Here is a 66,873-nt window from a genome sequence, read left to right on the forward strand (position 1 = left end):
GCTCAGAGTTTGCTTATACCAAGAGGGTAAGTGTCGGTGCGTGTAAGTGTGTGTATGTGTGAGTGTGTGTGTGACAGAGAGAGCCCACAAAATGCACAGTCGCTTTACAGCGTATCCTGTGAAGCACTTTGAGACGTGATAAGGCGCTGTATCAAATGCGAGGATTATTACTGTTGTTATATTGTGTGGATTCCCTTCCAACGTTTAAAGTTGTCTCCCGACTCCTTACGCCGGTAAAGCAGCGCTTAGCTCTTCCAGCGAGTGCCCGACTTTGCGGAGTGACGACATGTGGTGTTGTGGCCTCTCCTTTACCGACTGCTGTCATCTTCTTTACCAACGTGGCCGCCCGTCAGGCCGGGCAGTGTCTCGAAGTGCTTAAGAGTGGTGGAGCCTAGCGCCGGACCGGGGGGGGGGAGATGAGGCTGTGGATTATGGCTGAGATAGATCAATGTTTGTTAGGTCAGGGTTTTAAGGGATACGGGGCAAAGGCGGGTAACTGGCCTTGAGGTACGGATCAGCCATGATCTTATAGAATGGCGGAACAGGCTCGAGGGGCTGAATGGCCTCCTTCTGACTCTACGTATGTTACGTTTCTGTGATGCCGTACCTTATCGTTGTGGGTTCTGAGGCTCAGTGCCTTGTGCTCTGTGCGTTTGCAGCTGGGCGCCATGAACGGAGCCGGCCACACGGAGCCGGAGGAGGACATGTTTGACCCGGGCTACGAGCCTGACTGGGCAGTTATCAGCACTGTGAGACCTCGGGCTCGTGAGGAGGTACACGGTGAGTCACAGCGCTGTTTCTAAAGATGCTCATCCATACTCCCTATCGCGTCCTGTAGCTCAGTGGTTAGAGCCCTCGCCTCGCGTGTATGTGTTGGTGTGTGTTTTGGGGCCTAAACCCCCGCCCCACCTGTCTCTCTCTCTCTCTCACTGTCCCCCAGCTGTAGCGCCGAGCCCCGGGGCACACAGTAAGTGGGCGTTTTCTCTCAGCCTGACGGACCTCAAGTCTATCCGGAAGAACAAGCCTGGGCTGGGCTGGTCTTACCTGATCTTCATCACCCGTGACGGCATCTCCTTCCCCGCTCTGCACTTCCACGCCGGAGGCTCCTGGGCTCTGCTCAAGTGTCTGAATAAATACGTCATGCTGGCCACGTGAGTGACACGCACACGCCACACACACGCGTGCACACCCGGACCGCACGGACACGTACACCAGCAAATACCGCGCACAGACGCGTGCGCACATATCCAGGAACAAATACCGTACACACAACACACACATGCGCACGCGCGCACATGTGTGCACGCGCACACAGTGCTGGGGCATAGGAATACAAGGACAAGAGGAGGCCATTCAGCCCCTTGAGCCTGTTCTGCCATTCTGTCAGACCAAGGCTGATCTGTGCCTCAAGTTGGAGCTGGGAAGCTTAACAGTTCGTACAGTGGCAGCAGCCATGTTACATTAGCTACAGCAACCTCCCTCTGATTCTATCTCCCCCTCTCTCTCCCTCTCTTTCTCCCGCTCTCTCCGTCTCTCTCCCCCTCTCTCCACCCCCAGGTCCCGGAAGGACCCACGGCTATTCCTGGTGTGCACCCATGACTCTTACGCGCTCTCCCAGTCCTTCGACGAGCTGCAGATGTTTGATGAGAACTCCTCACACACACACAGACAGAGACACACAGACATAAACACACATAGACACACACACAACAAGAACAATAGAAAAACAAAAAAAAAAAAAAAAACACACACAGACATCAACACACATAGACACACACAGACAGAGACACACAGACATAGACACACACACAGACATAGACACACACAGACATCAACACACATAGACACACACACACAGACAGAGACACACAGATAGACACACACACAGACACAGAGACACACAGACAGACATAAACACACATAGACACACACACACAGACATAGATACAGACATAGACACACAGACATAGATACAGACATAGACACACACAGACACACACACCTACACACACAGACAGACACACACATAGACATAGGCACACACAGACACACACACAGACATACACACACCTACAGACATAGACACACACACCTACACACACACAGACATAGACACACACAGACACACACACACACACCTATACACACACACAGATATAGACACAGACACACACCTACACACAGACATAGACACACAGAGACACACACACCTACACAGACATAGAGACACAGACAGACACACACACAGTGAGAGAGACACACACACACACAGTGGCTGTCTAACAGTCACGTGTTTGGCTCGGACACTCACTCACTCACTCGCAGGATACGGGCAGGTCATGTGTTGCCTTGAGCCACGACTGACCCATCAATGAGTAACGCCTCAAGCAACAACTGACAAACAGGTCCGAGAGAAAGCCGGCTGACCTGTCCTGTCCTGAGGCCCCACCCCTCACCCCCATCCCCCACCCCCCATCCCCACCCGTCACCCCCCAGCCTCGCCTGCTCCAAGGGTCTGCTCTTAACATCAACATCGCAGCCCGTTTCTGCTCTGTTCCCCGCCTGCACTCGCTCGCTCTTAAACGCTGGGAGCCGTCTGTCCTCCTTTGTATTAACCGTCATGATTGCAAATGATTTTGTCACTAAGAATAATAATAATAATCATAATCATCCTCGCGTTCGACCCAGAGCGGCTTATCAGGTCCTCGCGACGTCTCAAAGCGCCTCACGGTTCACACTGTGAAGCGCAGTGGCTGTGTGTTGTGCGGGCGAAACGCGGCAGCCAACTGGGCCCAGCGACGTCCCCACAAACAGCCGTGTGTTGAGTGATCAAGTTATATATATATATATATATGTGGAGTCCTGTAGCTCAGTGGTTGAGCACTCGCTTTGCAAGTGAGAGACCTGAGTTCAATTCCAGGCAGAGGGCGAAACCTTGGGCAAGTTTCCTTACTCCACACAGAGCCTAATAATAATCCCTCCAAAACCAAAAACAATAATAAATTGGTCATTTTCAATCTACGACTGTTTGTGGGACATTGCTGTGCGCAATTGGTTGCCGCGTTCGCCCACAAATATACAGTCAATTCACTTTACAGTGTGTTCTGTGAAGCGCTTTGGGACGTCCTCCCGACGTGAAAAGCGCTATATCAAATGCAAGGATTATTATTATTATTATTATTATTAGTTGTCGAAAGGGGTTATTACCACCGGAAAGTGATCTGCCAATCGACTTAACAGCCGGGTTCCTACTCGCTGCTGGTAAACAGTGGTGTGTGTGTGTCTGTGTGTGTGTCGCACTGACCTGGGAATCGAGCCCCGGGTCCTCTCGCTTGCGAGGCGAGGGCTCTAACCACTGAGCTACAGGGACTCCACGTAGATGTTGAGCAGCACTGATCTCTCTCTCTCTCTCTCTCTCTCTCTACACTTCCTCCTCCTCTTCCTCCTCCTCTCGTACAGGTCGCTGCAGCTCCGAGGAATGGCGATGGACATGGTTGACAACCACAGGGAGAGCTGGGACTCTCTGGTGTGCGCCGCCGAGAAGTACCGGAAGCAGACGGGCAACGACGTGGTTTTGGTGAGCGCCTACCGGCCCAGGCTCCAGTCCAACTTCGCCTACGCCGTGAACGGCACCGGGGCCCTCGCTGACGCTACCAAGAGGCACCTTGACGACATCGCGGTGTTCCACAAGACCTCGAGCTACAGCAACAACTCGGTGCCCGCGGGAGCCGGTGGAGGCGGAGACAAAGGCACGGACCAGGCCTTGGAACTGCCCGACGACTCCTTCTCCAAGAGCTACCCTTCCATCTACGGCAACGGCAGCTTCCCGTCCGCAGACCGGCAGCTGGTGGAGCCCGGACCGGGCACCGGGGGCGAACCCGGAGTGGAGCTGCTGCGGGATAGCCAGGGGGAGGAGGAGGAGGAGGAAGTGCGGGCGGAGGGAGAGGCGGATAGGTGTAACCTAAACGATTCTTCAGGTAAACCGGGCAGTGAGGGAGGGAGGGAAGGAGTCGGGGAGGCAATTGAATTGCCCCAGGGGGAGAGGGAGGGTGGGGAGGTGACCGTAAGCACGATCAAAAAGGAAGCTCTTTAGGTGGGATTTGAGAGTGGGGAGGGAAGGGGGTGGGGGGGGGGGGGCCGAGGCGGAGAGATTGGGGGAGAGAGTAAGAAGAGTTTCGGGGCGTAACGTAGTGACCGAAAGCACAGCCCGCCATGGCGGAGGGGATGGGGGAACGGAACAGGAGACCAGAGCCGGACGAGGGGAGGTAGTGGAGTTGTTGGGTGGGGGTGGGGGGGGTGAGCGGGCAGGTCGGAGAGGTAGGGAGGTGCCAGGGGCACAAAGTCATTCGAAAACCCGCGAGAGGATCTCGAAATCGATCCATTGGGGAATTGGGAGCCAGTGGCGCGTGGCGCGGGCTGGTGTGATGGGCGAGAGCAACTGTCGAGGGACAGACTGGCTTGAACTTAGGGTCATCGAGTCCCAGAATAGTCTTCACGCCATGAATATCTTTGTCAGCTTGGTTCAACTCTCTCTCTCCATCTCTCTCTCTCTGGGTCAGGCTGTGGGTTCAAGCCCCACATTAGGTCTTAACTGAGCTCAGTCGAGAATAACGTTCCAACGCCCTTTGTTTTTTTTGGGGGTTGTGCCACTGCATTGTCAGAATTCCTCCCCCAAAAAAATATACGTATTGGGTCACTCAATCCACGACCGGTTAGCGAGGACGTCGCTGGGCGCAATTGGCTGCCACGCTCCGCCCACAAAATACACAGTCACTGCTCTTTACAGCGTAACCCGTAGACGTCTCGAGGGCGTGACAAGGCGCCGGGTCACACGCCAGGACTATTGTTATTGGAGAAAAAAAACGCAGGAACTCTCTCCCTCTCTCTCCCAGTGTCTCAGCCGAGATGAATCGTGCGGGACTTTGCTGGGGGCAAAGGGGCTGTTGCGTTCGCGTCCTGGGACGCGCGGGGGACGCTGTGTAAAATGCAAGCCGTTTGTTGCGCCGGAAAGTGCGGTCGCAAGCCTGGAACGCGGTTCCCTTTGAGGGTAGCGCTCGAGGACTGAGGTGTCGCAGGCGCCGTACTGAAGCCCAGGCTTCTCCCTTCTCTTCCTCTTCAGTCATGTTTGTGATGGACGAGGAGTCGACCAGCCAGGACTGCGAGCCCTTCTTCGAGTCGGACCTGGATGGAGAGAGCACAGACGGTGAGTCCCACCTTGTGGAAGTCGTGGGAGTCCCTGGAGCTCGAGGGGTTAGACCCCTTTGCCTCGCGAGCGAGAGGTTTGATTCCCAGGGCGGGAGGCGAAACGTTGGGCAAGTGTCCTTACTGCCTCCCCCCCACCCCCATACACACACACACACACACACACACGCCTCTGTTTACCCACCAGGACTGACCAACACGCCCCTGGGGAAGGGTGGCAGCAATGTGGGGCCAAGTCCCTGCCCGTCTCTTTGCAGTTAATTGAGGTTGAGCTACAGATCGGACTTGATCTTCTAGAATGCCGGAACAGGCTACGAGGGGCTGAATGGCCTCCTCCTGTTCCCTGTGTTGCTAACGTTTGCCGCTCGGCGCTCTCTCCGCAGATGGCAGCCTGAGCGAGGACCTTCCTGTTCGAGGTCAAATCTTCGCTCAGGTCAGATACCACCAGTACGCCAAGTCCCTGCCCGTCTCCGTGCCCATCTGGGGCTTCAAGGATCTCAAGTCAAAGAAGCTTGGCGACGGCGACAACGAGGAGAGGGTAGGTACTCGGGTGAGGTGGGTGGGGTGGGGGGGAGAGAGGTGGAGGGAACTCGAAACGGAGGGGAAATGGAGGGAGAGGGTGCATCTCACATCTCACCAGCCCTCGCCAGGCTCCACTGGCTGCCCATCACCAAACACGTCGACTTCAAGTTCCTCCCCACTCCCTGACACCTCCCTCCCCACTCCCCCCCAATCCACCACCCGGTCAGCGCCTCCCCTCGACTGGCACCCACCAGCCTCCTGCGCTCGTCCCTCGGCATTCCCCCCCCACCCCCATCGAAGGTCGCGCTTTCAGCTACTACGCCCCGAAACTCTGTCCACAGTCTCCCCCAATCCCTCCGCCTTTCCCCCGCCCCGCCCCCCCCTCCCTCTCTCCCCTTTTTTCAAGTCCCGCCTGAAAACCTTCCTCTTGGACCGTGCTCACGGACACCACCACTCGGGGTCAGGCTCCCCGGGACGCTACCCCACGTGAAGGGCGCAAGTTGTCGTCGTCGTCACTGGGGGGGGAAGAGGGGACACTTGACAATCAGGGATTTTGAACCAAGAGGGTTGAGGGGAGGGGGGGTGGGAATTGGAAGGGGGAATACAACCCAATGAAGAAGCAGAGCTCGCCCCCCCCCCCCCCCAACGTTAACCCTTTGCTCTCTGGCTGCAGTTGCCGTCCCCGGACCTGGACAAGATCGCGGCCAGCATGAGGGCACTCGCCATGAGCGTGACCGACGGGACCGAGATGTTTGGTGATCTGCCCCGACCCCGGCTCAACACCGGAGACTTCCAGAAGCCCTATCGGAAATACTAACCACTGTGTCCCCCATTCTCCCCCCCCCCCCCCCCCCCCCGGACCACTTGGCCCGTCTTTGCCCCAAACCCCCCCCCCCCCCCAAAAAAAAAAAAACTCACACTACACGAGCCCAGCGCAGGGGTGCAGCCCCACCCTTCCGCCCCCCCACCCCCCCGCTCCGTGCCCCCCCCCCTCCCCGCACACATTGCTTTCGGGCTCTGCAATGACCCATCGCAATAGACTCTGACTGCAGTGTCCAGTCGCATTAGGAGATGGAAAGTCTCTTTTACTGCCACAAGCTGTGAACCCATCCGACCCCCCCCCCCACCCCAAGAGCCCTCGCCCCAACCTCCCCTCCCCCCAGAGCCCTCGCCCCAAACCCCAGCCCTCGCCCCACTGCCCCCCCAGAACCCGTTCCAACACTCGTTCCCACTCGTACTCTGGTAGTGAGGTCTCTTGACTCAGACCAGTGTGTTCAAGAGGCCGATTGGAGTGAGTGAGGAGAGGGTGGGGGGCAGGGGGGTGGGGGGGGAGGTTTGAGGGGAGGCGGTGAGGGGGAATGATCGGCGGTGAGGGGGTCTGTTTGGCCTCAAACCATGTTTCCCCCTCTCCTCTTCCCCCTCCCCTTGCTTCCACTGTCTCTCTGCCTCCCCTCTCGTCCCCTCCCTTCTCTTCCCCCCCCCCACCCCCCCCGCGCCCCTCTTCCCAGTGGAATTTTTCATTGCTCCAAATTATTCCCAGTGGAAGTGACCAGTTCCTACTGATCCCGGATCTCTCCACCTCTCAGCTCCTCGCCTGTTTTTAGGACTGAATCATTTCCCCCAGGAATGACAGCGTAATTTGGGGGGGGGGGAGAGAGGGGAGAAACCCCAAACTCAATGCCTCTCCTCACTAAAGTGGTTTTAAAACCTTGCCCATATCTCTCTCGATCCTCGACCTGGATCGGTCAACTTAAGACTGACTAACCCGCGGAATTCTTTGCGAGGGAGGGGTGGGTGGGTGGGTGGGGTTCAGAAAAGGCTCGAAACCCTGGCTCGCGTTTGCGAGGCTGGTTCTTAAAGGAACTGCGGGGAAAATTGGCCCCCGGACGAAGATGGAAAGTGAGCGCCCTGAAATTCTGTCCTGTCCGAAAAAAAAATTTTGAGACAATCTTAAGGGATTTCGAGCTTCTGAGAGCCGAGATGTGAGGATGAATTGGTCTGTGTTGGGGTAGAGACTTGGGGGACAACTCTTTCTCTCTCTCTCTCTCTCTCTCCATCCTCTCTCTCTCTCTCCGTCTCTCCTTTGCTGATTAAAATGGTCGTCCTCCCGCGAGCAGGCGCTGGCGCAGAGAGTGCATTGGCTCCCTGCGTTGATAGCCCGCGGCTGCCGATACCCTGAGCTCAGCTCTCCTCGGCTTTGCAGTTGGCAAAGACACTAATCATTGGCTCCGTTTCACTGCCGTTTCCGCAGCAGTGAGACCAGGGTCGGTTTCGGTCAGTCCAGGGTTCACTTTCTGTCTCTCTCTTTCTCTCGATCTATCTCTGTTCTCCCCAAGGCTCTCGCTCTCTCCCCAATCCTCTCTCTCTCTCTCTCTCTCTCTCTCCTTCCCCAACTCTCTCCCTCTCTCTCTGTCCTCCACAATGCTCTCTCTCTCTCTCTCTCTCCCCCTCTCTCACTCAATCTGGTCACTAAAGTCACAATCCAGACCCCAACAGTGAAAACGCTACAGAAAATATGTGAACTCTTCCCTCCAAGAAGGCAACGAGATCACGAGGGGGGGCTTTGGGGGCGAGTATTTGCACGACTGCCTCACTCCCCCCCTACCCCCACTTCCCCCCTCCTCCCCCATACCCCCATTTCCCCCCCTCCCCCATACCCCCACCCTCCGCACCGCTGCTGCTGGGCGTTCTGAAGTCACTTTTTTTGGAATGTAACCCTCCCCTCTGGGGAGAAACGTGAAGGAAATTGTGAGAAACTGATGAGACAATGACTGATCTTTTCTAAAATAAAATCCAATGATTATTACTCCCGTGTGTGCGTCTCTCTCTCTCACTCTCTCTTTACTGTATGACAAGTAATAAATTGGTCACTCCAATCCACCGTTAATAATAATAATAATAATCCTTGCATTTGATATAGCGCTTTTCACGTCGGGAGGACGTCCCAAAGCGCTTCACAGAATAGACTGTAAAGTGAATTGACTGTATATTTGTGGGCGAACGCGGCAGCCAATTGTGCACAGCAATGTCCCACAAACAGTCGTAGATTGAAAATGACCAATTTATTATTGTTTTTTGTTTTGGAGGGATTATTATTAGGCGTGTGGAGTAAGGAAACTTGCCCAAGGTTTCGCCCTGCCTGGAATTGAACTCAGGTCTCTCTAACCGTTGGGCGCAATTGGCTGCCTGCCGCGTTTTGCCCACAAAACACAGTCACTCCACTTTGCGGTGCGACCCGTGAAGCACTTTGAGACGTCCCGAAGACGTGATAAAGCGCTGTTTTTCGAATGCGAGGATTATTGTTGGCATTAAGTGACCAGAGTCAGATCGAGGAGGGCTTTGGGGGCAGTGTATCCACAACACAGTGCTGTCAGCACTAAATCATAATGTTCGGAGCCCACGTCAGGGCAGTGTTAAACCTCTCCGGGACAACTATTTTGTAGGGAACTTGGTCTCCAGTTCACAGAAAAATCCTGTGACTCTTATTTGAAGCAAGTCTGCTTGGGCACAGCAACACCACCATAATAATCCTGGCATTTATTTAGCGCTGTACGTAGTTGGGTTTATAGTATAAGAATCATTTGTATTGATCACGTAGTGAATAAATGAATTACGTAGAATGATTTAAAGGAATAAAAACTGTCATGTGGCGCACCACACACACACACACACATGGATACAAAATTAGTAATTAATAACTAAGGAAAAGGATGCCGGGGCAAAAGCGCAGGGTTTTAGAACCGACAATTAGAGAAAGAAGTAATAATAATCCGCGCATTTGATATAGTGCTTTTCACGTCTTCTCGACGTCCCAAAGCGCTTCACAGAATAGACTGTAAAGTGAATTGACTGTGTATTCGTGGGCGAACGCGGCAGCCAATTGCGCACAGCAATGTCCCACAAACAGCCGTGGATTGAAAATGACCAATGTATTATTGTTTTGTTTTGTGGAGGGATTATTATTAGGCGTGTGGAGTAAGGAAACTTGCCCAAGGTTTCGCCCTCTCTCCTACTTACTAAAACACACACCCAACGTACTTGCGAAACACTTAAGAGGTTATTTAGGCACATTTCATACATCACACAATCTTTTTTTTATATATATGTTTAGAATTTTAGTGCTGAGCGCATCTTGTTAAGATAGTGCTTTAGTTGTCATTTAAGCCCAATGAGTAACAATAATGGGTTGGGTGTCATCTGATGCTTATGCTTTTGTGGCTTTACAATGGCTAATAAAACATTTTAATGATATCCTGTGGTGTAGTTTCCGCCAAAAGCGTGAACCCAATTTCACAGCAACTCATCACTCTGTCAAGACGTCTAAAAGCGCTCAGCGGGTCAGGCAGCATCTACGGAGAGAGGAAAGGGTCCACGAATGTTTCGGGTCCACGACCCTTTGTCGCTATATCGAGCTGCAATGATTATTTTCGTTGCGTGGTCTTAATTCTCCAACCGCACCCTCTCTCTCTCTCCCTCTCTCTCCCTCTCTCGCACGACACTACAACTTGCATTTAGATAGCGTCGTTCACACCGGAACGTGTGTGTGTGTGTGTGTGTCTCGGAGCGCAGACGCACACTCCTCTCCGGATACGTCAGCAGAGCACTGACCGGAGGTCGGAAGGGAATGTGCTTTAATTTGGGATTTCTGCTCGAAAAGGCAATGAGTGTTTTTGCGTCAACAATCTGCACATCGACACTGGAAGTGCAATACTTATACATCACCTACAGGAGGCGACGTCGCCTCTCAAATAGATTTTCTTTTGCCGAGTCGGGCGTCTGACACACAGGGAGACCCGTCACCGTGACCGGCCGGGGGTCTGACCGACACGGAAACCTGTCCCGTGACCAGCCGGGCGTCTGTCACACAGGGAGACCCGTCACCGTGATCGGCCGGGCGTCTGTCACACAGGGAGACCCGACACCGTGACCGGCCGGGTGTCTGTCACACAGGGAGACCCGACACCGTGACCGAGTCGGGCGTCTGTCACACAGGGAGACCCGTCCCCGTGACCTGCCGGGGGTCTGACACACAGGGAGACCCGTCCCCGTGACCGGCCGGGTGTCTGTCACACAGGGAGACCTGTCCCATGACCGGCCGGGGGTCTGTCACACAGGGAGACCCGTCACCGTGACCGGCCGGGGGTCTGTCACACAGGGAGACCCGTCACCGTGACCGGCCGGGGGTCTGTCACACAGGGAGACCCGTCCCCGTGACCAGTCGGGCGTCTGTCACACAGGGAGACCCGTCACCGTGACCAGCCGGTCGTCTGTTATACAGGGAGACCCGTCACCGTGACCGGTCGGGCGTCTGTCACACAGGGAGACCCGTCACCGTGACCGGCCGGGGGTCTGTCACACAGGGAGACCCGTCCCGTGACCGGCCGGGCGTCTGTCACACAGGGAGACCCGTCACTGTTGCTTAAGAGTCTCCAAACCCAACTGAGAATTCCCCACATCCCCCCACACCTGGAAAGCCCAGACAGAGATGGTTGGGATGGAAAGCGCTCTCTCTCCCTGGAGGGACGCCCCCCCCCCGTTTACCTAATTCCGAGAGTATTAGGCGCAGGTTGGCGAGAGCCAAGGCTTGGGGGGGGTGGGGGGGGGGATCCCAGAGTGTGCGTTGGGGGGTAACTGGCGTCTAACCAGCTACACCCACACATAGCTCGGCCATTGAGAGCGAGCGCTGTCTGGCCAAGCTTTCCCGCTGCGTGTCCAGCTCGGACCCCCCTCCCCGTTAGTCAGTTAGTGGAGTCCTGTAGCTCAGTGGTTAGAGCATTCGCTTTGCAAGTGAGAGACCTGAGTTCAATCCCCGGCAGAGGGCGAAACCTTGGGCAAGTTTCCTTACTCCACACAGAGCCTAATAATAATCCCTTAAAACCAAAAACAATAATAAATTGGTCATTTTCAACCCACGACTGTTTGTGGGACATTGCTGTGCGCAATTGGCTGCCGCGTTCGCCCACAAATATAGTCAATTCACTTTACAGTGTGTTCTGTGAAGCACTTTGGGACGTCCTCCCGACGTGAAAAGCGCTATATCAAATGCAAGGATTATTATTATTATTATTATTATTATTAGGGCTTTGGCTGTGGGGTTAACAGGAGCTGAGGGGGAGGATTCCTGCCGATGGGCCGGGCCGGGCTGTGCTGCCATCAGCAGTGAGCGCCCTGGGACACTGCGGACTGGCCGGGGCTCAGGAAAACAGGACTGGAGACCGTCACTCTTTCGCGTCAGAGAGTTGCGTTGAAAGAGTGACAGCAACACACGAGCACAGGAACAATCCCAAACCGGGGACTTTCCCTCGAAAGAACCAGCCCTCGCGGACGGACTCACCCCGTACTCTGAGCCGTTCCATTCTCTCCCAGTGCGTTGGACCCGTGGCCTGGAGAAAATCGGAGCAGCAACAACAACAACAACTTGCATTTACACAGCGCCCTTCACGTGGGGTAGCGTCCCCTGTCGCTTGACGGTGGCGGGGAGGAGAGGGAGGGAGGGAGGGAGGGGTGGGGGGAGAGGGAATGGGGAGGTAACCGTACGCCCGATCAAAAAAAAAAGGACTTAAAAGACCAATAAAATACTGTACAATAAAATCCGTTTTACCTGTGTAAGTTGACGAACGTTTCTGCGTCTAGTTTTCTAACCGCCTTTCCCGTCGGGGTCGCACCCAAACCCTCCACACGCGAGATGGAAGCATAGGAAATACGCTTTTTTGTTTTATTTATTCTGAATTTACACCGAAATCCTGCAATAAACTTACGCCGTTACGATCGGCTTTCAGCACAGGGTGAACTGAACCATACGCCGGCTGCTTTGGGTCCCATCGACTGCATTTGCGGAGTGATCGGTATTATAGTTCAGCCACAGGATACCCAGTCACTACACTCGACGGGGCAGTCGCAATTCTTCGGCGACCCGAGTCCGTCTGGGTTTCGCCCGCGCGGCTTTCCCTTGTGGGCCCGGTTTGAAGCGTTTGAAAGGCGTTTCGTTGGCAATCTGCGCTCGAATAGCTGTGTCTCTCGCTGCGCCTTTAAATGATCTGTTAATAGATGGTTCCACTTCTGTGACCGACTCCAAACCGATGGATTCAAATCAGCCCCAATTCCCGCACTACACCGAATCCTGCGCTGATGGATTTCTCCTCGGTCAAAAGCCATTCCACCCCTTATTCTGCGGGGTAACACGGGACTGGTTGCGGGACGCTGCTTGGCGCAATTGGCTGCCGCCTTTCGCGCTCAAAATACGCAGTCACTTCACTTTATTACATCGATGTGAAGCACTTTGAGACGTCTCGAAGACGTAGTAAGGTGCTATATCAAATGAAAGTATTATTATTATTATTATTAAAGGGAGGACGGATGGTGATGGATGGTCAGGGATTTGGACATGAGCTGGGGGTTGGGATCATGAGGGGTGGAGGGTGGGGGGTGTAGGAGGGTGACAGAAGCCGTGGTTGACGAGAAGGATGTTGAGATGGGCCTTGAAGGAGAGGGAGGGAGCAAAGTGAAAGGAATGTGGGATGGAGTTCCAAAGGGTGGGGGGGGGGGGGGGGCAGAGAGGCTAAAGGCTCGATCGCTGATGGTGGGGTGGGCTGGGCGGGCGGGCGCGTGGGGCGCGGTGGGACTTGGAGCAGGTCGGAGCCCGTTGAGCGGAGGGAGCGGTCAGGTTGATATGGGGTCAGCAGGACACATGGGTAGGGAGGGGTGCGAGGCGGTGGAGGGATTTGAAGGGCGAGGAGCCACATCAGTGGCGATAGCGACAATTTGCACTTAGCTTGACATGGCGGAGTACGATGCTGACCGCGGTGGGAGTGGGGGGGAGAAGGGGGGAGAAGGGTAGGTGACCCTAGGCCCGATCGAAGAAGAGGAAGAGGTCTTCTGGCGCGACCTGAAGATGGAGGGGAAGGAAGGAAGGTACAGTCGGTTAAACAGACGCGCATCAAATCACGGCGCACTGGGGATTTGCGGGAATGATTGGAAATTGGAGGCTCGAGAACCAGCCCCGAATAATTAACGGACGGCACGAGCTGACGGGCTGGCGGTCACACTGAGGGTTAGTGAACTGGTCTCTGGCTGCTTCATCCGCTAACAGCGGACACGTTCTCGTAGATCAGGTCACCTTGGTTCTCGTAGATGTGATCGGTCACCGGCTTTGAGCTCACTGTGTCCAGCATGCACTGGTGCAGGAAGATGTACTGAGACTGCGAGAGAGCACAGAGCCACAATATAATAATAATAATAATAATAATAATCCTTGCATTTGATATAGCGCTTTTCACGTCGGGAGGACGTCCCAAAGCGCTTAAATAATGCAATACAATGTGGAGTCCCTGGGGTTAGAGCCCTCGCCTCGCAAGCGAGAGGACCCGGGTTCGATCCCCAGGTAGGACGAAACGTTGGGCAAGTTTCCTTAACCACCCCCCACCCCACCCCACGCACACACACACACACGCGCGCCTCTTTTTACCCAGCAATAAGTAGGAACTCGGTTATTAGTCGATTGGTGGATCGCTTTTACGGGGATAATAATCCCTTCAGAACAAATCAGAATAAGAATAATTCGGTCACTCAATCCACGACTGTTTGTGGGGACGCTGCTGCGCGCCATCGGCTGCCGCATTTCCCCCACAACCCATCAGTTGAGTCTCCAAACCCAACTGAGAATTCCCCATTTGTAATAATAATAATCCTTGCGTTTAGATACGGCGCCTCATCTTCGAGACGTCTCAAAGCACTTCACAGGATACACTGTAAAGTGTAGTGACTGTGTATTTTGTGGGCGAAACGCGGCAGCCAAATGCGCACGGCGACGTCCCCACAAACAGCCGCGGATTGAGCAACCAAACTGCTATCATTATTTTTTGTTGTTGAAGGGACAGATAAGGGATCAAACTTCCTCGACACTGTCCTGCCCAGAGCTCCTCAGGTCCAGAGATCAGAGTTGCGGCTGTTATCGCTAACTCACGTGTTTAGCGAGCGAGGCCGGGCGGCAATAAACCCGGGACTGATACGTCTGATTGAGGAAGGAGTTTGACAGGAGGAAAGGTCAGCGTTTGGGATCGAGAGAGAGGGGTCGTCGTTATGAAGCTGTGAGGTGGGGGGGGAGGAAGACTGAAGGGAAGGGGGGGGATTGAGGGAGAGAGTGTCCAGAGTTTTTGGGGTGTAGCGGCTGAAGGCACATCCTGCGATGGTGGGGCGGAGAGAGGGGCAAGGGGCGAACTGAACGGGTGGTGGAATGGGGGGGGTGGGGGGGCGGAGGGTAAGCTAATCGGAGAGGTAGCGAGGTGCCAGGGCATGGAGGGATTTGAGAACGAGCGAGGCTGGCGAGGGAGGGAATAGGGTGAGGTTGGTGGCAGGGAGGGAGGGAGGGAGGAAGGGAGAGAGGTTGAAGCTCAGTCGGAGGTAATAAGGGCGGGTGAGCTCACCTCCGTCTGCACCATGAACGGGCGCCTCTTCCGCATCTCGTGGACGATCCCGTAGACGTCGACGACCTGCTCACACTGGATCTGCTGCAGCAGGTAGTCCAGGGCGATCAATGTGCCAGTCCTGCCCACCCCCGCACTGCAAACACACACACACAAACACACTCACGTGAGTCACTGCCATTAAATCACCCCCCACCTGGTCACCCACCCTCAAGAACCCGCCTCTTCGGCCGCGCCTTCGTTCGCCCTTATTCCAGTTCACTCGTTTCGCCAACAAAATGCACAGTCACTCCACTTTACAGTCTATCCTGTGAAGCGCTTTGAGGCAAACGGGGAGAGAGAGGGCATTTGATACAGTGCCTTACCAATCAAATGCCATCTCTCACTCTGCGTGCCCACTCCCTCCCAGCTGTGCCCTCTCTCTGCCAGGCTATGCCCTTTCTCTCTCTCTCTCTCTCTCTCTCTCTCTCTCAGACTGTGCCCTCTCACTCCCAAGCTGTGCCCACTCACCTGCAGTGTACGATGGTGCTGCCTTTCCTCTTCCTCTCGTTCAGGTAACTGCGGAGCAGGTTTTGGAAGCGAATGAGCACATCAGTGGTGTCGGGAACGCCGTGATCCGGCCAAGCCGTGAAGTGGAAATGTCGGACTGTGCGGCTTTCCTCCTCATCAGTCTTGGCAGAGAGGAGAGAATGTCACACAGCGGGCACACAGGGGCATACGCAGTAACACACAGAGACACACACACAGGGGCACAAAGCGACACACAGGGGCACACACAGTGACACACAGGGGCACACACAGAGGTACACATTAACACTCTGCATCCCTGCCTCACCCCACCCCACCCCGCCCTGGCACTGACCTTCCTAACACTGAAGTCACGCAGCGTCCACTCGGGCAGGATGGTCTCGGACGTGACAGACACAGTGATGTCCCAGTAAGTGCAGGGAGTGTAGTCCAGGGGCCAGTAATGCTCACACTTCACCTGTAATTTACACACATTTACGTTAACATTTACACACAGGGGCACACGCAGAGCATACAGGGGTCACAGCAACACACAGGGGCACATGCAAACACACACACAGAGTGTTTTGCCTGCCTTATGGGATGACACACAGCAACTCCATACTGGAGTCCTGTAGTGTTAGTAGTCAGCACTTGAGCCTTGCAAAGGAGAGGACCCGGGTTCGATTCCCGGCTGAAGAGGAGGGTCTTGAAGGAGGAAAGGGAGGAGAGGGGGAGTGAGGCGGAGGGACTGCGAGATGGAGTTCCAGAGGGTGGGGGGCACACTGGCCGATAGGGCCGACCGCCGATGGTGGGGCGAGCGAGGCGGGAGATGTGAAACAGGCCGGAGCCCGCTGAGCGGAGGGAGCGAGCAGGATGGTAGGGGGTTAGGAGGTGGCGGAGGTCCAGGGGAGCGAGCCCACGGAGGGCTCTGAAGGTGAGGACTAGGATCTTGAAATGTATTCTCTGTGAGACGGGAAGCCAGTGGAGTCGGGCGAGGATGGGGGTGATGGGGTCATGGAGAGGGGTGCGGGAGAGGACGTGGCTGAGGCCAACAAGCAGGAAGTTTGCGTAGTCGAGCCAGGATGTGATGAATGTGTGGATGAGGGTCTCGGGGGTCTGCGGTGAGAGACAGCCCACCCTATGTCTCCAGGCCGGAGTCACTCACTCTCTTGCTCTCTCTCACTCACTCGCTCGCCCACTCACCCGGTTTAGCTCCGTACAGTTTGTAACCATGACAATAGCCTCGGAATTTTGCTCCCAAACCATTCGCCAGAAATCCGCGATGGTGCCCGGGAGTGGGCCCTGAGTGGCGATAAACTCCTTTTCGGATTTATACCCCTGTGGGAAAAAAGGCGGGATTCATAAACCACAAACCCCTGGAAACACTGGGGGAGTGGGAGGGTCTTGGCTGGGCATCGCTGTGTGTCTGGGCATCGCTGTGTGTCTGGGCATCGCTGTGTGTCTGGGCATCGCTGTGTGTCTGGGCTGGGCATCGCTGTGTGTCTGGGCTGGGCATCGCTGTGTGTCTGGGCTGGGCATCGCTGTGTGTCTGGGCTGGGAATCGCTGTGTGTCTGGGCATCGCTGTGTGTCTGGGCATCGCTGTGTGTCTGGGCATCGCTGTGTGTCTGGCCAGCGCTGTGTGTCTGGCCAGCGCTGTGTGTCTGGCCAGCGCTGTGTGTCTGGCCAGCGCTGTGTGACTGGGCATTGCTGTGTGTCTGGGCATTGCTGTGTGTCTGGGCAGCGTTGTGTGTCTGGGCAGCGTTGTGTGTCTGGGCATTGCTGTGTGTCTGGGCATTGCTGTGTGTCTGGGCATTGTTGTGTGTCTGGGCAGCGGTGTGTGTCTGAGCTGTGCAGCGGTGTGTGTCTGAGCTGTGCAGCTCTGTGTGTCTGAGCTGTGCAGCTCTGTGTGTCTGGGCTGGGCGTCGCTGTGTGTGTCTGGGCTGGGCGTCGCTGTGTGTCTGGGCGTCGCTGTGTGTCTGGGCTGGGCGTCGCTGTGTGTCTGGGCTGGGCGTCGCTGTGTGTCTGGGCTGGGCGTCGCTGTGTGTCTGGGCTGGGCGTCGCTGTGTGCCTGGGCGTCGCTGTGTGTCTGGGCGTCGCTGTGTGTCTGGGCATCGCTGTGTGTCTGGGCATCGCTGTGTGTCTGGGCATCGCTGTGTGTCTGGGCTGGGCATCACTGTGTGTCTGGGCATCGCTGTAGTGTCTCGGCTGGGCATCGCTGTGTGTCTGGGCATCGCTGTGTGTCTGGGCATCGCTGTGTGTCTGGGCATCGCTGTGTGTCTGGGCATCGCTGTGTGTCTGGGCATCGCTGTGTGTCTGGGCATCGCTGTGTGTCTGGGCATCGCTGTGTGTCTGGGCATCGCTGTGTGTCTGGGCATCGCTGTGTGTCTGGGCATCGCTGTGTGTCTGGGCATCGCTGTGTGTCTGGGCATCGCTGTGTGTCTGGGCATCGCTGTGTGTCTGGGCAGCGCTGTGTGTCTGAGCTGTGCAGCGCTGTGTGTCTGAGCTGTGCAGCGGTGTGTGTCTGAGCTGTGCAGCGGTGTGTGTCTGGGCTGGGCATCGCTGTGTGTCTGGGCATCGCTGTAGTGTCTCGGCTGGGCATCGCTGTGTGTCTGGGCATCGCTGTGTGTCTGGGCATCGCTGTGTGTCTGGGCATCGCTGTGTGTCTGGGCATCACTGTGTGTCTGGGCATCGCTGTGTGTCTGGGCATCGCTGTGTGTCTGGGCTGGGCACTCACCGGCATGTAGCTGGCGTTGATGTAGTTGGAGTTGACAGTGTTCGGCAGCAGAGAAAGGCTCACGAGAGAAGAGTCGTCTAGAGAATCAAAATGTCTGTGTCAGAGTCGGACCAGAGACTGCAGAGACCAGACACGCACATAGACATGTACACAGACCACACACACACGTACGTACACAGCCCACAGACACACACGTACGTACACAGACCACACACACACAGACACATGTACACAGACCACACACACACGTACACAGGCCAGACACGGACACAGACACACACATAGACCATACACAAGTACACAAATCACACACACACATGCACATGGACCACAGACACACACAAGCACACAGACCACAGACAGACACACACACATGCACACAGACCACAGAGACACACACACACACATAGACCACAGACACACACACATGCACACAGACCACAGACACACACAAGTACACAGACCACAGACAGACAGACACACATACAAGTATACAGACACACACACCCACACTCAATCACTTACACTCACAAACGAACACACACACCCTCCAGAGATCCCACCCACACACAACGCACACACAACGAGAGACCAGACACATAGCCATCAGTGTAACACACACACACGTACAGGGCAGGACGTTGGTGTAACGATTCTTCTCCTTGTTCTCCGCCAGTAAAGCCTCCTCCTTCGACTGGCTTGTGCCGACTGTGCTTAACGTCTGCCGGGTGTCAAAACCGAGAGATGGTGAGAGTCTGATCTAAACTCCATCCTCCGCCATGTCTAACCCCACTACAGCCCGCACAGCACGCCCCAGTCGGGTACAACACAGGTTAGAGACCCAGTGAATCTCTACGCCCAACAACAACAACTTGTACTTATGTAGCGCCCTCCACATAGGGTAGTGTCTCAGAGCGCTTAACAGTGGCAGAGGGAGGGAGGGAAGGAATTTGAACACACGAGTGGGGAGGATCGCGAAGTCAATCCGTTCGGTGATGGGGGGCCAGTGGTGCCTGGTGTGCGTTGGGAGGGGAGGTGGGGGGGGGTGGGGGAGAGATGGTGGGAGAGAGACAGAGAATGACTTTCAGTGCCTACCTGATATTCCTCGGCAAAGCCAAAGTCTGAGTCGGCGTGATTCTTTCGAAAATAATCTTCATATCCCTCCACAGGATGTGGCTTGGAGGTGGGCACCCTGTAAAGGGAACCGTTTTAATTATAATTATAAATTTGACATATTTCTGACCCACACGCCTTATCACACGCCTTCGAGACGTCTCAAAGCGCTTCACAGGATAAACTGTGTTTCGTGGGCGAAACGCGGCAGCCAATTGCGCACAGCAGCGTCCCCACAAACAGCCGTGGGTTTGAGCGACCAAATTATTATTGTTTTCTTTTAAAAGGGTTATCATCCCCGGAAGAGAGGTCCACCGATCGACTAACATCTGGGTTTCTATTTACCTCTGGGTGAACAGAGGCCTGATTAAGGAGTGAGGAAACTGCCCGAAGGTTTCGCCCGGCCCGTGAATCAAACCCGGGTCCTCTCGCTTGCGAGGCGAGCGGAAGCTTTGTGCAGTATTTACAATGATGGATGGGAGGCATCTTTGCTGGTTAGAATGATAAGGAGCCTTATCAGTCCGGGGTTCAATACCCATGCGAGTTAGCTGATAGCAGGGTGGGTGGCAGAGGAGAGAGGCAATCGACCTCAATTCCATTGAGTTAGGGAGAAGGCGGGGAAAATATCAGTCGGGGCTCCTGTTCCTGACCGTGTCTGGGTTGGGGTCAGATCAGGGCGCAACCACAGTGAAATACTCTGCAACACTAAACTGCCTGAACTAAGGACCTGGGTTCAATTCCCGGGCAGGGCCAAACTTTAGGCAAGTTTCCTTACTCCACACACCTCTGTTTACCCCGCAGTAAGTAGGAACCTGGTCGTTGGACAATTGGTGGATCGCTTTCTGGGGGCCAATAATCGCTTCAATCGATCGATCAATCCACAACTGTTTGTGGAACACTGCTGCGCTCAATTGGCTGTCCACAAAATATAGTCAATTCACTTTACAGTAAATTCTTTGAGATGTCTCAACGATGTGATGAGGTGCTATATCAAATGCAAGGATTATTATTTTAGTATTATTATTATTAGGTGTTTGGCTCCCATAAGTTTGTGTTTAAAGCTTGTAGATCGAACAAGAGGAGAGAAGGGAAAGCTTACACACTGTCCAGAGTCTTCATGTTTGAGAATTCTGGTCGTACATGTTTCCTGGAACACAAAGATCAGCGATTATTGATCTAACTACTCGCTCCCAGACAGATTTAGCACTCCCAGATCAGGGTAAAGCTCCCTCTACACTGTGCGTCCACACTCCCAGGTCAGGGTTAGAGACACAGTAACGCTCCCTCTACACTGTGCGTCCACACTCCCAGGTCAGGGTTAGAGACACAGTAAAGCTCCCTCTACACTGTGCGTCCACACTCCCAGGTCAGGGTTAGAGACACAGTAACGCTCCCTCTAGTGTGCGTCCACACTCCCAGGTCAGGGTTAGAGACACAGTAACGCTCCCTCTAGTGTGCGTCCACACTCCCAGGTCAGGGTTAGAGACACAGCAAAGCTCCCTCTACACTGTCCCGACCAGATGTAGAACCAATCCTGGCATGTGTGCTACTTACCGCCTGTACCGGTTGGTGAGGAAGAACAGCAATAACACAATCAGGACAAGGCCAAGTAAGGAGCCAACGACAGCTCCGGCGATGATGGCTGCAGAGAAATGACAGTATGATTGATCTCTGGCTCCCTGCTCCTTCTCTCCCTCTGGTACCCCCTCCCTTCAAGGCCTGTCTCAAGACCCTCCCTCTTTTACCGAGCCTTCGGTCACCCCCTGCCCTCCACCCTTCCTGATCCCGAACCCCAGCTTGGAGCCTTGCGAGTGCTGAAGGGGAACACACCCACACAAACAAACACACACACACACACACAAAAACACACAGACACCCAGAGCTCGGGCACACGGCTAGACTCACGTGCAGGATCCGTGGTACATTCCTCGGTGGCCTTTTGGCTGCGGATCTTGTCCAGCTGGGTGTAGACAGTCACGGTGTAAGTCCTCCCCGGGTAAAGATCCTTGAATTCTCCCGTCAGAGAGTTGGTGTAATTGTCGTTCACCGGGGGTTTTGCGTTCAGAGACACGTTAAATCCCGTGTAACGTCCTCTCGGCCTCAGCCAGCGCACGGTAAGGGTGTAACCGGAACGCCGGTAGCAAGTGATACCAGGGGTGTGCTCAGGATCTGTGAAGCGTCAAGAAATAAAATGATAATAAATCGGTCGCTCAACCCATGACTTTAAGCGCTCTAAGGCGCTACTCTTCGTGGAGGGCGCTGTATAAGTTGTTGTTGTTGGCTGTTTGTGGGGACGCTGCTGGGCGCAGACGGCTGCCGTGTTTCGCCCACAAAATACACAGTCACTACACTTTACAGTGTAACCTGTGAAGAGCTTTGGGACGTCTCGAAGGTATGATAAGGCGCTGTAACGAATGCAAGGATTATTATTATTATTATTAAAGGATTAAAGTTTTAACCTGTCACCAGCATCGTTTGTGACACTGATGTTGTCTGGACACCTATTCTTTTTTTTCTCTCCTGTCAGAGAATATAATATTAACAATATTTTTTTAAATAATCAATAATAATCATTATTAATACCAACAATCATCCATACTATTACTAAATAATACTGATTAATATAGATTAATACTAATTAATACGAATTAATATGAACGAATACTAATTAATAACACTAATTCATACTAATACTATTAATAATAATAAAAATAATAATCCTCGCATTTGATACAGCCCCTTATCACGGGGTTCAAAGCGCCTCACGGGATACACCGTAACGTGTAGTGACTGCGTGTTTCTTGGGCCAAACGCGGCAGCCAATTGCGCCCGGCACAGTGTCCCGCAAACTAGTGGAGGGGATTTAAGAGGTCACTTACTTGTCGTGTTCGATTCAGAAAGTGGTTCGCTGATTGTGTTCTCTGGTGTGACTGAGTACACGCTGACGTTGTATCGCAAACCCGGCTGCAGCCCTTGCAGGTCTAACTGCTCAGCACCTTGGGGAGTACTGTCGTTCCAAGTTCCATTCTCACTTGTGACAACGACGCTATAAGTGTAGGATTCCTTTCTGCTATCTTCTGATGGCGTCCACATCACAGTCAACGACGTTGTTGTTCTGATCAACACAGATATACTGGTGACGGGTGAAGGATCTGTGGGAGCAGAGTTACAGTGCGTATTTGTGGGCGAAACGCGGCAGACAGTTGCGCACAGCAGCGTCCCAAACAAACAGTCGTGGATTGAAGTGACTAATTAATTCTTTAAATTAATTATTACCCCCGGAAAAGCGATCCGCCAATCAACTAACTACCAGGTTCCAACTTACTGCTGGTAAACATAGGCGTGCGTGTGTGTTTGGGGGAGGGGGAGGGTGGGGGAGTAAGGAAACTTGCCCAACATGTCGCCCCACCCGGAAATCGAAACCGTGTCCTCTCGCTTGCGAGGCGAGGGCTCTAACCCCTGAGCTACAGGGACTCCATTATACTTACTGGTTGTAGCTGATATTGCTACTGATTCACTGAATGTGGTCTCTGGTGTAACTGACTGCACGCTGATATTGTACTGCAATCCAGGCTCCAGCCCGGGCACAGTACATTCCTGAGTTTTTGGATCGTCACAGATTAGGTCCACACGACCTGTGACAGCGATGTTGTAAGTGTAATTATCCTTTCTGCCATCCTCAGGTGCATTCCACGTCACAGTCAGCGACTCTGTTGTTCTGTCCCTTATGGATATGCCGGTGACTTGAGAAGGATCTGTGGAACAGTTACAATAACAGTAATAATAATAAAAATTCTCGCAAAAGAATAAATAAATAAAAATAAAAAAATAAAAAGCCTTCTCACGTCTTCGAGAAGTCTCAAAGCACAGTTGACTCCTGGGCCCCAGCCCGGAGCTGAAACACGCACAGCGAGTCTCGTGCTCTGTGGAGTCTACCGCACACGGGCCCTTTGAGAGTTGACGAGGTCACTTACTAGTTGTGGCTGATATTTGATGTACTTCACTGAATGTGTTCTCTGGTGTAATTGACTTCACGCTGACATTGTACTGCAATCCAGGCTCCAGCCCGGGCACAGTACATTCCTGAGCTTTTGGATTGTCACAGATGAGGTCCACACGACCTGTGACACTGACGTTGTAAGTGTATTCATCCTTTCTGACATCCTCAAGTGCCTTCCACGTCACAGTCAGCGACTCTGTTGTTCTGTTCTCTACAGTTACGTTCGTGACCTGAGAAGGATCTGCGGAACAGTTACAACAAGAATAATATTAATAGTAATAATAATCCTCGCATTTGATACAGCGCCTTATCACGTCTTCGAGACGTCTCAAAGCGATTCACTTTGTGCTGTAAAGTCAATTGACTGTATATTTTGTGGGCCAAACGCAGCAGCCAATTGCGCACAACAGTCGTGGATTGAGTGACCAAATTATTATTACTTTGAAGGGATTATTACCCCCGGAAAGCGATCCGCTAATCGACTAACAACCGGGCTCCTACTGACTGCTGGTAAACAGAGGCGTGTGTGTTTGCGTGTGCGCGTGTGTGGAATAAGGAAACTCGCCTGAGGTTTCGCCCTGACCTGCCTGGGAATCGAACCCGGGTCCTCTCGCTTGCGAGGCGAGGGCTCTAACCCCTGAGTTACAGGGACTCCATTATACTTACTGGTTGTAGCTGATATTGCTACTGATTCACTGACTGTGTTCTCTGGTGTAACGGACTGCACGCTGACATTGTACTGCAATCCAGGCTCCAGCCCGGGCACAGTACATTTCTGAGCTTTTGGATTGTCACAGATTAGGTCCACACGACCTGTGACACGAACGTTGTAAGTGTAATTATCCTTTCTGCCATCCTCAGGTGTATTCCACGTCACAGTCAGCGACTCTGTTGTTCTCTCCTCTACAGTTACGTTCGTGACCTGAGAAGGATCTGTGGAACAGTTACAACAAGAATAATATTAATAGTAATAATAATCCTCGCATTTGATGCAGCGCCTTATCACGTCTTCGAGACGTCTCAAAGCGATTCACTTTGTGCTGTAAAGTCAATTGACTGTATATTTTGTGGGCCAAACGCAGCAGCCAATTGCGCACAACAGTCGTGGATTGAGTGACTAAATTATTATTACTTTGAAGAGATTATTACCCCCGGAAGGCGATCCGCCGATCGACTAACAACCGGGTTCCTACTGACTGCTGGTTAACAGAGGCGTGTGTGTTTGCGTGTGCGCGTGTGTGGAATAAGGAAACTCGCCTGAGGTTTTGCCCTGACCTGCCTGGGAATCGAACCCGGGTCCTCTCACTTGCGAGGCCAGGGCTCTAACCCCTGAGTTACAGGGACTCCATTATACTTACTGGTTGTAGCTGATATTGCTACTGATTCATTGACTGTGTTCTCTGGTGTAATTGACTGCACTTTGACATTGTACTGCAATCCAGGCTCCAGCCCGGGCACAGTACATTCCTGAGCTTTTGGATTGTCACAGATTAGGTCCACACGACCTGTGACACTAACGTTGTAAGTGTATTCATCCTTTCTGACATCCTCAAGTGCCTTCCACGTCACAGTCAGCGACTCTGTTGTTCTGTTCTCTACAGTTACATTCGTGACCTGAGAAGGATCTGTGGAACAGTTACAACAAGAATAATATTAATAGTAATAATAATCCTCGCATTTGATACAGCGCCTTATCACGTCTTCGAGACGTCTCAAAGCAATTCACTTTGTGCTGTAAAGTCAATTGACTGTATATTTTGTCTGCGAAACGCAGCAACCAATTGCGCACAGCAGTCGTGGATTGAGTGACCAAATTATTTTTTTTTTGAAGGGATTATTACCCTCAGAAAGCGATCCGCCAATCGGCTAACAACCGGGTTCCTACTGACTGCTGGTAATAATAATATAATAATAATAATCCTTGCATTTGATATAGCGCTTTTCACATCGGGAGGACGTCCCAAAGCGCTTCACAGAACACACTGTAAAGTGAATTGACTGTATATTTGTAAACAGATGTGTGTGTGTGTGTGGGGGGGGGCCATAAGGAAACTCGCTCAAGGTTTCACTTGGACCCGCTCGGGAATCGAACCCGGGTTCTCTCCCTTGTGATGTGAGCGCTCTATCTAACCCCTGAGCTACAGTAGGTGACGAGGTCACTTACTGGTTGTGGCTTATATTCAACGTGATTCACTGGTTGTGTTCTCCGGTGTCGCTGTGCGAGTGCGAGGGGAGATGGGAGGGAGGGAAGCTGAGGATGACAGACCAAGCCCTGAGCGTAGAGAACGAGTCCAGGAAAGAGGGGGAGGGGTGGGGGGGGGAAGAAACTGGAAGAGATCGGTAGCTGAGGACCACATCTCCCGCTGTTTCAGAAGATTTCCTGTGTATTTAGTGCGAGAGCAAACACTCACTTGTGGTTCCTTTAGATGTGGCGTTCTCCGAGCAGTTCGGCGCCAAGACTGTGATTGTGACATCGTATTGTTGCCCAGGATCGAGGTTAGAAACCGTCACTTTATTGGTTTGATCAGTTATATTTTCTCCTTGATCAGCTACAATCCAACGAATTGAAACAAACGGTGTGGTCGGGTTTGTCCAGGTGATTTTCAGTTGCGTTGTGCTTCCAGGCTCCACTTTGATATCCGTCACACCTGAATTGGGCAAAAGGGGAAAAAATGATGAGACACCTCCCTCCCACAAGCCTCAGAAACTGGTTACCGTGTTTCCTTCCTCCGCTCCCACCCCCACCTCACTGCCCCCCTGCCCAGCCAGTGACTCCCCACCTCACCCTTCTTTCACCCACTTCCCCACCCCCTAACACTCGGGAACTCTATCCCGCAATCCCTCCGCCTCGCCCCTTCTCTCTTGCCTCCTTCAAGTCCCGTTTAAAGACCTTGTTCTTCGACCACGGCTTCGGCCACCCTCTCACCTTCCGCATCTGGCCCACGGGGGGGGGAATAGTGTGCGGCCAAAATGATGCTCCCCAACACCCCCACCTCCCCTCCTATTCTAGACCGTACTGTACCCCTAAATGGAACTGAGAGACTTACCAGAACAATTATTGACATTCTCCTGCGAAATGAGGAAGGAAAATAAATTACTGAGGAGACAAATAGCTCACCCCCACCTCCGCCCTTTGACACGTCTCAACGATGTGATAAGGCACTATAACAAATGCAAGGATTATTATTATTATACTCAGGGGTGGAGGAGAGCTTTGGTGGGGAGAGGGAGTGGGGGGGGGAGGTGGGAGAGTTGGGTGGGGGGAGAACATGCTTCCGCTTGTGGGGCTGATAACTCATGACTCACTCAGTAATAAAGGTAGACTTTGGAATGAAAGATGAATAAGGTTAACTGTCAGTTTCTGATTGATAGGGATTGGGAAAGTAAACCCAGACATTCTCAGATACATTGAGGGACAGGAATCAGAGGATGTGATAACAGTTTCAATACCAGGAAGTCATTTAGTGAGAGGGGGAATTAACAGCTAGAATAGTTTCTGGGAACAGTTTGAGGCCAAGTCACTGGACTCATTTAAGAAACCAGATGATAAGAATAATAATCCTTGCATTTGATATAGTATCTTATCACGTCTTTGAGACGTCTCAAAGCGCTTCACAGGATACACTGTAAAGTGAATTGACTGTATATTTTGCGGGCGAAACGCGGCAGCCAATTGCGCACAGCGGCGTCCCCACAAACAGTGGTGAATTGAAGTTACCAATTTAGTCTTCTGAAGGGGTTATTACCCCCGGAAAAGACATCCGACAATCGACTAACCACTGGGTTCCTCCTTACTGCTGGTAAACAGAGACGCGTGTGTATGTGTGTGTGTGTGTGAGCGTGTGGAGTAAGGAAACTTGTCCAACATTTCGCCCTGACCCTGGAATCAAACCCAGCTCCTCTCGCTTGCGAGGGCTCTAACCACTGAGCTTCTGGGCTCCACACATCTGATACACACCACAGTCCAGGGGGGGCGGGGAGGTGCACACACACACACACACACACACGTAATCTGAAGGAAAGGCTGACAAGACACATAGGGCCACAAAACTGTTTCTCTTCAGACATCAGTCACTTCCCTCTGTCTAATTTCTGAATGATTGAGTTAACAGGTGGGAACCACCACATCCTCTTTCAGTGAGTGCTGCAGTCTATGTCATGACTACACACACACATATACACACACACACACACATACACACACACATATACACATACACATATATACACACACAGAGCTGCCTGCAGTCACCTGAGAGATTAAATCACCAGCTCACAACCCCACCCTTCCAAGTCCTGCCAAAAATTACCCCCCCTAATGAAAGTTCTTTTCTTCTTCTCTTTTTTTCTTCCACCGTGACTGTTTGAGGGACACCGCTGTGTGGAATTGGCTGCCATAGCACCTTCAGAAACACTCTCTGCTCCTCTGTACCCAATGTTCTGAAACACACACGCACACATACACACACACACACAAACACATGTACTCACTGAAACACACACAGTAACAGGAGGAGGTCATTCAGCCCCTCAAGCCTGTTCCACCATTCTATAAGACCACGGCTAATCTGTACCTCAAGCCCAATTGCCTGGCCTTGCCCCATATCCCTTGATCCCCTGACCCAACAAACATCGAGCTACAAAATGTACTCACTGAAACACACACACCCACAGTCCTTATTCAAACATTGGTTTACTCTCGCTCTTACACTTGGTCCATTCTCACTCGTAACTTTACGTCCCGTTTGATTTAACACGTTCAAAACCCTCCCGTGGAGAAGAGTTTGGTTTGTGGGTAGGTAGTAAAATAAAAAGAAAAAAAATAATTTGAGGGTCACCGGACAGGCAGCGAACTGATCCACGCAATGAGGAAAATCCCTTCTTACCTGGGCGGAGGCCTGGAAAATGACCAGGAGCTGGAGAAGCCCCAATCTCAGATCCATCTCAGGCACGACACTCGCACACCAAGACCTCTCGGCTAAGACGCTCGCCTAACCCAAGCTTTCATCTCCGATCTGTCCGTGAGAAATTCCTTCCCTCTTTCGTTGAGGTGCTGCCGAGAGGAAGAGAAACTGCTGTACGTTACGGGCAGCTGGGAGTGGACTTTACTCTGTGCACATGAACCCAAAACCTACAGAAGAGTAAAACTAACATGATCGCGGATGCACACACAATGCCGCGACCCCAGCAACACGAAAGACAGATCGGAAACGCTGAGGCTGAATAACCATCAATGGGAAACTTTGAGCTGTCTTTCCATTAAAATACTACTACTAATAAATTGGTCACTCTAATCCGCGGCTGTTTGTGGGAGGCTGCCACATTGGCTGCCGCGTTTCACTCACGCAAAGTGCACAGTCAATTCACTTTACAGCCTATCCTGTGAAGCGCTTTGAGAAGTCTCGAAGACGTGATAAGGCGTTGTATCAAATGCGAGTATTATTGTTATTATTATTATTATTAATAGTAGTCCTCGCGGAAATCTGGAACTTTCTCCCCCAAAAGGGCTGTGGGTTATGAGTGGATCCATTCACATTTCCAAGATGTTTGTTAGGTCCGGGTATTAAGGGATATGGGACAAGGGCAAGTAATGGACTTGAGGTACAGATCAGCCCATGAATGGCAGAACCGGCTCGAGGGGCTATATATCCCATTGCTCTTTCTATGAATTGACTGTTTATTTTGTTGGCGGACACAATTTGGGGATGAACTCGTTTTATTTTGGCCGCAGCGCTGATGAGGTTAGGACCTCATTTAAGAGATTTCCCAAGTTCTGCACCGATTGAAAGTGTCCTGTAGCTCAGTGGTTAGAGCCCTCGCCTCGCGAGCGAGAGGACCTGGGGTCTATTCCCGGGTAGGACGAAACGTGGGCAAGTTTCCTTACTCTACACTTCTCTGTTTACTTAGCAGTTGTAAGTAAGGAACCTGATTGCTGGTCGATTGTCAGATCGCTTTTCCGGGGGTAATAATCCCTTCAAAAAACAACAATAGTCACTCAATCCGCGACTGTTTGTGGGGACGCTGCTGTGCGCAATCGGCTGCCGCGTTTCACCCACAAAATGCACAGTCACTACACTTTACAGTGTATCCTGTGAAGCGCTTTGAGACGCCTCGAAGACGTGATGAGGCGCTGTATCAAATGCCAGGATTATTACTCATCACCAGGACAGACATGACATGACTCTAATGGTAAACACAGGGCTACAGAGTGACGGAGATTAACCCTTTCACCTTACCTCATTGCAGTGACAAGCACAGGCCAAGTAGCAACAGGTTTAAAAGCCTTTCACCTACATTGTGTAAGCCACAGGCACCATCTAATCTTTACACCTGTCTCATCCTGGTTACAGGTGTGTACAACTCCCCTTGCAAAAGGGACTACTATTTGTAGACAATTTTCTAGCGAGGCGGTGACTCCCTACTCACTCAGTCCTGACATCAGGTCCTGACCTTGCGGTGTCTCTTACAGGACGTCGCTACGAGCTGTCCCACCCCTAAATCGCAAGCTCAGTTACAGCACAAGGCAGAGCAAAGCTCCCTCCATCTCACCGTCACTCGCAGGACAGACAACGTAAGACCCTGCGTACAGTCAGCCCGACCAACTATTGCGGCTTAAACTCACCTGGAAGGTGGTGTAACCTCAGTGCAGGTGAGCTTCTTCCTGTGGCAGATTCCCCTGTCACTCTCCTGTCAGGGTGACGGCAGCAGGAAAAACAGGACCTCCCCTTCAATCTAGTTCCAAATGAACACAGAGTTAGAGGCAATAAAGCAATACATCGTAGAGTTACCAGGGTTACGTCTCTCTGTAATTGTTCCGACCCAACGCCCCACACACACGCACACACCCCTCACCTTCCCTCCTACTTTCTCCTTCTCAGCCCGCCTTGTTCCTCGGGGGGAGAACGTCGACTCAAAACGGCACCAACCCTCACAGGCGCAGAGTTCGTTGGCGCAATTAACTCTCGTCGAATTTAATCCCCGCAGATCGGTCGGCCCATCCCTACACCTGTGCCGGCGCTCTGAAAAAAACTACTGGGATTACTTCTCTCCCCGCCCTTTTGTGTTCAGGTTTGAATATCACGCGCTGGGTACAATTACAGCACTGTGCTTGATCCCTGCGGTTGATCCAGCGCCTTATCACCTCTTCACGAGCGTCACGGGATTACGCTCCTAATGCCAGCAGCGTGTTTCGTGGGCGAAACGCGGCAGCCAATCGTGCACAGCAGCGTCCCCACAGCCGTGGATTGAGGGACCGCATTTTTTTTGCCCAATCGAAGGGATTATTACCCCCGGAAAGCGATGCGCCAATTGACTAACAACCGGGTTCCTATGTGCTGCTGGGGGAGCGTCCTGGATCGCTTGTCGGTAGCGGAGTCTGACTCCGAGCCGAGAGGGGGGGTGGGGGGGGGGAGAGGAAGGTGACCGTAATCACGAGCAAAAAAGATCTTTAGGTGGGACTTTAGTGACTGAAGGCACGGCCACCGATGGCGGAGTGGAGGGGTTGAGGGCCAAACAGGAGGCCACAGTTACACACGCTTATAAAAGAACCAACTCGAGAGAATTTCGCACAGAGCATCTCACAATAAATTAAGTCACCCCCACCCGCGCCCGTACCCAGGATCAACCGGGAAAGCTTACGAAGGGTTGAGAGAAATCCGAGGGAATCACGAAAGGTTATTGAAGTCTATTTCTCTGCATTACGTTGATTTTAAATTGCAGAAGAGGCTCAATGAGTTGCCGGAGCGTGTGTTCGTTCCTCTTCGAAGGTGCCACCCGGTATCGCAGGTGGTTTCGTTCGGCGGGAATGTGTTTTGACACAAAGATCGAAAGGGAACGGCTTTTAAGGAATGAAACGCCAGCGAAGGGTCGGTAAACACCCCAGAAATTACTGTATCCTCCTCCCCCTCGGTCCAATCATCCTCCTTTTTTTTCCACACCCTCACAACAAAGGCTTTCTATTCATCCCTTTACTTCCGTGCTAAAAAAAGGAAGTCCCTGTAGCTCGGTGGTTAGAGCGGTCGCCTTGCGAGCGAGAGGACATGGGTTTGATTCCCGGAGGGGGGTGGGGGGGGTCAGGGCGAAACCTTAGGCAAGTTTCTTTACTCCCCCCACGGTCACGTCTCTGTTTACCCAGCAGTAAGCAGGAACCCAGTTGCTCTTCGATTGGCGTATCGCTTTCCGGGGTAATAATCCCTCAATAAAAAAAAAATCAGGTCGCTCAATCCACGACTGTTTGTGGGGATGTTTGTGGGCGCAATCGGCTGCCGCGTTTCGCCCACAAAACGTACAGTCAAATCACTTTACAGTATGTTCTGGGAAGTGCTTTGAGACGTCTCGACGACGTGATAAGGCTCCGTATCAACTGCAACGATTATTATAACAACTAACCCACCAATTGCTTTGGAATGAACGAACCAAGCACCAGATCAGGGACTAGATTGGAGACTGAGCTGCTGGTGGAACTCTGGCAGGTTTTATTATTAATAATAATCCTTGCATTTTGACCCAGTGCCTTCTCACGTCTTCGAGATGTCTCAAAGTGCTTCACAGGACATGCTGTAAAGTGTAGCGACTGTGTATTTTGTGGGCGAAACGCGGCAGCCAATTGCGCACAGCGACGTCCCCACAAACTGTCGTGGGTTGAGCGGCCAAATTATTATTACCGTCATCATCATCATCAGAAATAAGACAGGAGTCTGGGAGAGTGAGTGCTTTGCCATGAAGCTATTTATTGACGGAGAATCCAGGCACAGAGGGCTTCCCACAACGTCCCAGAGGGTTCTGCGGCTCTGCCCTGTGGAAAAGGCGCTAGGTGAGTGCAAGCTGTTGTTCGGCTCCGACAACTACTTGCTTTTACGCAGCGCTCTTCACGCGGGGCGCCTGACAGTGGCGGAGTCTCACCCCGAGCTGCGGGGAGAGCTCGGTGGCGGGGAGTGCCAGGAAGAATCTCCGGCAAGTCGGGCGTTCATGACCTAGAGACCAGCGTGTGCTGGTCAAAGAGGTATTCGGCCACGCCCAAGCTCTGCCCAGCGCCCAGCGATGCCAGGCTGCTGCTGTAGTCTCCCAGCATCTGCACCGTCTGCACACAGTGGCTCAGGAACCGCGAGGCCAGGAAGTCACACAGCTGCAAACAACAAGGTGGGAAGTTCTGTAAACGCTTCAGGAATTACTGTATCCGGTCTCCTGCTCAGCACAATCATCCGACACAGGGTACAACTTGAGTGGGTGGGTGAGTGAGGGAGTGTGGGAAGTGAGGAGTGAGAGAGTGAATGAGAGAGAGTGAGTGTGGGAGTGAGGAGTGAATGAGTGAGAATGAGTGAGAGAATGAGTGAGAGAGAGTGCGGGAGTGAAGGAGCGTGGGAGAGAGTGAGTGAGAGCGTGGGAGTGAGTGAGTGAGCGAGCGAGTGAAAGAGAGAGAGCAAGAGAGAGTGAGGCCACATACTTGAGGATCATTCCTGTCGGCAGCGAGGTGGTGTAGTTCTTGGAGAGACTGGTTGAGGGATTTCTGTAATTGCAGAGCACACTGCAACGCCTCCAGTCCATTCTGCCACTCACTCTGGGCTGGCTTCTGCGTGAATAAAACAGCTCAGATCATATCACGGTTGGCAGAGGGGGAGAGGGAGAAAAACATGGCCTTGCAGGGCTGTTAATAATAACAATAATCCTCACATATGATACAGGCCTTATCAGGTCTTCGAGAAGTCTCAAAGCGCTTCACAGGATGTACTGTAAAGTGCAGTGACTGTATACTTTGTGGGTGAAACGCGGCAGCCAATTGCGCACAGAAGCGTCCCCACAAACAGTCGCGGATTGTGTGGCCAATTTATTCTTTTTTTTTAGTGATTACCCCCGGAAAAGCGATCCGCCAATCGACTAACAACCGGGTTCCTTTCTGGGTAAACAGAGGCGCGTGTGTGTGGGGAGGAAGGAAACTTGCCCAATGTTTCGCCCCGGCCCGGGAATTGAACACAGGTTTCTCGCTTGCGAGGCGAGTGTTCTAACCACTGAGTTCCAGGACTAATGAGATGACGCACATACCTCAACGCTCTGCAGGTACATTCTCCCCCCGCGCCTCTTCTGATAGTCGATAAGCTCCTCGGCGGCTCTCCGTTCAGCTTCCGACATCCCGTGGAAAAACCTCGCAAAATGTTTCAGTGCTACATCATCACGTTCAAAGAAGAATGACTGGAATGAGAAGTAATCATTAGAGACAGTAAAGCTCCCTCTACACTGTGTGTCCACACTCCCAGGTCAGGGGTAGAGACACAGTAAAGCTCCCTCTACACTGTGCGTCCACACTCCCAGGTCAGGGGTAGAGACACAGTAAAGCTCCCTCTACACTGTGCGTCCACACTCCCAGGTCAGGGTCAGACACAGTAAAGCTCCGTCTACACTGTGTGTCCACACTCCCAGGTCAGGGTCAGACACAGTAAAGCTCCCTCTACACTGAATGTCCACACTCCCAGGTCAGGGTCAGAGAGACAGTAAAGCTCAATGCATTACATTTACACGGCGCCTTTCACATCGGGAGGACGTCCCAAGATGCTGGTCTGCCAACAATTTGGACTCGAGCTGGGGGTTGGGATTAGGAGGGGTGGAGGGCAGGGAGGTGCAGTAACGTTAGCTAAGTGCTGGAGAGGTCACTCACCATAGCCAGGTACACGTAGGACGTGTAATACTCCTGGTTTATGAGCCGATTGATTGCTCTCTCACAGTCCGGGCAGTAGTTCTGTCTGATCCGAGACTCCATTGTCGGCAGGAGAGATCGACAGAACTCTCTCTAACTGTCTTCTACCCTCTGGGGAGTGCCTGCAGGAGGGGCCGAGCTCTGAGACTGTCAGTTTGTCACACAAGGCAGACAAGCCACCCACCCACCCACAGGGTAATAATAATAATCCTTGCATTTGATACAGCGCCTTATCACGTTTCAAAATGTCTCAAAGCGCTTCACGGAATAGACTGTAAAGTGAATTGACTGTATATTTTGTGGGCGAAACGCGACAGCCAATTGCGCACAGCGGCGTCCCCACAAACAGTCGGGGATTGAAGTGACTAATTTATTATTTTGAAGGCATTATTAACCCGGAAAAGCGATCCGACAATCGACTAACAACCTTGTTTCTACATACTGCTGGTAAACAGAGACGTGTTGGAGTAAGGAAACTTGCCCAACGTTTTTCCCTGACCCCTGGGAATCGAACCCAGGTCCTCTCGCTTGCGAGGCGAGGGCTCTAACCACTGAGCAACAGGACAACACTTAGGAAATCTTAGAGACGGAGTAATGCTCCCTCTACACTGTCTGCCCAGTCGGTGCTGCAATGATTAATGCTGTAATTAAAGCTATATTCTGGGAGAGGGATGAAATCAAATGGGCTGAAGGTTTAATTTGTTGTACTTCTGTCATAATCTTGGGGCAGGAAAAATTTTAACACACACACCCCGTGAGGATCATCTGTTCTACCAGACTTTGAGACGTCTCGACAACACAGCACCTCGGGAGGGCTGGGTGGGAGGGGGGCGGTCAGTAAGTGAGCCCAAGGACCCTCAGAGCTTCCCTTACATTCGCTTTAACAAAAACCGCGAACGAAAATGGCGAGAGACAAGCAGACGTTCTAACGGTTTGTTATCAGTAGCCCCCTGGGAGGTGTGGGCTGGGCAGATACTCTGTGATGGCAGGGCGCTGCCCAACACTGATGCACGCAAGCCACGAAAAGATAGGAAGAAGATCATGCATCTTTATAAAACTCTCTACATAATAATGCAAACAATCCTTGCGCTTGACACAGCACCTCTTCATTTCATTCCTTCGTCTCAAAGCTTTTCACGAATACATCGGAAAGTTCAGTGACTGTATTTTGTGGGCGAAATGCGGCAGCCAATTTCTCATTGCAATGTCCCCCCACAAACAGCCATGTCGTTGAGTGACCGACCGATTGTCGGCCAGGATACCGGGAGAGAGAAACTCCCTTCTCTTTCCCAACAGCGGGAGATCTTTAACATCCACCTGAACGGGCAGATTGGGTGTGAGGTTTAACGTCTCATCCGAAGGACGGCATCTCTGACAACGCGCCCCCTCCAGCGCTGCACTGGAGCATCAGCTTAGACTGTGTGATTCCAAGTCCTGGAGCTTGAACCCACACGCTCAGAAATGAAAGCGAGAGGGTGGGGGGAGCGCTACCACTGAGCCAAGCATTGAACGGTCTTTATAGAAATTACTAGCAAGCGTAGTGACTGTTTTTGTAGGCAAGCTGTCTGCACACAGTAAGTATCCTTACGTGGGGGATTGCTGGCCAGGACACAGGGAGAAACTCCTATATATTCACCAATGTCAGTGGAGCTTTATCACCCGCAGGAACTTGGTTTAACATACCACCTGAAGGTTGCCACCTTTGGTAATGCAGCACCGCTCACAGCATTGCAAGGAAAAGTGGGGAGCGCCACTTAGAATTCATCTTTTTTATGAATAACTTTTTTTGACGCAATCATATGAGGTACTGGATAGGGAGCCCACCTGTGCGCAATTGGCACACAATACACAGGCTATTCACTTTACTTTACAGTGTATCCTGTGAAGTGCTTTGAGACGTCTCGACGATGTGATCAAGCGCTGTGTCAAACACAAGGATTATTATCATCATTCTTACTCTGTAAGAACCCAGTGCCACCACTAGAAGGCTTCATCTGCAGGAGCTCCTCACTCCCCAAGTGTTAAATGCTGTATCGTGGGGACAAAGTGGAGCTCGGGTTGATAAGAGATGTTTTCCATCCCAACCTCTGATCTCTGTGTAACATGAAGCAGCTCTGCACACGTTGCCAGGGGCCTAGTCTAGGAAACAAACACTCTGAGTAGAAGAGACAGGCAAAGCAGGGGCTGGAAAAATAAGACTTATCTTATAAGATACAGGGTAATAATAATAACCCTTGTATTTGATACAGCGCCTTATCACGTCTTCGAGACACCTCCAAGCGCTTCACAGGACATACTGTAAAGTGCAGTGACTGTGTGTTTTGTGGGCGAAAGGCGGTAGTCAATTGCGCACAGCAGGGTCCCCACAAACAGTCATTTGTGAACCTGCTGGAGTAAAAGCGCCCTGGGACGCTACCCCACGTGAACAGTGCTATGTAAATGCAAGTTGTTGTTGTTGTTGAATGTGAGTGAAGTCCTGTAATAAAACAACCACACAGTCAACTGCCAGATTGGAAAGTGCTGTCACACACAGTACAAGCAATAAAGACCTTGTGATTTAATCGATGCAACTTCTCACCTTTGGAACGTGGTCCAGTTCAACAGCTCAAATATTAAAGGGCATTTTATTCAGTAAGGTGTCAACAACAACAACTCGTGTTCACACAGCAGTGTAACATCCCAGAGTGCTTGACCAGAGCCACAGAGGAGGAGGTGACCGTACGAATAGGAATGTCTTAAGGCGCGACTTGAAGATGGGGAAGGAAGGGGCAAGGCATAGGGATAGGGGAAGAGTGCTACAGAGTTTCAGGGCGTAGTAGCTGAAGCGCGGCCATCAATGGTGGAACAGGCGGCACGAGGGACATGCAGAAGGCCGGAGCCGATTCAGAGAGGCCATCCTTCTGATGAGCCATTAAACTGAGGCCCTCTCTACCTTTTCAGTTGAGCGTTAATTCACCTGATATTGTCCCAGAGTGCTTAAGAGATACCAGACAGGGAAGAAAAACAATGGACAGCCAAACACTGGAAGAGAGAGCGAGAAGATAATAGTAATAATAATCCTTGCATTTGATATAGCGCCAGATAACGGCTTTGAGACGTCTCAAAGCGCTTCACAGAATATACTGCAAAGTGAATTGACTGTATTTTGTGAGCAAAATGTGGCAGCCAATCGCGCACAGCAGCTTCCCCACAAACAGTCGTGGATTGAGTGACCCAATTTATTATTGCTTTCTTTGAAGGAATTATGACCATCGGAAAAGCGATCCGCCAATCGGCCAACAACCAGGTTCCTACTTACTGCTGGGTAACAGAGGCGTGTGGAGTAGGGAAACCTGCCGGTAGATGACAGGGCGAATAGTGTTCCATAGTGTGGGGGCAGAGAGATTGAACGCCCGCTTGCGACCGAGTGCTCTAACCATTGAGCTACAGGACTCCACACCGTTCCTGGACCCCGGGGTTTAAATCACTATTATAAAAACATCCTGTAGCATCTTCCGAGAGCGCTGGCAATTGAGAAATGCTCACACTAAAGCCGTTTGACCTCAGTAACACAAACAAGGTGATTGTCGTAACCTTTGTTACTCAGCTGATCCAGGCACAATTTGGAGCCAAAACTAACCTCTCGTCACAAACTGGTTAGTTATTTATCAGCGTTCAATGTGACTCGAATAAAATATCCGACTAATTGGAGCGCACTGTAAGGCAGTCACAGGCAAGCTGATCAATGTCGGTAACAGCCACGTATCAACAACAACAATAAAATTACATTTATATGACGCCTTTCATATCGGGAGGACGTCCCAAGGCGCTGGACAGCCAGGGGTTTTTGGACCCGAGCTGGGAGTTGGGGTCAGGAGGGAGGGCAGGGGAGATCGGGGTTGGGAGTGTGGCCGAAACCACGGTCGAAGAGGATGGTCTTTAGACTGGAATTGAAGCAGGCAAGAGAGGGAGTGAGGCGGAGGGATCGTGGGATAGAGTTCCATAGTGTGGGGGCAGAGAGGCTGAATGCCCGACCGCCAATGCTAGGGCGGGAAGTGCGGGGAAGCTGACAGACTGATACGGGGTTAGGAAGTCGGAGAGGGTAGGAGGGGGAACTAGACTGTGTCGCTGCTGCATTTCTGGCTACAAAGCTTACAGCCAATTCACTTTACAGTGCAGGCTGTGAAGCGCTTTGAGACGTCCCGAAGACGTGAATGAGGCTCTGTATCAAATGCAAGGATTATTATGATGCATTATTATTTTTACGAACAGAATCTCAGGCCTTTGAGCCACACAAAAACAAATCAGCGGTGCTTTTGACATCACATCACTGCGTTTTATTTCTATCCGTCTCCCTTTCCTCACCCGTTTGAGTCCTTGATCCAGACACGGGACAATGAGTCCACTGCACCTTGACCCTTGCCCATGTTGTCATTAACCGAGGGAGGGGGGGGGGTGGACGAGCAGACAGTAGCATTGTGCTGAGTCACGATGGGGAGGGAAAGGGGTGGCGGGGTGGGGAGAGAGAGGAGGGAGGGGCATGCACTGGCTCCGAGCAGCTATAAATACCAGTTTAGAATAGACAGCTCAATATTTTAGGCCGTTCTTGCTTCAACAGTGTTTGAACGGAATAGCGCTCAAACTGCTCGGAGAATTTACCCCTCGCTGTCTTCCTTCCTACTCTTTATTGCTCTCTTGTGCGACTGCAAAGCAGATCAGACATGACCTCCCAAGTGCGTCAGAATTACCACCAGGAATGCGAGGCCGCCATCAATCGGCAGGTCAACATGGAGCTGTACGCCTCTTACACCTACCTCTCCATGGTGAGATGCTCGCTAAACTCTTATTCTGGTCTTAATAATAATAATTATCCTTGCATTTGATACAGCGCCTTATCACGTCTTCCAGACATCTCAAAGCGCTTCATGGAGTGAATTGACTATGTTTGTGGGCGAAACGCGGCAGCCAATTGCGCACGGCAGCGTCCCGCAAACAGTCGTGGATTTGAAGTGACCCATTTATTACTATTATTATTTTTTTGAAGCAATTATCACCGCAACCGACTAACAGCTGGCTTCCTACTTCCTGTGTGAAGTAAGGAAACTTGCCTAACATTTAGCCCTGCCGGGAATCGAACCCAAGTCTCTCGTTTGTGAGGTGAGTGGTCTAACCACTGAGTTACAGGGAATCTTGTGACGAACAAGTTGACCTAGAAACTGGCGTTTTGTGTTTTCAACTGAGAGAACACGGTGTTAACCTGACCCCCAAACCTACTGTGAATGGCTTACGCCGACAGCGGCTCCTGCCTTAGGGTTGTTTATCTGTGCTCTCGTGAGCGAAGTACGGAGTGCACAATGTGCCTTGCAAGGCCACTGCAGTGCCCCTCTGAGTCTGCCCTGGGCCTCAGTCGATGGCAGAGGCATAGTGGGGGGGGGTGGGGGGAGAGTCAGGGAGGTAAAGAGTACAACAGTAAGGCTGCGTAACTCCCCTTGGAGAGAGAATAGCAACAGGAGGCATTTGATACAGCCCCTTATCGCGTCTTCGAGACATCGCAAGGTGCGTCACAGAATATACTGTAAAGGGAGTTGATATATATTTTATGGCAACGGCAGCCAACTGCGCACAGCAGCGTCCCACAAACAGTCGTGGTTTGAGTGACCAAATTATTATTATTATAATAATTTTAAAACATTTTTGGACAGGATTATCATCCCCGGAACAGCGATCCTACTAACTGCTGGGTAAACAGCAGCGTGTGGAGTAAGGAAACTTGCCCAAGGTTTTGCCCTGCCGGGGAATCGAACCCGGGTCTCTCGCTTGCGGGGCGAGGGCTCTAACCACTGAGCTACGGGACTGCACGATAATAGCATAGCACACAGTTAAAATTCTCTTGTCCTCCCCTTTCTATTGCCATTGTTATTACTGAGGGGTGGTGTCTCCCGAGTCCTCCGCTCCACCGTCACCCACTACGCTCCGAGGATCTGCAACTTCCTCCCTCATTCCCTTCGCTTCCTCCCTTTCTACTTTCAGGTCTCTGCTGAAGACCTTTTTTTTTCGACCGCGCCTTTGGTCACCTTCCCCTCCCCCTCCCCTGGGCTCGACCCCGGAATCCATTACTGTGAAGCTCTCTGAGAAGCCGTCCGGCGTGCAGGGCACTATATAAATCCAAGTTGTTGGTGGTGGTGGTGGGAATAACTGAACTGTTGCACGGAGGAGACGGAAAGAAACTTGATTTGATTTTGTAACAGAGCTGGTCTCACTCAGGTCTCTCTTCTCCCCAACCTCACTCTCTCTCTCTCTCTGGCAGTCGTACTACTTTGACCGTGACGACGTGGCTCTGAAGAACTTTGCCAAGTTCTTCAAGGAGCAGTCTCATGAGGAGCAAGAGCATGCAGAGAGGCTCCTCAAGTACCAGAACCAGCGAGGAGGCCGCATAAACCTGCTGGACATCAAGGTGAGTGCCAACCACGGCCACCACCATTACATTTACACGGCGCCTTTCACGTTGGGAGGACGTCCCAAGGCGCTGGACTGGACAGTCAGGGATTTGGACCCGAGCTGGGGGTTGGGAACAGGAGGGTGGGGGGTGGGGGAGGAGGGTGACTGGTCGAAGAGGAGGGTCTTGAGAAGGGCCTTCAAGGAGACGAGGGAGGGGGCGAGACGGAGGGACTACCAACACCCAGACCCGGTCACTACCCTAACATAGGAATTATTATTCTAATAATAATCCCTTCGAAAAAAAATAATAATTTGGGCACTCAATCCACGACTGCTGTACACAATTGGCTGCCACATTTCTCCCACAAATTATACAGTCAATCCACATTAACAGTATATCTTGCGAAGTACTTTGAGACGTCTCGAGGACGTGATAAGGCGCAATATCAAACGCAAGAGTTATTATTAAGACCTGGAGCTGACGTTTTTCACCGACCGACCATTGCCCGATTGTGTCACAGAAAGCGGATCAGAACATATGGGGGAACGGTCTCGAGGCGATGCAGTTTGCTCTGAATCTGGAGAAGAGTGTCAACCAGTCCCTGCTGGACCTGCACAATCTGGCCTCCACCCACAACGATCCCCAAGTGAGTATTACTCCCTTTCTTTCTCCGTTAAATGGTCTCAATGCCAGCCGGAGAGATGGAGACAACAACAGAAGGGGGTGGAGGGCGGGAAGGGGTGGGGGTGGGTAGGGGGGGGTGACCGAAGGCGGGATCGAAGAGGAGGGTCTTGAGCCGGGGCTCGAAGGAGACGAGGGAGCGAGGAGGGTGGTTCAACACTCTGGGCTGGCAAGTGAGCTCACTGTAATTTTCTACTTCAGCTGTGCAACTTCCTGGAGACTCACTACTTGGACGAGCAGGTTGAAGCCATTAAGAAGCTGGGAGACCACATCAGTAACTTGATCCGCCTTGGGGTGCCTTCAAACGGCATGGGCGAGTACCTCTTTGACAAGCTCACCCTGAACGAAAGCGGCTAAAAGCAAGGGCTGGGGAAAGCCACTAACACGCACCCTGGTGTGTAGCTGTGTTAGTGTTATCTAGCAGCCATGCTATCTAGCATCCAAAACAGAAAGCTCTTTTTTTTGTTGCTTTGCCTCTACTGTTCAGCACAAATTAATTCAGCACGGATCACTTTTCTGGGGGTGGGGGGGATAATAATTCCTTTAACACACACAAACAAAAATTAATTTGGCCACTTGGTCTGCGAACGTTTGCGCAACTCATCCCACAAAACACACAGTCAATTCACTTCACAGTGAAGCGCTTTGAAAGACTCGAAGACTTGATCAAGGATTATTATTACATAATATAATAACGCACAGCATCTTTCGGCTGTCTGTTGGGGGGGGGGGGGGTGTAATGGCTCATGCCTGAGTAGCAGCTCAATCTCTTTGTAAACGAGAAATACAAATAAAGTTCAAGACAGCGACCCTTTGGCTCCTGAGTCAATGAATTAACGTCAAACTGCTGGGTAAATAAGATTCCTATCAGCAACGCACAGGAACCTGCTGACTTCAAACACACACTCGTCAGACACAGAGGCAGCTCGGAATACGGTCACATTTAAACCGTTAAACCTTGAACGCTGGATTTCTTTGTCAAAGACAAATATTACTTCGTTCCTGCAATCTCGCTTCACCAAAACACAGACACAAAGCCGCCACTGGGACACAACGTTCCAGCCCTGAATACCACCTGGTCCTAGCCTCGAAGACCATTTTGTTGTTTTTTGGGCAAAACCAAATCCCTTTTGTAAGGTAATAATCCCATCGAAACAATAATAATCTGGTCACTCAATCCACGACCGTTCGTGGAACGCTGCTGTGTGCAATTGGCTGCCGCGTTTCGCCCACAAATACATAGTCAATTCACTCTACAGTGTATTCTACAGTGTATTCTGTGAAGCGCTCAAGGACATCGCCATCTCCACGATTTGTCTCCGTGCCCAAAGTTGCTTCACGTCCCAAAAATCTGCATAATCATAAATTCTGGAACAAAATGGTGTTATAGGGCTGGGTGGAGCTTGAGAACTATTGTCCCCAGAGCTGAATCCAGCCCAGCCCGACAGGAAGAAATTCTCTTGTCTATATTTATCCTTTTACTTAATAAACAGGTTTGTAGGAATTCTCTTACCTGGATCTTATCCTATCCCATATTCTCCGTAGTGCTGAGTCCGACATTCACTCCGAAAGCCAGGTTTTCAGCCAGAAGTAAGGAGAAGACCTGGAACAAGAAATGGCCATTCGGCCTATAAAACCACTCACCGCCAAAGCAACACAACCATTTCCTGTCCTGTAGCTCAGTGGTTAGAGCACTCGCCTCGCAAGCGAGAGAACTCAGTTTAATTCCCGGGCAGGGTGAAATCTTAGGCAAGTTTCCTTACTCCTCTGTCAGTAAGTAGGAACCCGGTTGTTAGGCGATTTGCAGTTCGTTTTTCTGGGAGTAATAATTCCTTCAAAAAAAAATAATTTGGTCAGTTCAATCCACCACTGTTTGTGGGGACGCTGCTGTGCACAGTTGGCTGCCGCGTTTCATCTACAAAATATACAGTCAATTCACTTTACAGTATATTCCGTGAAGCGCTTTGAGATGTCTCGAAAATGTGATAAGGCGCTGATAAGGGCGTCAACGACGTCTCCATCTCCACAATTTGTCTCCGTGCCCAAGGTTGCTTCAGTAACAAAGCTTTGTTAACCAAGTAGCTTTATTCCTGCTATGTTTGTGTTTCAGTGCAACAGTGCTTGAGTTCTTTACTTGTGCAACTGGTCAGACATCCCTCCTGCCCCCCCACCCATCTCCACCCCCTCCCAAATCTGCTGACCAGCCTAAGAGAATAACATTTAAAATTGAACTAGACAGGTCACTGACCCTGGACTGTGAGCAACAAACGAGCAACAAACTTCCATGTTTACCACACTTATCACGAGTTTTACTGTAATCGGTGTTACGTAATTGCCCAATGTACTCAATTCACTTTACAGTGTATCCTGTGAAGTGTTTTGAGACGTCCCGAAGACGTAATAAGGCGCTGTATCAAATGCAAGGATTATTATTATTATGTGTAGTGCCTTTTTGTGGCAGCCATTTTGTGTGTTGCAAGGTCCCACATGAGTCGAATTGCCAATTCAGTGGATTTGTTAGCCACGGCACTGGGAGAAACTCCCATCTCTTCCCGATAGTTGTACCCTTAACCCCCTCAAAAGAACTGGAGCGTAAAAGTTAACAAGAATTCAAACTTATTCACATAACTTGTGCATAATGTCTCAATATGCTTTACAAGGGCCGTGTGAACCACCAAACAAAGTGAAAAGAGGAAAGGAGCAAAGTGACAATATTAAGCATTAAGCGATACAGGGAATGGGCAGGTAATTGGACTTGAGGTACAGAACAACCATGATCTTACAGTATGACAAAACAGGCTTGAGGGGCTGAATGGCCTCCTCCTGTTTCTATTTTAGCAGCCAAAGCTTTTAGTGGAGTTTTGAAACTAAGTGGTGAGGGCGCGAAACAGAGGGTTTTAAGGAGGAGAGTAGTGGTTCAATGGCTGAAAACCTGAAGATAGGGAGCAGATTGTGAGATAAAAGCTGCTCGAGACAATAGGATTCAGAGCTGCAACCGAACAGGAGTGACTTTGTGCTGTGAGGAATGAGTTGTTGGGACCCTGGGAGGCAAGATGTGAATAAGAGGAATTGGTCAGGAAATTACACAGCTGTGCTGAGGTCCATCCTGAATGCAGTGTAAAGATAGGGCACAAGACGACAGCTATGCTGCCCCCCAATGGTTAGAGACATCCCACAGATTAAACAGTTATGTTTCTATACTACAATAGAGGAATAAATGGTTAGGCAACTCACAAAGAGACGCATTTCAACACTGACTTGATGGGCCAATTCAGTGCTGTAATAGTCTATAATTCTGAGAATCGGGGAGTCCTGTAGTGAAGTGGTTAGCACGCTTGCCTCGCAAGGGGGAGGACCTGGGTTTGATTCCCTGGCAGGACAAAATGTTAGGCAAGTTTCCTTGCTCCACACGCCTCTACCTAGCACTAAGTATGAGCCCAATTGACTGATCTCTTTTCCGGGAGCAGTAATCCTTTCAAAAAAAATTATAATTTGCGTCACTCAATGTAGTGACTGTGCATTTCGCCCACAAAATACGACTGTGAAGCGCTTTGAGACGTCTTGATGACATAAGGCGCTGTATCAAATGCAACAATTATTATTATTATTCTAAGATGGAGGTGAGATTTCAGGAGCCGTGGAGTTCTCAAAGGAACTCCAGTTCTTTCTGCATCGCTCCCTTGCCCAGTTAGATAAGACTCTGATCCTTTGTTGTGGATCACATAATAAGTCAGAGGCAAAGGTAAAGGTAAAGATGAAACAACTTTTATTTGGGAGCTGGTTTAAAGCCTGGCTTCTGCACTGTACACTGAGCCCAGAGGTTAGTCAAGAGATTTACTCTTATCTGGTCTTTTCAGCCACATTTGTGCGTTATTGGTCAATGTAGTTGAAAGAGGATGGGAGAGGTAGATTAGCCTTTGAACTCACAGCAAAATGGCATCCTTTTCAATTCCACTTGGCTTTACTTCTGAATTATTCTGCCGTGTGCCGTTTCCCCCATTCAGTGATGTAGCTAAAAGCCAGATGGGCTGGCGCATGCAACTAAGAGCACGAGACACACATATCCAGGTGGAATATTTGCACACTCAGCCACGAGCCTCACTTCTCCTCTTGCCCCAGGGTGTGCTTGTCGAACAGGTACTCTCCCAGGCCACTGTCAGAGGCTCCCAGCCGCATCAAGTTGGTGATGTGGTTTCCGAATTTCTTGATGGCTTCAATTTGTTCCTCCAGGTAGTAGGACTCCAGGAATCCGCACAACTGAAAGAACACAAAACACACAGTCACTACACTTTACTCTATGAAGCGCTTTGAGGTGTCTCAATGCCGTGTTAAGGTGCTATATCAAATTCAACCATTATTATTATTATTAGCATGGACATCATTTGAGACACCAAATTCCATCAACGAGGCACCCGGTGTAATGTTAAATAGAAACAGTAGGCTCTAACAAAGGCGGGAGAGGGACGCTATATAAATGCTCCCCATCCCTCAGAGGATAGAATTCAAAATCCTCGTCCTCACTTTCAAGGCCCTCCACGGCCTTTGCCCCTCTCTGACCTGCTAAGCCCCTATCAATCTATCCCCTCCCTCCATTCAGCAGCCTCCGGCCAGCTCCATGTCTCCCGCCCAACCATGGGAGTCTGGGCTTTCAGCCTCTCTGGCCCTAACCTGTAGAATTCCATCCGACAATCCCTTCGCCTTGCTCCTTCCGTTGCCCGCTTCAAGGCCCTCCTTTGCGATTATGCCTTCAGCCGCCCTCCTACCCTCTCTGCCCTCCCTCATCCCAACCCTGCCCCCCCCCACGCTTGGGTCTCGATCCCTGACTGTTATAAAATCTTCAGAAGTCAGCAATGGTGTTGTTTCTCCCCATCACCCCCTTCAATTCACTGACAAACCTAAAAGTCTGAGCTGACACTTTACTTAGATGTCCAGGAGTTTGTAAATGAGAACCCTTCACTGCATGACACCCAGGAAGATAGACAGAGAGAGAGAAAGAGAGAGGTGGGGAGGATGTTTTGGATTCAAACACACACTTACACTGGGGTCGTTCTGTTCAGAGGCTAGCTTATGCAGCTGCAGGAGACTCTTGTTCACATCTTTCTCCAGCTGCAGAGCTTTCTCCATCGAGTTCAGGCCATTGCCCCACTCATCCCCCGGTTTCTAAAGCAAACATACAATTCCATTAGAAAAGGGGAGAAAAAAAATTCAAGGACAATCTCAATCCAAGAACACTATCTCTGACATCCCCGGAGATTAACATTACATCAGTGTGGACAACAACAACAAATTACATTTACACGGCGCTTTTCATGTCAGGAGGACATGACATCAAAGGGGCTGGACAGTCAGGGATCCGCATCCGAGCTGGTGGTTGGGATCAGGAGGGGGTGGAGGGTAGGGATAGGAGGGTGACTAAAGGTATGGTCGAAGAGGAGGATCTTGAGACGGATCTTGGAGGAGGCAAGAGAGGGAGGCGGAGGGATTGTGGGATGGAGTTCCAAAGGCTGAACTTCTGACCAACGAAGCTAGGTTCATACACAACAAAGAAAAAAAACCAAGCAATTGGGTACGGGGTAGAAAGGAGGTAGGGCTTCCCATTACTGACCTTAATGTCCTTCAGCACAAGGCGCCCCCCTCGCCGATTCAGGTAGTTCACCAGCCTCTCTGCGTGCTCGTGCTCCTCGTCTGCCTGCTTCTTGTAGTACGTTGAAAAGTTTTTCAGAGCGACGTCGTCTCGGTCAAAGTAATACGACTGAAAAGAGAGAAAGGCGGCGGTCGGAAAATGAGCTTCATCAATGCCAAAACGTTGTAATGACCTCTGTGACCTCCTCACCCCTACCAACCCGCCCGCTCCCTCCGCTCATCGAGCTCCGACCTGCTTCACGTCCCCCGCCTTGCCCGCCCCACCATGGGCGATCGGGCCTTCAGCCTCTCTGCCGCCATGCTCTGGAACTCCATCCCACAGTCCGGCCGTCTCGCCTGTTCCCTCGCCTCTTTCAAGGCCCAACTCAAGACCCTCCTCTTCAACCGCGCCTTCAGGCACTCTCCTAACCTCCCCCCTCCTAATCCCAACCCCCAGCTCGGATCCAAATCCCTGACAATCCGGCGCCCTGGGACATCCTCCCGACGTGAAAGGCGCCGTGTAAATGTCATTTGTTGGTGGTGGTGGTGGTCTGCTGAGGGTATCAGGGTGCGGATGTGAGGGAGTGACCGGGTGTGAGGCGGTGACCGGGTGTGAGGGAGTGACCGGGTGTGAGTGTGAACAAGGGAGTGACCGGATGTGAGGGAGTGACCGGGTGTGAGTGCGAACGAGGGAGTGACCGGATGTGAGGGAGTGACCGGGTGTGAGTGCGAACGAGGGAGTGACCGGATGTGAGGGAGTGACCGGGTGTGAGTGCGAACGAGGGAGTGACCGGATGTGAGGCGGTGACCGGGGTGTGAGGGGGTGACCGGGGTGTGAGGCGGTGACCGGGTGTGAGGTGGTGACCGGGTGTGAGGCGGTGACCGGGTGTGAGGGAGTGACCGGGTGTGAGGGTGTGAGGCGGTGACCGGGTGTGAGGGAGTGACCGGGTGTGAAGGTGTGAGGCGGTGACCGGGTGTGAGGGAGTGACCGGGTGTGAGTGTGAACGAGGGAGTGACCGGATGTGAGGCGGTGACCAGGTGTGAGGGAGTGACCCGGTGTGAGGCGGTGACCGGGTGTGAGGGTGTGAGGCGGTGACCGGGTGTGAGGCGGTGACCGGGTGTGAGGCGGTGACCGGGTGTGACACACTCACCATGGACAGGTAGGTATACCTGGCGTTCAGCTCCATGTTGATCTGCGAGTTGATGCCCTCCTCACAGGCTGCCGAGAGGCTCTTGATGCGGCTCCGTCGCGCGGGGCAGCCGCTCCCTTCGCCCCGCCGCCCGACCCAGGCGATGCCGGGCAGGGAGGGCGGCGGCCGGAGGAGGGAGCGGCCGGTGAACACCAGGAGCGGTCGCCATGCCCGCAGACTCCCCATGTGACTGATCTTTTCGCGCCTCACCCGCGCGCTCGGCCTCCCGCCTCCGGCCGCCCGCGCTGATTGGTCAATCCCCCCCCTCACGTGGTCAGAGTCAACAAGCGGCCCCCTCGTCACGTGCTCTGCCTCATGACGCGCTGATTGGTCAATTCCCGCCCCCCCCCCTCACACACGTGGTCCGAGTCAACCCGCGCCCAAACCATCGCCACGTGCTCTGGCTCCCGCGCTGATTGGTCAGTGTCAACAAACGGCCCAACCGCCGACGCACGCGAGCGGCCCTTCCTCCACGTGACCCCACCAACGCCCATGTGATGCCGGGTTGGGTCGGGTTGGGCGGGTTTCACGCCCAACTGGGCGGTTTTGTGTGGCGAAGCTTCACATTGGGCTACTTTTGGGCTGGCGTCTGGCAGGAAAGATAGAAAACAGGGGGAGGGGGGGGAGGCCATTCAGCCCCTCGAGCCCGTTCCATTCAGATCATGGCTGATCTTGTACCTCACTGCAATTACTCCGCATCCCTTGAAGCCCTGACCTGACAAATACCAAGTCAATAGCTGTGGACTTTGGGCTACAAACATATTGGGACACACGTCCAAACCCAGGGGGCAACCGAGGCAAGTTGGTGCCCACGGGAACAAGCCATGGCGACCAAGAGCATCCCGGGACCCGCAGGGGCAACCGAGACGAACGGCAATCTGGCTTTCTGGCCCCCGCCTCGCTGGAACTCCATCCCACAGCCCCTCCGCTTCACCCCTCCCTCGCCTCCTCCTCTTCGAACGACCGCATCTTTGGTCACCCTCCGACCCCCCCCCCACCCCACCCCACCCACCCTCCATCCCTGCCCTCCGCCCCTCCCGATCCCAACCCCCACCTCGGGTGCAAATCCCTGACCGTCCAGCATCTTGGGACGTCCTCCCGCCGTGAAAGGCGCCGTGTAAATGCCATGTGTTGTGATGGGTCCAACGTACCAGCTCGCGTTTCGCCCACAAAATATACAGTCAATTCGCTGCGGTGTATCCCGTGAAGCGCTTTGAGACGTCTCGAAGACGTGATAAGGCGCGATATCAAATGCGAGGAGTGTAAAGTGTAGTGACTGTGTATTTTGTGGGCGAAACGCGGCAGCCAATCGCGCACAAACAGTCGTGGATTGAGTGACCAAATTATTATTTCTTAAATTTGTTTTGGAAGGGAAAGCAATCCACCAATCGACTATCAACCAGGTTCCTACTTACTGTTGGGTGAACAGAGGCGCGTGTGCGGAGCAAGGAAACTTGCCTAAGGTTTCGCCCTGAGCAACAACAACAACAACAACAACATGCAGTTGCTGAACAGGAGCGCCTAAAGGGTAGCCCTGCCAAGCCAACTGGATGCTAACGAGTGGTTAACTCGTTAGATCCCACTGATAGAACCGCAAAGAGTTAACCTGCTCTCTCCCACTGCTGTCTTGTCAGAAACATTTTGGTGGAGCAGTTGGGCTCTGTGCTCGGAAGGTTAGATGTTTTTGCTCTGTTGCACCTTCAGTACGAAAACGCAGCAAGTTAAATACAGCCTCGTTGCAGCCTAGTCTGTCTGTCGTACTATCTCTCCTGCCCAATAGTCGACCTCCGCCCTTTAAGGCATCATTTGACCAAAAGATTATCTTCCGCCCTTCAGCTTTGCGGGACGAGGCAGGCAGGCGGCGGCGGCGGGGAGGGGTGTGTGGGGAGAGGAGGGGGGGGTGTGTGGGGAGAGGGTGGGGGGAGCTAAACAGCCAGCCAGCCATTCGGAGAGACAACCCGCAACATGTCAGACAGCAAAGATCAGAGCACCGTACAGACCGGGGAGAAAGATGGCGAGGCACCATTGGAAACAGCCTGCGACCAGCTCAAAGCAGCCATGGAAAAGTGGTAAGCCTTCGACTCAGAACACCGGAATCGTATCGATGACCATCCTCCGTCCCTTGTGGAACAACGGTTGACATTTTGAAACCCTCCCGATAAAATGGAGCTGGTTTGTAAATCTCTCGGTGCTAATATAATATTAATAATAATAATCCTTGCATTTGATATGGCGCTTTATCACATCTTCGAGACATCTTAAAGCTCTTCACAGAATATAATGTAATGCGTAGTGACTGTATATTTTCCGGGAGATATGTTTTGTTAAAAAAAAGGTCGTTGGGAGAGTGCAGTCGGAGAGAGCAGGGGTCTTGTCTGTTTGAGCAGGAGCATTCCTGTGGCTACATGTCTGTTATGTCACTCCCTCAAACCCTCCGGGAGACACACACACCCCTACCCTATACATGCGTGTATGCACACACATACTCAAATCATACACATGCATTCCACCCATGCCCCCCCACCCCACACACACACACACACCCCTACATGCATGTGTGCACCACGCACAAACATACGCACGCACCCCTACTGTAAACCTGCTGTGTGCACATATATGCATGCACGCACACACACATTCACATCCTTCACATCCAATACACTCAATAAAACACAATCATGCGGAAACACACTGGTCTGCGCAAACACTGCCACAATCCACGTACACCGCACGCCTGTGAGAGTGAAACCGTCCTTGAGATGTCGGGGAATAAGGCCCTTAATAAGAAGAATAATACTTGCATTTGATATTGTGCCTTATCACGTCTTCGAGACATCTCAAAGCGCTTGACTGTGTATTTTGTGTGCGAAACGCACCATCTATATTGCAGCTTGCATCTATACAGCGCCTTTCGCACACAAGAAATGCCTCAAAGCGCTTTGCAGAGAGATTAATTAGAAATGAATAGATCCTGGTTATGGAGACAAACCCAGCAGCTGGTGTATGCCGGCAATATTCCCACAAACTTATGAGTTCTCTCATAAGCAAAGATCAGGGAAATGAATATAATAATCCCTTGCATTATTATTGTGGGGGCGAAATTCCTTACTACACACACACGCACCTGTCTGTTGACCCAGCAGTAAGTAGGAATCCAGTTGTTAGTTGATTGGCAGATCGCTCTCCAGGGCTAATAATCCCTCCAATCACTCAATAAAATGGTCACTCAATCCACGGCTGTTTGTGGGGACGCTGCTGTGCGCAATTGGCTGCCGCATTTCGCCCACAAAATACACAGTTACTCCACTTTACAGTGCATCCTATGAAGCACATTGAGACGTCTCGAAGACGTGATAAGGCACGATATCAAATGCAAGGAGTACTATTGTTAGATACAGCACCTATAGTGTCTCAAAGTGCTTTGCAATAATTATTGTCAACCGTTGTCAACATCCAATTTGCTCTCACGGCAAAGGACCATTTATCTGGAGGCTGAGATCTGGACAAAGGAGTCACCCACTTGGCATTAACGGGTGATTTGCTTTCTTAAGGTGGAACATCTCGCTTGAAAATATCCCCGACCCTGTGAAACAGAGGCTAACATTTTTTTTTGGGGGTGTTGGGGGTCAGCTGGACGTCTGACACACGCGGAAACCCATCACCATTACTTAAGACTCTCCAAACCGAGCTGAGAATGTGCGTTGGGATGAACTGCTGGAGTCTGTCCAAGCTTTCCCCATTGCTTGCAGCTGCTTTGCTTATCTTACACTCCCTCGGCCTCCAGCCCCTATCCTCCCCCCTCTCCTACCCCCCGCTACCGCCAAAGGCAGGAGGGAGAGCTCCCCGCCACACCCACAGACAACTCTACTCCCTGGCTCAGCAAGCGGGCCCCAGGCTGACTCAGCAAGCCCGAGCTCGTGCAACGAGAGGAATCCAGGCCGTGTTGTTTTTGCCCGTTTCACGGCTGGCCGAGCGAGCGCTGCCATTGTGTGGGTGCAGTGAAGCCAAGCGGTGACTGGGCACAGTTCCCGGCCAGGTTGGGCGCTGGGCTGATATTCCACAGGGGCCCCGAGAACTTCCCGGTATAATAATAATAATAATAATAATAATCCTGGTATTTGACCCAGTGCCTTATCACGTCTTTGAGGCGTCTCAAAGCGCTTCATGGGATACACTGTAAAGTGGAGTGACTGTGTATTTTGTGGGCGGAGCGCGGCAGCCAATTGTGCCCAGCAGCGTCAGTATCGCTTTTCCAGGGGTAATAATAATAATCCCTTTTGATCAAAAATTGGACACTCAATCCGCGATTGTTTGTGGGGACGTCGCTGGGCGCAATTGGCTGCTGCGTTTCGCCCCCAAAACACACAGTCACTCCACTTTGCTGTATATCCTGTGAAGCACTTTGAGACGTCTCAAGGATGTGATAAGGCGTTGGGTCAAATGGAAGGCTTATTACTTAGTTATTATCCTCTGGGGATGGAGAGGATGGGACAAGGGCTTTTCCTGGGGGAGGAGGAAGGAAGGAAGGAAGGACGGAAGAGAGGGAATACCTGTGGGATTTGCTTCGGTGGTGGTGGGGGGGGGGGAGAAGAGGGGAGAAGAGTTTCCCCTGGGACCAGCTTCCGACGCCCGCTAACGCTGGCGATTTCTTTCGTTTCCAGCATCACAACAAAAGGCGAAGAGAGTTGCGAGGCGGCAGCCGCAGCTTACAGGGACTGTATGAAGAGGTTAGGGTTTAACGTGTAGCCACGGTGAGCATCTGCCTGGTTTCTGTGTCACACAAATAGACGCTGCATCACAACTCCCCCCTCCCTACCCCATTGTCGAGCTCCACAAGTCCCTCACTGTTGCCCAAGTCCACCGCCTGGCTCTACCTCAGCTAAACATCACCCCCACATCGCCCCAGCTCATATACGCCCTATAATAATAGCAATAATAATCCTTGCATTCGATACAGAGCCTTATCACGTCTTCGAGATGTCTCAAAGCACTTCACTGCAAAGGGAATTGACTGTGGATTTTGGGGGGTGGGGGGGGTGGGGGTGGGGGTGTGGTTTGAACCATTTTTTTGCCCAGCCGGGTATCTGACCGTTGCTTAAGAGTCTCCAAACCCAACTGAGAATTCCCCACGTCCCACCCACACCTGGAAACCCCGGAGAGAGATGGTTGGAATGCTCTCTCTCTCTCCCTCTCCCCCTGGAGAGACGCCCCCTGCTCACCTAATTCTAGAGAGTATTAGGCACAAGTTGGTGAGAGCCAAGGCTTGGGGGTGTGTGTGTGTGTGTGGGGGGGGGGGGGGGGGGGAGCCCAGAGTGTGCGTGGGGGTAACTGCTGGAGTCTAACCAGCTAAGACCATATGGTTCGGGCTTTAAACCAGATCCTCCACACCCACAAGGTTACAGTCACACCCTTCCTCATCCTCACTTTCAAAGCCCTCCACGGCCTTGCTCCTCCCTACCTCTGTGACCTGCTAAATAGACCCCTACCCTCCCTGCCCTCCTCCTGATGCCAATCCCCAGCTCGGGTCCAAATCCCTGACTGCCCAGCGCCTTGGGACATCCTCCCACCACAAAAGGGCAGCGTAAACATAACCTCTTGTTGTCTCCACAGGTATCTGCAGCTCCGTGTTGTCCTGATTTCAGACTCCTTCGCTTCCCGCTCGTACCTCTCCCTCCCTCCCTGTCCCTCCCGCCATCTCTCGCTCACTAACACACCTCCAACTTGGCCGGCTACTAACAGACGCAACAACCCATTCGCAGTCTGGAGAGTCCTGGGTACAGAGGGCGAGCGGGGAGAGGGTATCCAAGGGCAGGAAAGCTTGTGTGCTTGTGCCAACTCCTGTGCCAGGGGCACAACCAGGCAACCAAGTCCTTTCCAAACTCACTAACTCCACTAACATCTCGGGAGCACCTTCAGGTCAGATCTCAATCCCACGTGGATATCATTAACGCTTGCCTTTAACACAGCGTCTCGCGGTGCTTCACTGAGCTTCAAGTGAATTGCTGTCGAGTGTAGTGACTGTGCTTTTGTTTCTAACCCAGAAGCGACTCAATAAAATGCAACCGCAGAGTAGCACCACGACACCAAGTCCTCACCAGGCTCCACTGGCTTCCAATTACGGAACGCATCGATTTCAAGATCCTCTCTTTATTTCCCCCCCCCCGGCAGCCCCACCCTACCTCTCCGATCTGCTTACTCCCCCCTCCCCCACCACACCACCCGCTGCCTCCGCTCTTCTGGCTCCGGCCTCCTGTTCGTCCCTCGCCCCCTCCGCTCTACCATTGAAGGCCATACATTCAGCCACTATGCCCCGAAACTCTCTCACTCAATCCCTCCACCTTGTCCCCCTCCCTCAGACTCCATCACTGTCGAGCACTCTACCCCGGGTGTTGTTGCAACCTCCAGCAATAGCCCAACCCAGCTCCAGCCCTGCTCACCCACCAGCAATACCCACACAAACCAGCTGTGCCCATTCACTGATGTGGACCAAACGCCACCATCACCAGTCCCCCCCCCCGCTCTCCTGGGACCGACCAGCCACGTTGTGGCGGTGTAAACTCCGGCAAGGCTCCAGCCATCAACCAACCTCGTCTCCAGTCGCTTTCACCCAAAACTCTGTCTTTGCTTCTCAGTAAATATATTTTATCAGTAATAAAAATATTAAAACTCTCCCGATTCCGTTGATCTTATGGAATTATTAATAATAATCCTTACATTTGATACAACACCTCATCACGTCAAAACGTTTCACAGGATACATCGTAAAGTGGAGTGACTGTATCTGGAGGGCAAAACACGGCAGCCAATTAATTGGGCACAGCAGCGTCCCACAAACCGTCGTGGAATGTGAGACCAATTTTTTTTATGGGATTATATTCGATGAACAGAAACCTTTCAATACAAGTTACAAAAATAATCAAAAGGTAAAGAATTTATTGTGACAGAAAAGATCCCAATCGAACACATATATATAAATATATACACTGCAGCCTTACTACACAGCAAAGCTGGCTACGAGGTTTGACGTCTTAGCTCTGGGCAGTCTCTCCCCCCTCCCCACATTACCCCACCACCACCACAAGTTAAAAGCATTCACATCCCCCACTTTCCCCGTATCTGAAAAGCAGTTATACAAAGTGCATCAAACAGGTTTGGGGCTGTGTTTAGAGGACGTTACGTTGCGCGTGTTCGTTAGTGAGGCCATTCGGTTAGTTTCCAGGTAAGATGGGCGAGCGACGAGATACAAGTGTTTCTTACAAGACAATGTGCGTCAAAGTGCAGCGGGAGCGTGGGATAAACAGACGCCATCATAACCCATTCTAGATTGCATCCCAGTCCAGCTCTAGATTCAACCTCAGACCAGCTCTAGGCACATCGATCTAGAACAGCGCGAGATTCTCTTTCCTGCACAGCACATCTGGAGCCCGATAGCTAGAATACAGCAGGATGCTCTCGCAAACAATAATAATAATCCTCGCATTTGATATAGCGTCTTATCACGTCGTGGAGACATCTCAAAGCGCTTCACAGAATTATACCACGGTCTTCGAACAGCGGGAAAAAAAAATCTGCGGAAACCTTGGGAGATGTCTGCTCACAGCAGCAGCAGGAAAGGGATTTATTTTACCCCCCCTCCACCCACACAAAAAATAAAGCAAAGACCTGAATAAAACCAGCAGCAAGCCCCCAAACAGCAGGCAAAGGTGACCGAGATTTCACGTTACAACTAATAGAAATGGCCGTCCACAAGGCTAAGTCTTGTCAGGTACGTTCTCAATGGTGAGGGGGTGGGGAGGAGGGCGGGGGGGAGGGGGTGGGGGGGAAGAGAACAGGCACAGCAATCCTTCCATCAGAATCCGAGTGATTTTTCCAGCGGCGTTCCGTAAATTCCAAAAACACAGCGTGCGGGTGGAGAGGTGAGGCCGGGTTTTAATCAGCTCCCGATTTAAGGTATGTTAACAGTTTGCACTCCGGACAGAATCAATCATAATAATAATAATCCTCGCATTTGATACAGCGCCTTATCATGTCTGCGGGACGTCTCAAAGCCCTTCACAGTAACGTGAATTGACTATGTTTTGTGGGCGAAACCAGCCACCTGACCCACCCCTTGTTCATCCTTCTCAACCACACCTAGGGATGGGGGGGGAAAGAGGAGGGAAATAGAAAGTACCTCGGAGGGCACCCTGGCTCTTTGTTTAACCCCTACCCCATCCCCCTGATTTGTTAAGGTCCGTGGGTTGCTTATAATAATAATCCTTGCATTTTATACAGCGTCTTATCACGTCTTCGAGACGTCTCAAAGCTCTTCAAAGCCTTGGAGGGTCTCGCTTAGCGTTTAGTTTTCTAATCTTTCTCCTTCAAACAGCGGGGGGGGGGGGGGGAAACAAAGCAAAAATACTCAAAAGTCTCGAGTTTTCTCGATATGTATCGGGGCATTGTCCTGGAACTATAATGAACAGGAACTGTGAGAGAGAGAAAGAGAGAGAGAGAGAGGGAGGGAGAGAGAGAGAGAGCGCAGCTTCTCATTCAGTCTCTGCGCAGTTTGCTCAGCCTCTGCTCCAGGTCTGCATCTGCATTGTCTGCCTCCTTTCCCTCTTTGGCGTTCAGTGTCGCTCCGGTGGATGGCAAGTCTGAGAGAGAGAGAGAGAGAGATGTGACATTGCCTTCAAAGCTCTCCAGGGCTTTGCTCCTTCCTACCTCTGTGACCTGCTAACTCAATGTCAACCGGTCCGCTCCCTCCGCTCAGCGGGCTCCAGCCTGCTCCACATCCCCCACCGTTGGCAATTGGGCCTTCCGCCTCTCAGCCTCCCCACCATTTGGAACTCCATCCCAGTCCCTCCACCTCGCTCCCTCCCTTACCTCCTTCAAGGTCCACCTCAAGACCCTGCTCTTCGATCGTGCCTTCAGTCACCCTCCCACCCCCACCCCCACCTCTTGGGTCCAAATCCCTGACTGTCCAGCGACTTGGGACGTCCTCCCGAGGTGAAAGGCGTGTAAATGTCATGTGCTGTTGTTGCCACCATCTGAGGGACATGGAGGAGGCCGGAGCTAGTCGAGCGGAGGCAAATGGTAGTGAGGGTGTGGACAGTTTGATCCAATGTCACAGACTCTGGATCAAATGCGAGGAGGGTTTTAATCACAGCCACTACTTACTGGACAGTTCATCTGTCAGATTCAGACCGAGTTCATCCAGCACCTGAGACACAATTGCATCGCTGTGAAGACAAAGAGCAGACATGTTGGTTAAAGCGACAAGCGACACTCCTCACAGCAACAGAGCAAGCGGCTTAAGGGGACGGATTTGTTTGCGGGACAGGCTCGAGAGGCTGAATGGCCTCCTCCTGTTTCTATGGTTAATGGTGATCTGAGTGAAGAATAACACAACACTTTAAGGGTCAATGTCGCACATCCACCCCCACAACTCCCCTCGACCCCACCCCACCCCCAGGACCACCGACCTCTCCTCCTCATCGTCCTCGTCGCCCATTGCGTCATCGATGGCGTCGTTCATCATTTCCTCCTTCATCTCCATAATCTCCGACTGCCTTTCAAACTCCATCATGATCTTCTGAATCTGGGGCAGATTCATCTGCAAGAGACACACATGCACAGACACCAGGTCAGCATCCTCCTACCCCACGCTTTGCTTTCAGCCCCTTCGAGCAGAGGTCTAACTAACAAGATCAAACCACTAATTGCGTTCATACTGGGCCATGGTGCTGTTGCGCCTTTCGCGTCGGGAGGACGTCCCGAAGTGCTGAGCTTGCCGCCAGGCGGGAGAGCGAGGATGGTGGCTCAGAAGGAGGCCATTCGGCCCATCATGCCTGTGCCAGCTCGTTGAAAGAGCCACCAACCAGTCCCACTCCCCAGCTCTCTCCCCACAGCCCTACACATGCTTTTCTTTTCAAGTCCCTATCCAACTCCCTTTTGAGAGCTTGGGTCGTCCTCTCGACCTGAAAGACACGAGGGGTTTCCCCAGGATAGGGCTGACCTGTTTGTTCATGGTGGCCATGGCTCTGGTGACCCCCTTCATGGCTTGGGCCATGGTGTTGTTGGATTTCAATGTCTGGATCTTCAGCGACACGGCCTGGATGTTGGCTCGCATCATGATGAACTTCTTGACGTAGCGACGGGTGCGGACCAGGTCTTTGGCCATGATCTTAACAGCGTCCTGGGAGTCACAAACAAGGGTAGACAAACATTCGTGGATTGAGTGACCAAATTATTATCAATTAATTTATTTTCTGGAGGAATTATTACAGGAAAAGCGACCTACTAATCGATTGACAACTCACTTTGGGAAAACAGAGGCGTGTGTGTGTGTGTGGTGTAAGGGAACTTGCCTAAGGTTTCGCCCCACCCAGGAGTCGAACCCGGGTCCTCTCACTTGCAAGATGAGCGCTACAGGACTCCGAGATCTCTTCTACCCCCCACCCCCACCTTGCCACCAAAATTTTGGAACATAAAAATTACTAAAGAAGAACCAGGTCCATCTAGTTCGTGGCAGTCGCTTACACGTGTCGTGTCTCAAATTATATCCTGAGATATAATAACAATAATCCTTACATTTGATGCAGTGCCTTATCACGTCTTCGAGACTCAAAGCGCTTCACAGAAGATACTGTAAAATGAAGTGACTGTGCATTTTGTGGGCGAAAATATATCAAAATACAAAAATATGCGCCCGGAACCCACCATCTGACCCTGCTTTGCCATCTTCTTGATGTCGGCGATGATTTTCTTCTCTTGACCCTCCAGCTTGGAGCGCTCGCGGTCCAGGTCCCTCATGGCGCGGTTCAACGCCCGGATGTTCTGCCGCAGTAACTCCTCCGGGGTCTTCCTGCGTCCGAAAAGCGCCTGCATCTTGTCTGTCCGTCTGTCTGTCTGTCTAGTTGCTGAGGAGAGAGAGAAGACAATCAGGTGTCCCGCAATCGTCCCCGAGGGCTGCGGAGGGAATAATAATAATAATTAATAATAATAATAAGCACTCGCTTTGCAAGCAAGAGACCTGAGTTCAATCCCCGGCAGGTCAGGGCCAAACCTCGGGCAAGTTTCCTTACTCCACACAGAGCCTAATAATAATCCCTCCAAAAAAAAACAATAATAAAAAATTAGTCACTTTCAATCCATGACTGTTTGTGGGACATTACTGTGCGCAATTGGCCGCCGCGTTCGCCCACAAATATACAGTCAATTCACTTTACAGTGTGTTCTGTGAAGCGCTTTGGGACGTCCTCCCGACGTGAAAAGCGCTATATCAAATGCAAAGATTATTATAATCCTTGCATTTGATACAGGGCTTTATCACGTCTTCGAGCCGTCTCAAAGCGCTTCACTGTCAAGTGTAGTGACTGTGTATTTTGCAGCCGATTACGCCCTGCGACGTCCCCCACAAACAGCCGTGGATTGGAGTGACCTCAGTACTGTTGATTTCGATCTCTGCGCTTCAACAAGACGCTGAACCTCACTCCCCGTCTGCGCCCCGTTCAGGTGGACGTCAAAGATCTCCGCAATCTCAGGGCTGTTAGATAAGAGAAGGGAGTTTATCCCCTCCCCCCTCCCTCCCCCCCCCCCGTGTCCCTGACTGACAATCCCCCGGTTATTGGTCAGGTGGTGGTGGTGGGGGGGGAGGAGGGCAACTGCAGCCCAGATTCCTGTGCCACAACAACAACAACTCGCACACACCCCCACACACTCCCACACCCCACACACCCCCACACACCCTGGGCGGGGTCTCGGGGCCGGTTACCAAAGGGTCAGGGGAGGAGGAGGCAGGAAGGGAGTGTCATCGGGACAGAGGCCATCCTCCCGAGGGCGAGGGGGGAGGGGCAGCCCGGGTTACCGGGAATAGACAGTGTTACCGGAGGCTGAGGGGGGGCGGTGGTGTTACCGGGGGCTGAGGGGGGGCGGTGGTGTTACCGGGGGCTGAGGGGGGGCGGTGGTGTTACCGGGGGCTGAGGGGGGCGGTGGTGTTACCGGGGGCTGAGGGGGGGCGGTGGTGTTACCGGGGGCTGAGGGGGGGGCGGTGTTACGGAGAGAGAATCGGTGTGACCGGGGCCGCTGGTGGAGACGATATTCCCGGTGGTGGTGGTGGGGGAGGGGCGGTGTTACTGAACCCGGGAATCGACCGCATTACCGGAGGAGGAAGAGGAGGCGACGGCGTTACCGGGGACCAGAGAAGAGTCGCTGCGACCGGATGTTGCCGGGGCGGCGTCGTTGCGTCACTTCCCGGCTGTCACGCCGCTCGCGTCGCGTGATCCCAGGCGTGACGTCACGGATGGGCGCGGCGTCGCGCGGGCCGGTGTGACGTCACGGGCTGGTCTGACGTCACGGGTTGGGCGTGACGTCACGGGGTGGGCGTGGCCGGCTGGGTAGAGTAACAGCTGATTGTAAATAACAAGGCAGTCAAATAGTAAAGGAATAATCCGGATTATTACTAGTTACTCAGGTACATTAATAATAATAATAATGACAACCCTCGACGTCTCAAAGCGCTTCACAGAATATGCTGTAAAGTGTAGTGACTGTATATTTGTGGGCGAACGCGGCAGCCGATTGCGCACAGCAATGTCCCACAAACAGTCGTGGATTGAAAAATGGCCAATTTATGATTGTTTTGTTAGGGAGGGATTATTATTAGGCTCTGTGTGGGGTAAGGAAACCTGCCCAAGGTTTGGGGAATTGAACCCAGGTGTCTCGCTTGCAAGGCGAGCGCTCTAACCACTGAGCTCCAGGACTCCACACGCAAGGTAAGCAAGGGTAGTAATAATAATAATGTTAGTAACCACAGTGTTCAGTGGTAATAACAGTTATTAGAGTGAAAAGAACTCAGTATATCAGGAAAATGGTAAAATACAAATAACAAGTCAATAATTGTTAGTAATAATGATAAAGTGACTTACTAGATTGGTGACATTAGGGGTCCAGTGGGTATACTGGGGAAATAACTAACGGTCAGTTAGTCAGTGCGGAACGGTTAACATACCCGACCAGAATCAACCCGTTAACATTTGCAATAGTTGGTGAAAAAGTAATTGTAAAAGTTAAATAAATGTAACAGTTGGTAAATAACTAATAATAATAATCCTTGCATTAGATCCAGTGCCTCGACGCACCGTTGCGGTGCCTTAAAGCTCTTCCACAACATGTACTGTTGAATTAATTGACTATATTTTGTGGGTGTCACACGGCAGCCGAGTGCGCACAGCAGTGTCCATGTCATGGATCGAGTGCTAAAAAAATATTTTGTGGGGGATTATTACTTATTGTTGGCAAAGTAACTATGGGAAAGGTGGCCCTAGGCACGTCCGAAGAGGTAATAATAATAATTCTTGCATTTGATATGGCGCCTTATCACATATATCATTAAGTAGGATTTGAGTTGGGAGGGGAAGGCAGAAAGAGACGAGGTTGAGACAGTCATAGAGGGAGTAAATCCAGTGATTAAGGGCGTAGGAGCCAAGCAAAGTGAGAGGAACTCCGGGTGGGGTTGAAATCTGGGTCCTACCTTTTCACACAGCGTCTTAAAACAATGAAAGTTTCCACGGGATGCCACAGACCTGCTGTGAGGTGTAATCCGCTCAGCCCTCTGGAATGCTGCGGAAGGAATGCCTTTCAAAAAATCGCCATCAGAGAGCACGTCAGTCGGGACGGAAACTTGCAAAACGGGTTTCTTTTAAATCCCGTGTCGCAGCCTGGCCGCCTGTGCGTGCGTTTCGGAATTCTCCTTCCTTCCTGGCGATGTCTAAAAGGTCCACTATTACGTGGTGCCGAACCCAATCCGTTGCCTCTGTCACGGTGACACTTGGATCCAACGTTAAATAATAATCCTTGCGTTCGATAGAATAATAATCCTTGCATTTGATATAGCACCTTATCACGTTGTTGAGACATCTCAAATCGCTTGACTGAATATACCGTCAAGTGTAGTGACTGTGTATTTTGTTGGCGTGTGTGTGGAATGAGGAAACTTGCCTACGGTTTCGCCCTGCCCAGGAATTGAACCCGGGACCGACCCCTCGGTTGCAAGGCAAGTGCTCTAACCAACCGCTACGCTACAGCGCACCACCCCATCGCCCCTCTTTGGAGAGCAGAAACCCTATCGCCACTCTCCGGAATTCCATCCACACCGTTCCCCACTTTTACAGCCATTTTTAAGACTTACCTCTTCGACCTCTCTTCAGTCATCTCTCTCCCCCACCCCCACCCCCACCAAACCAGGTACCCGGACAGCTGCGAAACTTCGAAACGTCCTCCCGACGTGAACGGCGCTGCGTAAGACTGCAAACTGTGTCGCCCCGACCCCCCCCGTCAGAAACCCGCTCATAAAGCGCCATTTTATTCGCATCACACATCAGGATTTCAGGCACGTTTAATGAAAGAGGAAGAGATCACGAAACAGAAAGCTGCCTTGCCGACAAGCAGCAGCAGAGGTAAAAGGCTTCGGTTAAACTGACAATTTTAAACGGTTGCATCTCGAGATTTATTCGAAAACAAGGCAAATCTGTTGAAATCTCCTTGCTGGGCGAGCGAGTGAGCGAGAGCCAGCAGTCTGCAGTCACGTGGCTGTTTCAGGCAAGGTCTTTTGGAGACAATATACAGTTTAATGCACACTTAACACAATAATAATCATAATAATAATCCTTGCATTTGATAATAGCGCCTTATCACTTCTAAGAGACGTCTCAAAGCGCTTCAGAGAATATACTGTAAAGTGAATTTGGCTGTATATTGTGTGGGCGAAACGCATCAGGCAATTGCGCACAGCAGTGTCCCACAAACAGTCGTGGATTTTTTGAAAGGATTATTACCCCCTGGAAAACAATCCACCAGTCGACTAACAACCGGGTTCCTACTTACTGTTGGGTAAACAGAGGGGTAAGGAAACGTGCCTAAGGTTTCACCCCACCCGGGAATCGAACTCAGGCCCTCTCGCTTGCGAGGCGAGTGCTCTTAAGCAGAACTCCACATAAATAACTGAAAGGAATTTTGCTTTCTCTCTCTCTCTCTCTCTCTCTCTCTCTCTGCAAACTACAAAGCCAATTGAACCATTAAACAGCAGACATGGACATCCGATTCAGCCTCACCCCCTACCCCCAACGCCCCGAGCCGTGACTCAAATACCTTCACCTGCAATGGGGGCACAGACACACGCATTCCCACCTCCCCCACCCCCCCACCCCAGCAAAATTTCATTGAGAGAGAGCGAGAGAGAGAGCGAGAGCGATGACTAGCCTGGGCTGGGATGGGAGGTGGGGGGTATAAATACTCTGGAGACATTTAAAAAACCTTTATTAACATAAAGACGGCAGCACTCTTATTTAAGTGAAAGACATTTACAATAAATTTAATCGGGGGAGGGGAAGGGGGGGGGGGGTGGAGGGAGGGGGAGGGAAAAGGGGTAGAAACCCAAACTATTAGAAATGCCTGCATGCTCTAGAGCTATTACAACATTAAGCAGTCTTTGTTTCCATTCCGTCTCCTCTGTTGACAGCTCACTGAGGGGTTGGGGGAGGAATTTCTCTGTCTCCGCTCCTTATCCCTTGGCGTCCGCTTTTCCATTTCAGTTTTTTTTTCTTTTTTTTTTAATTTGAATTCGTGTCGGATCTTTACATTTTATTTCCGTTTGCCCGCCAGCTTCATTCAGTCCATTTGCTTGTGTGGCCCCTATTTAAGGCATCGCTCGAAGTAGGTGGATCCAATGTAACCTCCTCTCATCGACCGCTGGACGTTCTGCTCAAACAGACGCCTGTTGTTCTGAAGGACTTCTGCGGCTTCCTTATTCAGGGGATCCTCGGGGTTAGGTTCCTGGGGAAACAGGTTCGGAGAGGGTTATAACTGCACCCCGAGAGCAACAGCGACCAAAACCTTTCCACGTCATCGCGATGACAATCATTATTATCCTCACATTTAATCCAGCGCTGTTTGACAACAACAACTTGCCCTGAACTGGTTAAAAACTTTTGTGTTGTTTACTTACCAAAAACAGATACTGCAGGCCATAAATTATAGAGTTTATTGTTAATACAGGTTTCCAGTCCTCTCTGTAAGGAAGCAGAAGGCGCGTTACAACAATACTGTGTGTTTACACAGCCCATGTCACGCAGGATAGCGTCTCAGAGCGCTTGACAGCGGTGGAGCACGAAGCTTTGGGACGTCCTCCCGACGTGAAAGGTGCTCTATAAATGTAATGTTGTTGTTGCCCACAGGCTGGGGAATTGATGGTGAAAGTCACAGTAAGCTCCTGAGTATCAGTGTCCATGGGCTTGTGGTTGTGTGTTTGAGGTGTGTCTGTGTGTGGTACGTGTGTACGTCGGGGGGTGGGGGGCTGTCTGTGTGTGTGGATCTATCTGCATGTGTGTGTGTGTGTCTGTGTGGGAGGTGTGGGGGGGGGGGGGGAGATTGTCCGTGTATGGGTATATGTGGGTGTCTGTGTCTCCGTGTTTGGTGGGGAGGATTGCCTGTGTGTGTGTGTGTGTGTGGGTGTGTGTGAGGTGTGTGTGTGCGTGGAGAGGGGGGGGGGGGGTGAGGGGGGAATGGCCTCGTCCTGCCCTCTGCCTCACGTACCTGAGAATGTTTAGACAGACGTTGCCCTCTAGATCAATATTGGGGTGATACACCATGGTCTCACATTTCACCTTGGGAGGGTCATGTGGATACCCCTGGCCAACCTGAAAAGCAAGCACACAGCAGCTGATGTCTGCTCCACACATTCAAGCCGCCAACAGCTGAAACGCAACCCATTCTGTCACTCACCCCTGGTGCCCACATGGCTCACGGGTTAGGCTAACACTCCAGTGCAGTAGTGGGGGGGCGGGAGAACACTGCAATGTCAGAGGCACCGTCTTTCAGAGATACACTGTCCAAGACGATGTGTATCTGCCTGTTCAGGGACTGTGGGATGGAGTTCCAAAGGGTGGGGGCAGAGAGGCTGAAGGCTCAAACTCCGATGGAGGGGCGGGCAGGGCAAGGCGGGGGATACGGAGCAGTGCCAGAGCCTGCTGAGCGGAGGGAGCGGGCAGGTTGGTCGGGGGTTAGCGGGTCACAGAGGTAGGGAGGAGCGAGGCCGTGGAGGGCTTTGTGAGGCAATGTGGATAGATACAAATACAGAGTCGCTGCATTCGACAGTAAGCGCTGTTTGGTGCTTTGAGACGTCCTTCCGACGTGATAAGGCGCTGTTCGAAAAGAGAAGGGAGATCCCTCCGAGTGTCCTGGCCTATTCCATGGCTGTGCTTGGAGGTTTACTGCTGTAAATTGTCTGCTATTCCTTGGGTTCAAATCCGTTCTCCACAGGGCAAGAATCAGCCTTGCGGGGCTTTGAGATGTTGCAGGAAATGAAAGGACTGTTTGGGCCGAATGGTTTGTTTCCATGAAATCTCACTCTGTGTAACTAGTCTGTTTGGAAGCCACTTATCGTATGCAATTGTATTATTAAATGTGCCGTAATCAGAATTATAGTACACAATACGCATTATATTCATTCTAATATATAAAACGCCAGTTGTAATAATGATTTCATTGATAATTTAGAATCAATAAATGTAATAACGCAATTCAATAAGACACACACAATGTAATTGCATTGATATACTTATCGTGTGCAATTGGATGCCGCGTTTCGCCCACAAAATATACAGTCAATCGACTTTACAGTATAATCTGTGAAGCGCTTTGAGACATTTCAATGAGGTGATAAGACACTATATCAAGTACAAGGATTATTATTACGAATGAGTCATCCAGACACCAAGAGATCGCCAAACACTTACCTTAAAGCTAAACACAAATTTACCCCCTTTATAAAAACCCTGCGAAAGAAAGCAAAGAATCAGTCAAATAAATATTCCAACTGGAAATGAATCAACGTAAGCGGTCACCAGTTGAGCAACACTTACGCACAGTACAGAGCAGCTCCAAGCACATTCCCCTTCTCAATAACAACAACAACTTGCATTTACACAGCCACCCCTCAGGCTGGGCAGCGTCCCGGAGCGTTTGCTTGACAGTGGCGCACGCAGCACGATGCCAAGCCGGTGGGGAGGTGACCGTAGACACGGTCGAAGAGGAAGGTCTTCAGGCGCGGGAAGGAAGGGGGCGAGGCGGAGGGAGGCAGTGGGTAGTGGGTTGGGGAGTGAACGGGTCGGAGAGGTGCCAGAGCATGAAGGGATTTGAAGACGAGTGAGAGGATCTTGAAATCGATACATACCGGAATATATAGACCGAAATACAGGACCAATATACACAACAAAACTCCATTCACTCCCACTGTACACATTAATAATAAGAATAATAATCCTCGCTTTTGATTCAGCGCCTTATCAAGTTGTCGAGACGTCTCAAAGCGCTTCACAGGATATTCTGTGAAGTGGAGTGACTGTGTATTTTTAAATCCCATGAAGAGATCCTACAGAGCAACCCCTACCCCTCTAACTATTCCTAAGCGGAGTGCGGAAGCTCAGTGGTTAGAGCGCTCGCCTCGTAAGCGAATGGGTTCGATTCCCGGGCAGGTTGGGGTGAAACTTAGGCAAGTTTCCTTACTCCGCCCACACACCCCAGCAGTAGGAAGTAGGAACCCGGTTGTTAGTCGATTGGCGGAGTGCTTTTCCGGGGGTAATAATTCCTCAAAACCCCCCAAAAATTGGTCACTCAATCCACGACTGTTTTCTGAACACTGCTGTGTGCAATTTGCTGCCTATTTTGCCCACAAAAACAGTCAACCCATTTTTCAGTATATTCTGTGAAGCGCTTTGAGACGTTTCAACGACATGA

General features: G+C 51.6%; 7 protein-coding genes across 9 annotated transcripts in view; 2 read left to right on the plus strand and 5 right to left on the minus strand.

Moving 5' to 3' along the window:
- The first annotated feature begins 3,459 nt into the window (after nt 1–3,459).
- On the plus strand, nt 3,460–6,564 carry akt1s1 (AKT1 substrate 1 (proline-rich)). Its single transcript, XM_042345084.1, has 4 exons — nt 3,460–3,977; nt 5,120–5,203; nt 5,586–5,740; nt 6,398–6,564. The coding sequence occupies exons 1-4, from the start codon at nt 3,479–3,481 to the stop codon at nt 6,539–6,541; spliced, it is 882 nt and encodes a 293-aa protein (XP_042201018.1). The 5' UTR covers nt 3,460–3,478; the 3' UTR covers nt 6,542–6,564.
- Nucleotides 6,565–13,312: 6,748 nt separating this feature from the next.
- LOC103173136 (receptor-type tyrosine-protein phosphatase H-like) lies at nt 13,313–30,523 on the minus strand. Its single transcript, XM_042344940.1, has 21 exons — nt 30,357–30,523; nt 30,127–30,236; nt 28,391–28,557; nt 26,552–26,573; nt 25,916–26,152; nt 24,863–25,129; nt 24,171–24,437; nt 23,479–23,745; nt 22,993–23,259; nt 22,384–22,656; nt 21,410–21,673; nt 21,059–21,146; nt 20,604–20,651; nt 19,487–19,583; nt 19,022–19,112; nt 18,392–18,468; nt 16,860–16,994; nt 16,009–16,131; nt 15,657–15,817; nt 15,147–15,282; nt 13,313–13,922 (listed from the first exon to the last, which is right to left on the minus strand). Exons 3-21 carry the CDS (start codon nt 28,445–28,447, stop codon nt 13,800–13,802), a joined length of 3,000 nt encoding a protein of 999 aa, XP_042200874.1. The 5' UTR covers nt 28,448–28,557; nt 30,127–30,236; nt 30,357–30,523; the 3' UTR covers nt 13,313–13,799.
- Nucleotides 30,524–32,213: 1,690 nt separating this feature from the next.
- LOC103191598 (ferritin, lower subunit-like) lies at nt 32,214–42,866 on the minus strand. 2 transcript variants are annotated; one of them, XM_007912590.2, is made up of 5 exons: nt 42,804–42,866; nt 34,153–34,313; nt 33,543–33,689; nt 32,947–33,072; nt 32,214–32,628 (listed from the first exon to the last, which is right to left on the minus strand). In XM_007912590.2, the coding sequence occupies exons 2-5, from the start codon at nt 34,252–34,254 to the stop codon at nt 32,470–32,472; spliced, it is 534 nt and encodes a 177-aa protein (XP_007910781.1). In that variant the 5' UTR covers nt 34,255–34,313; nt 42,804–42,866; the 3' UTR covers nt 32,214–32,469.
- LOC103191600 (ferritin heavy chain-like) lies at nt 38,761–41,842 on the plus strand. The gene is given in 4 exon segments (NM_001292288.1): nt 38,761–38,993; nt 40,478–40,624; nt 41,130–41,255; nt 41,492–41,842. Coding segments are annotated over 4 exon segments (531 nt in total). The 5' UTR covers nt 38,761–38,891; the 3' UTR covers nt 41,648–41,842.
- Nucleotides 42,867–45,386: 2,520 nt separating the features above from the next.
- Nucleotides 45,387–48,150, minus strand: LOC103191601 (ferritin heavy chain, oocyte isoform-like). Its single transcript, XM_042345132.1, has 4 exons — nt 48,064–48,150; nt 46,896–47,042; nt 46,328–46,450; nt 45,387–45,547 (listed from the first exon to the last, which is right to left on the minus strand). The coding sequence occupies exons 1-4, from the start codon at nt 48,097–48,099 to the stop codon at nt 45,389–45,391; spliced, it is 465 nt and encodes a 154-aa protein (XP_042201066.1). The 5' UTR covers nt 48,100–48,150; the 3' UTR covers nt 45,387–45,388.
- A 6,868-nt stretch (nt 48,151–55,018) lies between these two features.
- Nucleotides 55,019–60,323, minus strand: LOC103171626 (charged multivesicular body protein 2a). 2 transcript variants are annotated; one of them, XM_042345130.1, is made up of 6 exons: nt 60,242–60,323; nt 58,801–59,000; nt 58,097–58,276; nt 57,564–57,694; nt 57,259–57,320; nt 55,019–56,735 (listed from the first exon to the last, which is right to left on the minus strand). In XM_042345130.1, the coding sequence occupies exons 2-6, from the start codon at nt 58,966–58,968 to the stop codon at nt 56,632–56,634; spliced, it is 645 nt and encodes a 214-aa protein (XP_042201064.1). In that variant the 5' UTR covers nt 58,969–59,000; nt 60,242–60,323; the 3' UTR covers nt 55,019–56,631. The 2 variants fall into 2 exon arrangements, with proteins under 2 accessions (XP_042201064.1, XP_007882607.1); XM_007884416.2 differs by having other exon boundaries at nt 58,801–59,049.
- A 3,395-nt stretch (nt 60,324–63,718) lies between these two features.
- Nucleotides 63,719–66,873, minus strand: part of ube2m (ubiquitin conjugating enzyme E2 M) — a 6,999-nt gene continuing 3,844 nt past the window's right edge. Inside the window, exons 3-6 of the mRNA XM_042345131.1 lie at nt 65,874–65,912; nt 64,672–64,775; nt 64,085–64,148; nt 63,719–63,912 (exon numbers count right to left, since the gene is read on the minus strand). Of these exons, the coding sequence (XP_042201065.1) occupies nt 63,772–63,912; nt 64,085–64,148; nt 64,672–64,775; nt 65,874–65,912 (348 nt within the window). The 3' untranslated portion in view covers nt 63,719–63,771. The remainder of the gene's footprint in view (nt 63,913–64,084; nt 64,149–64,671; nt 64,776–65,873; nt 65,913–66,873) is intronic.

This window comes from Callorhinchus milii, unplaced genomic scaffold, assembly GCF_018977255.1.
Source record: "Callorhinchus milii isolate IMCB2004 unplaced genomic scaffold, IMCB_Cmil_1.0 Scaffold31, whole genome shotgun sequence".
NCBI lineage: Eukaryota > Metazoa > Chordata > Chondrichthyes > Chimaeriformes > Callorhinchidae > Callorhinchus > Callorhinchus milii.

Coding starts and splice junctions, on each gene's coding strand:
- LOC103173136 (XM_042344940.1), bottom strand. CDS start 28,447: ATGGATCTGAGATTGGGGCTTCTCCAGCTCCTGGTCATTTTCCAGGCC. Junction 26,574..28,390: donor TTTTCCAGGCCTCCGCCCAG/GTAAGAAGGGAT, acceptor CTCATTTCGCAG/GAGAATGTCAATAATTGTTC. Junction 23,260..23,478: donor TCAAATATCAGCCACAACTA/GTAAGTGACCTC, acceptor ACTGTTCCACAG/ATCCTTCTCAAGTCACCGGC.
- LOC103171626 (XM_042345130.1), bottom strand. CDS start 58,968: ATGCAGGCGCTTTTCGGACGCAGGAAGACCCCGGAGGAGTTACTGCGG. Junction 57,695..58,096: donor TGGCCACCATGAACAAACAG/GTCAGCCCTATC, acceptor TGTCTCTTGCAG/ATGAATCTGCCCCAGATTCA. Junction 56,736..57,258: donor TCTGACAGATGAACTGTCCA/GTAAGTAGTGGC, acceptor TCTCTCTCTCAG/ACTTGCCATCCACCGGAGCG.
- akt1s1 (XM_042345084.1), top strand. CDS start 3,479: ATGGCGATGGACATGGTTGACAACCACAGGGAGAGCTGGGACTCTCTG. Junction 3,978..5,119: donor TAACCTAAACGATTCTTCAG/GTAAACCGGGCA, acceptor CTTCCTCTTCAG/TCATGTTTGTGATGGACGAG. Junction 5,204..5,585: donor GGATGGAGAGAGCACAGACG/GTGAGTCCCACC, acceptor CTCTCTCCGCAG/ATGGCAGCCTGAGCGAGGAC.
- LOC103191598 (XM_007912590.2), bottom strand. CDS start 34,254: ATGGAGTCTCGGATCAGACAGAACTACTGCCCGGACTGTGAGAGAGCA. Junction 33,073..33,542: donor TGTACCTGCAGAGCGTTGAG/GTATGTGCGTCA, acceptor TTATTCACGCAG/AAGCCAGCCCAGAGTGAGTG. Junction 32,629..32,946: donor CCGACAGGAATGATCCTCAA/GTATGTGGCCTC, acceptor TGTTGTTTGCAG/CTGTGTGACTTCCTGGCCTC.
- LOC103191601 (XM_042345132.1), bottom strand. CDS start 48,099: ATGGAGCTGAACGCCAGGTATACCTACCTGTCCATG. Junction 47,043..48,063: donor GGTATACCTACCTGTCCATG/GTGAGTGTGTCA, acceptor CTCTCTTTTCAG/TCGTATTACTTTGACCGAGA. Junction 46,451..46,895: donor TTGTGCTGAAGGACATTAAG/GTCAGTAATGGG, acceptor TGTTTGCTTTAG/AAACCGGGGGATGAGTGGGG.